This window comes from Macaca mulatta, chromosome 9, assembly GCF_049350105.2.
Source record: "Macaca mulatta isolate MMU2019108-1 chromosome 9, T2T-MMU8v2.0, whole genome shotgun sequence".
In the NCBI taxonomy this organism is placed as follows: domain Eukaryota; kingdom Metazoa; phylum Chordata; class Mammalia; order Primates; family Cercopithecidae; genus Macaca; species Macaca mulatta.
This window is the reverse complement of record NC_133414.1, coordinates 59,417,670-59,469,356: the sequence shown is the minus strand read 5'-3', so window position 1 is coordinate 59,469,356 and position 51,687 is coordinate 59,417,670. Positions and strand designations below refer to the sequence as shown.

The 51,687-nt window shown below is 49.7% G+C and overlaps 1 protein-coding gene and 1 pseudogene across 1 annotated transcript; one reads left to right on the top strand and one right to left on the bottom strand.

The window, feature by feature from the left end:
* Window positions 1–10,449: 10,449 nt before the first annotated feature.
* Window positions 10,450–35,722, bottom strand: OGDHL (oxoglutarate dehydrogenase L; the record flags this gene model as incomplete). The annotated part of the gene is given in 22 exon segments (NM_001265802.1): window positions 10,450–11,169; window positions 11,910–12,064; window positions 12,244–12,407; window positions 13,684–13,756; window positions 13,845–13,970; window positions 14,089–14,160; window positions 15,556–15,734; window positions 16,601–16,728; window positions 19,123–19,273; window positions 20,246–20,374; window positions 20,904–21,006; window positions 21,597–21,749; window positions 22,051–22,230; window positions 22,992–23,120; window positions 23,253–23,432; window positions 25,913–26,003; window positions 27,032–27,178; window positions 28,017–28,171; window positions 28,323–28,438; window positions 28,839–28,941; window positions 32,942–33,112; window positions 35,518–35,722. Coding segments are annotated over 22 exon segments (3,033 nt in total). The 3' UTR covers window positions 10,450–11,045.
* Window positions 35,723–49,568: 13,846 nt separating this feature from the next.
* Window positions 49,569–50,726, top strand: LOC719217 (mitogen-activated protein kinase 6 pseudogene; annotated as a pseudogene).
* The last annotated feature ends 961 nt before the right edge of the window (window positions 50,727–51,687 follow it).

Sequence of the window (51,687 nt, the reverse complement as noted above, 5' to 3'; positions counted from 1 at the left end):
CGCTGCCTAGCTTTCATATTGATCACAAAGCAGGTACTTTTTGGAGGGATCTCACAGCATTTTGCTGAATGAAAAAAGCTCAATCTCAACCGGTAACATATTGTGTGATTCCATTTATATGAATTTTTTCTCCAAGACAAAGCCTTGCTCTGTCATCCAGGCTGGACTGCAGTGTCACAATCATAGCTCACTACAGCCTCAAACTCCTGAGCTCAAAGGATTCTTCTGTTTCAGCCTCCCTAGTAGCTGGGATTACAGGTGCATGCCACCACCACGCCCAACGTATATAATATTCTTGAAATGACAAAATCATAGAGATGGAAAAGAGATTAATGGTTGCTAGAAGTTAGGGACAGTGGCAGAGAAGCTGTAACTATACATAGGCAGTACGAGGGAGATCTTTGTGGTGCTGGATGGTGTTGTATCTTGAATGCAGCGGTAGTTACACAAGTCTACATATGTAATAAAATGGCATTGGTTGGGCGTGATGGTTCATGCCTATAATCCAGCACTTTGGGAGGCTCAGTCGGGCAGATCACTTGAGGCCAGGAGTTAAAATCCAGCCTGGCCAACATGGAGAAACCCTGTCTCTACAAAAAATACAAAAATGTGGCCCGGTGCAGTGGCTCACCTCTGTAATCCCAGCACTTTGGGAGGCCAAGGTGGGCATATCACTTGAGGTTAGGAGTTCGAGACCAGTCTAGCCAACATGGTGAAATCCCATCTCTACTAATAATACAAAAATCAGCCAGGCATGGTGTCAGGTGTTTGTGATCCCAGCTATGCAGGAGGCTGAGGCACGAGAATCGCTGGAACCCAGGAGACAGAGATTGCAAGGAGCTGAGATAATCCAACTGCACTCCAGGCTGGGCAACAGAGTGAAACTGTGTCTCAAAAAAAAAAAATTAGCCGGGCATGGTGCCACACACCTGTAATCCCAGCTACTGGAGAGGCTAAGACATGAGAATTGCTTGAACCCGCGAGCAGAGGTTTCAGTGAGCCAAGATTGTGCCACTGCACTCTAGCCTGGGTGACAGAGAGTGAGGCTGTCTCAAAAAAAAAAAAAAAAAAAAAAAAAGGGCATAAAACTATACACATATTGTACTGTTGCAATGTAATTATATAAAACATACCCACTCAGGGAGACTGGCTAAAAGGTACTCTGTACTATGTTTGCAAGTTCTTGTGAATCTATAATTATTTTAAAATTAAAATTTAAGAAAAATATCACTTACTTGTGTATAAAGTTAAATAAAATCTATAGATTAGGGGTTGGCAAACTATGAACAATAGATCAAATCTGGCCACCACCTATTTTTATATGATCTGCAATCTAAGGATAATTTTTATATCTTTAAGTGGTTAAAAAATTTTTATAAAGGATGTTTCATGATACATGAAAATTATGTGAAATTCAAATTTCAGAGTCCCCAGGTAAAGTTTTATTGGAACACAGACATATATATTCATTTACATATTATCTATACATTACCTCAATGGAGTTGAGTTGCTGCTTGCTATAGAATGAATGTTTGTGTCCACTAAATATGCTGAAACCTAATTCCCAATGTGATGGTATTTGAAGGTAGGGTTTGTGGGAACTGATTAGGCCATGAAGGTGGAGCCTTAATAAATGAGATTAATGACCTTATAAAGGGACCTCAAAGAGCTCTCTCACCCCATCTACCACGTGAGGACACAGTAAGAAGATCGCTATCTATGAACCAGGAAGCAGGCACTAACAAGACATTGAATCTGCCAACATCTTGATCTTGAACTTCCCAGCCTCCAGAACTGTGAGAAATACATTTCTGTTGTTTATAAGCCACCCAGACCATAGTCTTTTGTTACAACAGCCTGAATAGACTAAGACATTGCTATAGAAATCATATGGCCTACAAAGCCTAAATTACTTACAATCTAGCTATTTACAGAAAACTTTTGCCAATCCTTGCTATGGAACATTTAGGGATTTATTAATTCACTATTTTGAATAATGCTGAAATGAAAAATCTTTGTACTCATTTCTGTATACACATGTATAAGAATATCTCTAGGATAGAAACCAAGAAATGGAGGTATTTAAATTTTTAATACATATTGCCAAATCTTCCTTCAAAGATGGTGGTTCTAGGGAACAGCTTCTGGTAATGAAAGAGGAATTCATATCAGATTAACCCTCCTGCTGATAACATTTACAAAAATCTGGACAAAATGTAAAAAGAACAACTGTTTGAGGCACTGTAGATCAACCAAAAGTAGGGAGAAATTGATGGTGTATGACTACTCTTATGAGAAGAAAAGCAAAGTAAGAGCAAATGAACCCTAAAATAAGCAGAAGAAAGTAATAAAGATGAGGGCAGAAGTCAGTAACATAGAAAATGAAACAAATCGAGAAAATCAATAAGACCCAAAGTAAGTTCTTTGAAAAGAGCCAAAAAAAAAAGATGAATATTAGTCAGACTTGTCAGAAAAAAAGAGAGAAGACACAAATTGCCAAAAGCAGAAATGAAAGAATAGCCATTACTACAGAGCCTACAGACATTGAAAGAATAATAAGGCAATAGCAGGAACAATTCTATGCTAATGAATTCAACAACTTACTGAAATGGAAAAATTTTTTGAAAGACTCTGTATTAGTTTACTAGGACTGCCATAACAAAGTATCACATAATTCCTCACAATTTCTCACAATTCTGAAGACTAGAAGACTGAGATCAAGGTGTCAGCAAGGTTGCCTTCTTCTGAGCCTCTCTTCTTGGTCTGTAGATGGCTATCTTTTCTCTGTGTCTTCACATTCATATGGTCTTTCCTCTGTGTATGTCTGTGTCCTAATCTTCTCTTCTTCTAAGAATGCTAGTCATTTTGGATTCAGGCCCATGCTAATGACCTCATTTTAATTGAATTATCCCTTTATAGGTCATATCTCTAAATACAGCCACATTCTGAGATACTGGGAGTGAGGACTTCAGCATGTGAATTTAGGGAACACAATCAAGCCCATAACAGGTGCAAAAACTCACTCAAGAGAAGACAGATAATACAAATAGCCCTAAATTTATTTTTTTAATTGAATTTACGATTTAAAACCCTTCCACAAAGAAAACTCCAGGCCTAAGTGGCTTCACTGGTTAATTCTACCAAATGTTTAAAGAAGAATTATGCCATGTCTATATAATCTCTTCCAGAAAACAAGAGATGATGGAACACTTCCCAACAGATATCAAAAATTGACAAAGACATTATAAGAAAAAAACTACAGAACAATGTCTCTCATAAATATAGATGTAAATGTCCTAATCAAAATTTTAGCAAACCAAATCTGTCGATATATAAAATAAGTAACATGTTATGATCATGTTGTTTATCCCAGGAATGGAAAATACATTTAATATTCAAAAGTCAATCAATGTAATCCACCATATTAAAAGACTAAAAAGAAAAACTATATGATCATTGCAATAGACAAGAAACAAATTTATCAAAATCCTGCATCCATTCCTTATAAAAACTCTCAGCAAACAGGAATAGAAAAATTTTGCCTAACCTGATAAAGAGCATCCAAGAAAAAACTTTGGTTAACATCATACTTAATAATGAAAGACTAAATGCTTTTCTCTAAGAAAGGCAACTTTTTACAACTTCTATTCAACACATTACAGAAGATCCTAGCCAGGGCAGTAAGGTAAAAATAATAATATAGGCAGAACATGCCGGGTGCGGTGGCTCAAGCCTGTAATCCCAGCACTTTGGGAGGCCGAGACGGGCGGATCACGAGGTCAGGAGATGGAGACTATCCTGGCTAACCCGGTGAAACCCCGTCTCTACTAAAAAATACAAAAAACTAGCCGGGCGAAGTGGCGGGCGCCTGTGGTCCCAGCTACTCGGGAGGCTGAGGCAGGAGAATGGCGTAAACCCAGGAGGCGGAGCTTGCAGTGAGCTGAGATCCGGCCACTGCACTCCAGCCTGGGTGACAGAGCCAGACTCAGTCTCAAAAAAAAAAAAAAATATATAGGCAGAACACATAAAGATTTCAAATGAAGATATAAAACTCTATTTGCATATTATATGATTATCTTTGTAGAAAATCCAAGGGAATCTATTTTTAATAAGCCATTAGAACTAGTAAGCATGTTCTCAGTACATAAAAATCAATTGCATTTTAATATACTAACAATTAATAATTAGACATTGAAATTTTAAAAATACCATTGATGGTGGCTTAAAAACTAAAATGTTTACAGATAAATTTAGCTAAATATGTGTTATTCCTATATACTTTAAAATGTTGTTGAGTAGAATTTTAAAAGATATAGATAAATGCAGGTATAGAACATATTGCTGGATTGTAAAGTATCATTTCTCCTGAAATTGATATATACACAACACAAATCAAAATCCCATCAGGCTTTTATGGTAGTTTTATAATAAATTGTGAAATTAGGTAATGAAAGTCTTCTGTGTTCTTCCGTTTCAAAGTTGTTTTAGCTAAATATTTACATATAGATTTTAGAATCAACTTCTCAATTTCTATAAAACAGTTTGATGTAATTTAAATGGGGGTTGTGTCAAATCTATAGATCAATTTGGGAAGGATTGATTCTTAACAGCATTAAATCTTCTTATCTATGAACATGGTATAACTCCCTTTACTAGAGTTTCTTTAATTGTCTCAGTGATATTTTATACTTTCAGTGTGCAGGTCTTGCACATATATTCTCATTTTTATGCTATGTAATTGACTATATATTATGTACACAAAGGTGCCAAGTTAATTCCATGAGTAATGGATAGTCTTTTAAACAAATGGTACAAGGTCAATTGAGTATCATTCAGAAAATAATAAATCTGGACCCTCGCCTCACACCATATACAAAATAACTCAAAATGTATGTTTATATACCTAAAGTTAAAACTATTAAATATATGGAAGGAAATACAAGAGAAAATCTTAACATTAGGTTTAAAATTTTTTTTTTAAGTTAGGACACTATGATGGCTAGAATATCTGTGTTCACCAAATTCATATGTTGGAATACTGACCCCCAAGCTGATAGTATGAAGAAATGGGACCTTTGGAATGTGATTAGATCATGAAGGTAGAGATCTCATGAATAGGATTAATCCTTATACGAAAGGTCTAGGTCTTCACAGAACAAGAAAAAAACAATCCCAAAATTAACATGAATGGAACCAAAAAAGAGCCCACATAGCCAAAGCAAGACTAAGCAAAAAGAACAAATCTGGAGGCATGACATTATCCGACTTCAAATTATGCCATAAGACTGTAGTCGCCAAAACAGCATGGTACTTGTATAAAAACAGGCATACAGGCCATGTGCAGTGGCTCACATCTATAATCCCAGCACTTTGAGAAGCCGAGGTGGGTGGATCACTTGAGGCCAGGAGTTTAAGACCAGTCTGGCCAACATGCTGAAACCCTGTCTCTACTAAAAATACAAAAATTAGCCGGGCACACACCTGTAATCCCAGTTACTTGAGGGGCTGGGACATGAGAATTGCTTGAACTCAGGAGGCGGAGGTTGCAGTGAGCCTAGATGGTGCCACTGCACTCCAGCCTGGGTGACAGAGTAAGACCTTGTCTCAAAAAAACAAAACGACAACAACAACAACAACAAAAACAGGCATATGGACCAAAGGAACAGAATAGAGGATCCAAAAGTAAAATCAAATACTTACGGTCAACTGATCTTCAACAAAGCAAACAAAAACAAAGTGGGAAAAGGACACCCTAATCAACAAATGGTGTTGGGATATTTGGCAAGTCACATGTAGAAGAATGAAACTGGATCCTCATCTCTCACCTTATACAAAAATCAACTCACGATGGATCAAAGACTTAAATCTAAGAACTGAAATCATAAAAACTCTAGAAAATAGCATTGGAAAAACCCTTCTAGAAATTGACTTAGGCAAAGACTTCATGATTAAGAACCCACAAGCAAATGCAACAAAACAAAGATAAATACATGAGAATTAAACTAAAAAGCTTCTGCACAGCAAAAGAAATAATCAGCAAACAGACAACCCACAGAATGGGAGAAAATCTTCACAATCTATACATTTGACAAAGGACTAATATCCAGAATCTACAAGGAACTCAAACAAATCAGCAAGAATAAAAACAAACAATCCCATCAAAAAGTGGGAGAAGGACATGAATAGACAATTTTCAAAAGAAGATATACAAATGGCCAACAAACATGAAAAAATGCTCAACATCACTAATGATCAGGAAATGCAAATCAAAACCATAATGCAATTATTACCTCACTCCGGCAAGAATGGCCATATTAAAAAAAAAATAGGTGTTGGCATGGATGTGGTGAAAAGGAAACACTTTTACACTGTCGGTGGGAATGTAAACTAGTACAACCACTATGGAAAACAGTGTGGCGATTCCTTACAGAACTACAAGTAGAGCTACTGTTTGATCCAGCAATCCCACTCCTGGGTATCCACCCAGAGGAAAAGAAGTGATTATACGAAAAAGATAATTGCACATGCATGTTTATAGCAGCACAACTTGCAATTGCAATAATATGGAACCAGCCCAAATGCCCATCAATCAATGAGTGGATAAAGAAAATGTTATATATATATATATATATATATATATATATATATATACACACACACAGACACACACAGACATACACAGACACACCATGGAATACTACTCATCCATAAAAAGGAATGAAAAATGGCATTTGCAGCAACCTGGATGGAACTGGAGACCATTATTCTAAGTGAAGTAACTCAGGAATGGAAAACCAAACATTGTATGTTCTCACTCATAAGGGGACACATTGTATGTTCTCACTCATAAGGGGAAGCTAAGCTATGAGGACGCAAAGGCATAAGAATGATACAATGGAACTGGGCATAGTGGCTCACACCTGTAATCCCAGCACTTTGGGAGGCCAAAGCGGGTAGATCATTTGAGGTCAGGAGTTCAAGACTAGCCAGGACAACATGGTGAAACCCCATCTCTACTAAAAATACAAACATTATTTTGTAAGGTGGTGTGCACCTGTAATCCCAGCTACTCAGGAGGCTGAGGCAGGAGAATCACTGGAACCTGGGAGGCGGAGGCTGCAGTGAGCTGAGATTGCACCACTACACTCCAGCCTGCGCAACACAGTGAGTGAGAAAAAAAAGAAAACAAAGAATGATACAATGAACTCTGAGGACTCAAGGGAAAGGGTAGGAAGGGGGTGAGGGATAAATGACTACACATTGGGTACAGTGTACACTGCTCAGGTGATGGGTGCACGAAAATCTCAGAAATCAACCACTAAAATTCATGTAACCACACACCACCTCTTCCCCAAAAACCTATTGAAATTTCAAAAAATTAAATTAATTTTAAAAATTTTTAAAGGAGAGGTCCAGGAGTAGGCTTGTTTGCCCCTTCTACCATGGAGAGCATAGCAAGAAGGCACTATCTCTGAGGAGACCAGGCCCTTACCAGACACCAGATCTGCCAGTACCTTGATCTTAGATTTCATAGCCTGCAGAACTGTGAGAAATATTACAAGCCGCCCAGTTTATGGCATTATGTTATAGCAACCCAAAGAGACAAACACAAACAATTAAAAATGATAAATTGAACTTCATGAAAATAAAAATCTTTCACTCTTAGAGAAATTTAAAATCCAAGCCATAGACTGACAATATTTGCAAAATACATGTGGTAAAGGACTTGTTTCCAGAGTGTATAAGGAACGCTTACAACTCAACAGGGAGCAGAAAACTCATTTTTTAATTAAACTTTTGTATCTGATATCACTGTAAATTTGCATGCTGTCGTAAGAACTACATCACAGAGGGCCTAGCCTTTACCCATTTTTTTCCAATAATAACATCTTACAACACTCTAGGATAATCACAACCAGGACACAGTGACATTGATACAGTCAAGAGACAGATGCTCCATCACAAAGATCCCCCGTGTCTTCTCCTCCTGGGCTTCCTGTTAGATGCAGCATCAGCACTGTGGAACTCCTATGTTCTCCATGTTTCTTTAAAGAATTTTAAAATACATATCTTTGTTCTTTGTTCTACTTTCTTCGGAGAATTCTTTGGGTTTGTCTTCAAACTTATTTTGTATTTCAGCTGTGTCTGTTCTGCTATTCAGCCTATCTATTGAGGTTTTAATTTTGGCAAAATTTCATACTTTCTTGATGTCCAATTATTTTAAAAATAGTCTGTTTTAATAGTCTGTTGTTGTTTCAGAGCAGCAATATTCTCCTAGCCCTCTGAAGTTACTGCAGTTCATTTAAAGCCTTCTGCTTGTTCTGTGAGCTTGTTTTATTTCCCAGGGTTAGGGTTTTTTGTTGTTGTTGTTGTTGTTGTTTTTTGAGACGGAGTCTCGCTCTGTCACCCAGGCTGGAGTGCAGTGGTGCTATCTCGGCTCACTGCAAGCTCTGCCTCCTGGGTTCACGCCATTCTCCTGCCTCAGCCTCCCAAGTAGCTGGGACTGCAGGCGCCCACCACCACGCCTGGCTAATTTTTTTTTGTATTTTTAGTAGAGACAGGGTGTCACCTGTTAACCAGGATGGTCTTGATCTCCTGACCTCGTGATCCACCCGCCTCAGCCTCCCAAAGTGCTAGGATAACAGGTGTGAGCCACCACGCCCAGCCTCCCAGAGTTAGTTCTTACGTTTATAGGGTTTGGAGTCCTTTTTTATGTGGTTGGTTTTCCCCAATTTGGTAATCTGGTGGTTGCACCTCTTTCCTTTTTTTTTTTTCCTAAAGAGACAGGGTCTTAAACTTCTGGGCTCAAGTGATCCTCCTGCATTAGTTCCCTGAGCAACTGGGACTACAGCTAGGAGCCACCATGCCTGGCTGACTGTACCTCTTCCTGCAGGAAATGCCTCCCAGCCCATCTACAGCCTTCCTGTACCCACACTGAGGAAGGGACTGTATGCACCTCGGGCAGGCCACATCCATCATCTGATCCCCAAGGGCTCCTGCACAGCCCAGGTGCCTCACCAGTTGCTGCCTCAGCCAATCGCAGGGAAAGCCCAGACTAGTGGTTCCCCATGGGGCCAGGAATGCATGGTATGGGAAGAGTTCATTTCTCAAGAGAAGCAATGTGGTCTTATGGACAGAGGTGAAGTCCAAAACCACCACTTCTTTAGCAAGTGGCCTTGGGCAAATAACTTTATATGAACCTCAATTTCCTCATCTATAAAATGGACATATTCCCAACATGCAAAGCCATGGTGAAGATTAGACAGCATTTAATTATACACGCAAAACATCCAGCAGAAGGCCCAAGACACGGCAGACACCATAAATGGGGGCTACAATCCTTTTCACTTTATGTCACTTTGAAAGCCCCTGTGGTAGGAATCAAAGTGTATCTCAACAAGACATACTTTTTTTTTTTTGAAACAGGAGTCTCTCTGTCACCCAGGCTGGAGTGCAGTGGCACGATCTTGGCTCACAGCAACCTCCGCCTCCCAGGTTCAAGCGATTCTCCTGCCTCAGCCTCCTGAGTAGCTGGGACTACAGGCACGCGTCACCATGCCCGGCTAATTCTTCAACAAGCTATTTTTGAGGCTGATGAAACTTAACACTCCACCGCCCAACCTCACGCTGATTGTTTTAGGTTGCTCGTGCCAGCCCTATGGTATTTCTATGTCTGTTCCAGAGAGGTTCATCTCTTTCCTCTTCCTTCAAACACCAGCTCTTCCAGGGATCCTTCCCTGACACCCACAGCCGTCTGCATTGACCTCCAACGTAACTCGTAACTCAATGAATTAAACAGCTGACATGTCTCCCCAGTGGACTCCCGATGTGAAGAGCCAGCACGCAGACGGATGCCTTCCACCCGGAACCCGGCGTCCAGCACGGAGGAAGTGCTCTGAGAAGGGGATAAATGAAAAAACAATCTGTTCCAAGCAAAACATCCCTCCCCTGCGGCAGCTTCTCCAGTATCTCCACAGGGAAGCAAAACCAACACAAGGCCAGAGTGGAGAAGCCAACAGACACTACCCTGGTGCTCAAATGAAAATCTGGCGCAGTGGCTCACACCTGTCATCCCAGCACTTTGGAGGCTGAGGCAGGTGGATCACTTGAGGACAGAAGTTCGAGACCAGCCTGGCCAACATGCTGAAACCCCGCCTCTATTAATAATACAAAAAAATTAGCTGGGCATAGTGGCGCACACCTGTAATCCCAGCTACTCGGGAGGCTGAGGCAGGAGAATCACTTGAACCTGGGAGGTGGAGGTTGCAGTGAGCCGAGATCGCGCCACTCCACTCCAGACTGGGCGACAAGAGCGAAACTCCGTCTCAAAAAAATATCCATGGAGACGGATATTTTCTTCTCTCCATTTTTTTTTAACTTTCTCCCCATTCCCTACCTTCTCTCAACCGCCTATCCCTCCCCCAGTCTTATAACATGAAGTGAAAACAGCAAATCTCTCTGAAGCATGTTTTTATTTCTCTGTGATTTGGTTTTCTACTTTGGTACACATGAGCTGTGGCTGCATTTCACACAGAAGCTGACACATCTTGCAAGAATGCCCCATAAAACAGAGCGCAAACACATCACCCCGCAGGTTCACTGTCCCTGGCAGTCACTGCTCAACTCCCTACTTCTAAGAGCACAGAAGAGAACATCGCTTTGAATCTACAGATGAGCGAGGGTGTGGCGAGCAGCAGCCAGGGCTGCCAGGATGGGAGCAGCCACAGACACAGGTCTCAGGGTATCCGTCTTGAGACACAGGTGGAGAAGCCGCACAAGAAATTCCAGCAAGATGGGAGCAGCTGGGGGATGCGCCAGCACAGCAGCCTGCCTATAGGACTCCTCTGGCTCCCTCAGTCCTGGTAGATTCTGGCATGACACCAAGGCCAGCAGTGCTGGCTCTTTGGTCCTGTCACTGTGTGAGTCTGTTTTATCCTGGGGCCCCGTAGCCCCTCTTCTGGGCGGGAGTTCCACCCCTCCCCTTTCCATCACCTCCTTGGTCCCCAGCCGACCCACAGAGAGACCTACACAGGTCTTGCCCAGTTCTAAAATGTCTTGCCCTCAAAGGCCTGGAGATTGAAGGCAGTATCCAGAAACTTCTTCAGTGACACCAAGTGAGTGTTCCTGTTTCCTGTGGCTGGTGCAGCCGCTGGGTCCCGGCCGACATACCTGGAGGAGAGACAAGCTAAGGTGAAGACCGGGCCTAGCCACCTCCCCACCCCCACCTTCACCCCAGGACTGCAGGGGGCACACACTGGAGAACGGCTGACTTCGAAGCTACAGGCCCTGCCTTTGGGCCCTGGCACCACTTCCAATGAGCTGCGAAGCCTGGGTCAAACTCAGTCAGCCAGCCACAGAAGAGTGGGGAGAAACTGTCCCTCCATGTCACTGCACTTGCCCATGAGGACAACAAACGAGGCAACAACTCAAAGGCTTTGGGGACAAACACACTTGGCTTCTTGGAGTTTCCCAGGACCCTCTCCCGTCTTCCCAGGGACACATGATGCCAGTATTGAGCACCCACCATGTGCCAGGGCTAATACATACATCAGATCTAATCTTATCACCGCCCTTTGTAGATACAGGGACTAAGGCTCCAAGGGCCTACATAACTGGCCTGAGATCAAAGGCAGGAATTTTGAGACATGCAGCAGGTTCTCTAGTTCAGTTCTGGCTGCAGAACAAACACAAAGCCAGTCCAGATGATGCCCCATCCCTCATGGGTAAGCTGTCCCACCACAGACAGGGTGCACAGAGCTGACACAGACTATGGGGCCAACTCCTTGGTTTCCAAATGCAGCCCAGAGAAAGGCAAGGCCAGTTCCAGGTAGCATGGCCCATGGGATAGGCAGAGCCAGGATGGAGCCTCAGGGCCGAGGTGAGGGGCAATCAGCAGCCCCATCATGTACCATATGGGCCGCGTGCGCCTCAGGATGGTCATGAAGCGTGGGCTGATGTAGTCATAGTAGCCCATGTTCTTGTGCTCCTCCTGACACCAGGCCAGCTCCGCACCTGGGTACTTCTCTGCCTCCTGCTTGATCAGGTCAAAGGGGAATGGAGAGATCTGGGGAGGGAAGAACAAAGGAGCATAGCCAGAGGAGGGGTGGTGTGTCCCCAGCACCCCCCGACAGGAGGCACAGGGCCTCACCAGCCTTCACCTGGCCTGGCTGGCATACTGGCCAGAGCCGGGGCCAGCAACATGAGCTTGCCCATCAGTTGACTGTACAAGGGGCTCAGGCGCACCTGCTCCAGGCGCGTGATGGCCACCTTCTCCTCCAGGCCCTGGCTGCTCCGCTCCTTCACCAAGTCATAGTACACCTTTCCCGTGCAGAAGATGAGCCGCTGCACCTGCTCAGGGGCCTGTGCTGCAGCCCCATCTTCAGGAATCACCCGCTGGAAGCTGGTCCCTGAGTGACCAATAGGACACGGCAGACATGTCGGTATCCAGGGGGGCTGGGGCAGCTCAGGACCAGGCCTGCGTCCCCAGGCTCTCCTTAGCCACTGAGACTAACTGCAGGTTTGGACCTGTGGCTGCAGTGGACACCTCTTGAACTAAAAGATGGAGCAGGGGACAGCTGACACCCTGAGCTGTCACAGGGAGAGGGGTGGAGACACCCAAGGGTTGAGCCCTGGGAGCATCACGTTTAAGGTGACTGGAGGTGGGGGTACAATGAGAAGGGCCCTGAAGGAGATAGAGAAGGCGACACGATGGCATCATCCTTTGCCCCAACCTTGCTTCTGCCCAGTTGTGCCCACCTCCTGCAGAGCACTACAGTCCCCCATCACTAAGCAGATGTCCCAGGAGGCTGCTCCATGCTCCTCCTCTTTCAGCCTGGCAGCTGAGCCCTCACCTCCAAGCCCCATCCATTCCTCCATCCTGAGCCCATGATCTTGACCCCAGGTCACGCCCACTGCAAAACCTCTCAGGAGGCTACTGTAGTGTCCCTGCATCCCTGCATCTCAGGTGAGGACTCTAGGGCAGAAAGGCCAAATGGATCCCAGGCCCTCAAGAGAGAAGCCAGCACAGGGCAAGCAGCCCAGGTAGTCTAGTCCCGACATCAGAGCTCTAACTGCCCGCTTCAGCCACCCACCCGCACAGAGGGGACATCCAAACAGACGTGGGAGAAAATCCAACCCCTGTCCACGCTGAGGCCCTTCCCGGCCCTCCGCCTACTGCCCAGGACCATTTTCCAAGACAGCTCTGCTCCACCAGCCTCACACCTGTCCTTCCCTGGATCACAGTCACCTCTCAACTGCAACTATAGGTGTTTTATCTGATCTGACTCCCAGGTAAATAAGGTCAAAGACTCCTGGAGGGGACACCAGGACCCCAGGGCCTGTAATGTCTGTTTGGCTTGTGAATTTTAAAAATGGACAAAGGAATGAATGATACTCAATATCTTGCGAACTCAGCAGGCCTCTGGCAGGCCTCAACCAGCCCTGCTAGGGCCTAACGGGGCCCCAGTGGACTCTGCCATGAACTCAGCCCACATGACCTGAGCTGGCCCAGGTCAGCCACTGTGCCAGCCTCCCAACCCTATTGCTAGTGGGACCATGCCAGGAGCTGCTGCAGGTCAGCAGAGCCACAGACAGTGGGGAGGATGGAGGAGCCCCAGGAGCAGAAGCCACGCGATGGGCCACCGCCCCAGTGTGGGCTGCCCCACACCCAGGCCAGGCACGTACCGGATACCATTTGGTCAAAGCTGGACTTGGCCTCTGGGTGCCTCAGCAGAGATTTAGGTGTGAAGATAATCAGCTGGAAGGGAAACACACGCCCAGCTGCCAGCTGGCCCTGTCTGGCCAGGGCCCCTGCATGTAACCCCTGCCCTGGGACGGTGACTCACCGGCTTGCGGAAAGGCAGCAGGATCTGCCGGCGCAGCACGTGGAAGTAGTTGGCCGGTGTGGAGCAGTTGACCACGATCCAGTTGCAGTCATAGAGCTGACTCACCTCGAAGTCCTTGGTGAATGCCTGTGGGGACGAGATGCGTATGGCCAGGGTGGCTGTCTGCTGCACCCACACCCTGGACTCCTAGCCCTGTGGGCACAATAGGGCGCGCCCCTGTCCTGGGGACAGCAGCAACACTCACGGGGTAGGCATCCGAGTCATCATTGCTCATCTGCAGGAACCTCTCGGGCCTCGCAGACGAGTGCTCTGGGCCCTGAAAGCAAATGCCAGATGGCCCAGGCTGGCCCCCACCATGGGACAGACATCTGGCCCTGTAGGGACCCTAGGCTCAGGGGAGAGTCTGGAGGGCATCTCAGTGGAGGCGCCCTCGCCCTGGAGCCTGAACCACAGAAATGAACCAAGAATGTGGAACAAGAGCAGAATGGGCATCCTCACAGTGGGGTCTGCCCAGAGCTAGCACAGTGTGTGAACTTGCAGGGATAGAGGAAAAAACAAAAAGCCTGCACTGAGACGTGCTTTCTCTGGAATGTCCTGGAACAGTGGCTGCCACCGACTGAGCACCTGCTACAGGAGGCAAAGTTCTAGGTACCCCACACAACTTACTCGCTAATCCCCAAAAGCCCCATGATGCAGACTCTTCCTCACTGCACAGATGAAGAGGCAGGGAGAGGGTAAGAAACAACCCATGACCACACAGCCAGTTAGGGGCCGACCCAACTCAGCCTGGGCCTCGCCCACCCTCACCCACATGGACCGCTCTGCTCCATGAAAGCAGCAAGACAAGCCCAGGGGCATCTCCAAGCCGGCTCCTGCAGGACAGGGGTGACCCGCCCCACAGCCGTCACTCGCCCCCTCTTGGTGGGGATGGCCAAGGACCCAGCCACCTACATGCAGCCTGGCCCAGATCCCGCCTCCCAAGAAGCTGCCTTCACAGTGGGCAGCCCCAAGCAGGGAGCCTCACCTCCCTCCTCACTGAGCCCCAGTGTTGTGAGGATGCCAAGTACGCAGCCTGCAAAGTCTCAGAACTAAACACATCGCTCGGGCATAATGGTGGCGATGAGCCCCCTGCCTGTCTCCTTCTGCCTGGTCAGGCCGCCTGCCCACCAGATGGTATCACGGACACTCTATTCCTTCCTCCCCTCCTGCTAGCCCAGGAGCCTCCGGAGGATGCAGCCAGCCTGCATGTCTTCCCTCTGTCCCATGTGTAGATGCAGAGGCAGGTCACACAGGAGGGGACCAGAGGACAGGCAGTACTGCACAGGATAGCTTCAAACCCCAGCTACTAGCTGTGAGACCTTGGGCAACCTACTCCCCTGCCCTGTGCCTCAGTTTCCTCATCTGAAACGCAGGAACAGGGCCTACTTCATTAGGTTGCTGTATGGATTGGAAGAGTTAACATTCAGAAGCATTGAACAGTGCCTGGCGCATAGCACGCACTCATACGCGGTAGCGCCTTCTGCCAGGGGTAGCATCATCATCTCAGCAGCTGCAGCACGCACATGTACAGACCCCACCCTGCACAGACCCACGTGCTCCAGGGGCCTGGAAAGCACATACCATCCAACTCGACAAGGGGCCCAGGGTCCATCCCATCCCTCCGAGGCCCACCAGAGCCCACCAAGCCACCAGCCACCACTGCAGCCCTCACCATGCCTTCCATGCCATGGGGCAGCAGCAGCACAATGCCATTATGCCGCACCCACTTGGCCTGGCCGGTGCTGATGAACTGGTCGATGATGCACTGGGCCGTGTTGTGGAAGTCCCCAAACTGGGCCTCCCAGAGGACCAGGGCATTGGGGCTGGCCATGGCATAGCCCAGCTCAAAGCCTAAACAGAAGACAAGATAGAGCTTGCTGCACGCTGTCACCAAGTGGCAGTGGCTCCAGTCAAACTCAGCCCTTTCTCAGTATATCCTCCATGCCCCCACCCATCTTTCTCACAAGCCAGGACGAACCCAGGGATTCCCCGTGATTCAAAGGGTAGAATGTACCACCCTGGGGGCTGACAACATGCCCAGAGATGCTACCCTCAGCCCTGCTATCATGTGTGGTCAGGTTCAGCCATATTTAGGTATCCTGGGGAGGCAGCAGGGACCATCTGTCAAGAAGAACTCCTTAAAAACATGCAGAGCTGCTAAGAAGGGGCAGAAACAACCCTAGAGGCATCTCCCTGGGGGCGGGGAGCTGCCTGGCCTCTAGGGGCAGGCAGTGAGGAGGAGGTGAGCCAGCTAATGATGCAGCTGAGGGACAGTATGTACAGGGGACACAGGCAGGGAAGCCCAGAGCCCACAGAAGGGATCTCAGTGCAGGGTTCCTAGGGTGCAGGGCAGAGGAGGTGAGATGGGGCTCAGAGGAATGCGGGAGGGCTGGGCCAAGACTGGACTGCTCAGCAGCTGAAACCCGCAGCAGACTCTGTTGGGCTGTCTGTGCCCACTGGGGCAATGATACCCACAGAGCCCCCTCAAAGCAAGCAGGGCCCCCTAACTGGATCCCCAAGGGGCCCAGATGGGACCGATTTCATCTCCCACATGGCCTTAGGTGGGGGCAGCCCAATCACCATCCCCCAGGGCCATCCCCTCGGGGCCTCTGAGCATCTCTTGCCCCTCCCAGGCCCTGGCCCCAGTCCCTTCCCAGCCCATCTCTGGTCCCCAGGTGTCTGGGGCCTGCCTGGCTTGCAGGAGACTGTGGACCCACCCAGGACTCCATACTCCGAGAGGGAGCTGTTGCACACGGTGTACGGGGCCTGGTCAGGCCAGAGATGATTCATAGGCACACACGTCCTGCGGTCAACCTCCTGGTCATGGAGAACGTGGTGCCGGTGACTGCAGAGACATAGACCAGGGCAGGGACAGAGGGCAGGTGGGTTGGCACCTGTTCACCTGGAGCAGGGGAGCTGGGCAGCAGGAGGCAGGCAAGCCTCCGTCACTGTCCCAGGAAACCTGCAGGGTCCCACAGGATGGCATCCAAGAAGGCTGTGGAAAACCAGAGCCATGTGGTCCCTCTTGCAGTATGCCCCTGCCTGCCGGCAGCCCACACACACCACGCACTGAGGGGTCTGTGGGAAGGAACTGAGTTGTGGCACCTCCCTGAGTGTCAGCTTCTCACCCATAAAGAGGACCTGATGAGACACTTCCCAGGTGCCAGCTAGAGCCACCTCCTAGGAGGCCACTTCCCCTGCCCCGTCTTGCTGGCTTCTTTATCATCTCATCAGCCCTGTCCCAATTCACAAGAGACAGAAACCACTGTGCAGTAGCCGAGGTGGGCACAGTGAGGGGTGCCTGGCTGAACCCCAGACCCTGGCTAGGACTGACATGTAGCTCAGGGTGCATCAGAGGACCACCTGGGCCCTGGTTGGAGCAAGACCGGCAGAGACGAGCAACCAGGAATAAGAAAGCCAGCTGGTCAAGTCCTGGAAGCCACACCACCCTGGCTTGCTAACCAGGAGCGGACTGAGGCAGGACCTCGAACATTTTAGGGCCCCGGACCAGAGGAAATGTGGTGTGGACAACTGACAAGTGTCAAGTCCCCATCTGGATTCACAAAGACAACTGCAAACAAGCAAGATAGGGGCTGGCTTAACAGCAGAACACACACATACACCACACACATACATACACATGCCACACATACCACACACATATGTATCCCCACTCACCACACACTACACACACACCACACACACACACCACACGTACCACACACACCAAACACTACATACACACACACCACGAATACGAAATACACCACACACATACACACACCACACACATCCATGCACACACACCAAACACCACACACACTATACACACCACACACACTACACATACTACACAACACACACCACAGACTACACACCACAAACACAATCACACATACCATACACACCCACACCCACACCCACACATACACACCACACATACCCCACATATACCACACACAAATCACACACACACCAAACATGATACACACCACACACGCCACACACTACACACACACTCCACACATACCACACACTATACACACACACCCCCTCACACACACCACACATACACACACCAAACATACACACACATTACACACACCATATACACCACACACCCCATATACACCCCCCCCACACCCACAAACCACACACACCACACACATATACCACACTCAACACGCAACACACACCACACACACCACACCCACCACAAACACCACACACCACACACACACCACACAACACACCACACATCATACACACCACATACTCCCACACACACCACACACACCATACACACACACACACCACACACACACTCCACACACACCACACATACATCACACACATCATACACACATCATACACCACACACACACCACACACTACACACCACATATACCCCCCTACACACACACGCCACAAACACATGCCATACACACCCACACACACCACACACATACACACCCCACACATACAACACACACGACACACCACACAACCACACACACACCACATACACATCAAATACGCTACACAAATACCACACACACACCACATACACCCACCCGCCACTCACCACATACTACACACCATTCACACCACATACCCTCCACACACACACTACACACCACACACCACAAACCACACACCACAAACCACACACATCCCCACATACACACCACACACATACACACCCCATCCACACACACCACACACCCACACCCACCACACACCCACGCACACTCCACATACACACTCCAAACTCCACACACATCACCCACCCACACCACACACACATCAAACACACCACACACATACCCCACACCATACACACACACCAAACACACCACACACACGCACCATACAAACCCCACATACACTCCCCCAACTCACCACATACCACACACACACATACACACCAAACACACCACACACACGTACCACACACAGCTCCCCCACACTCACCACACAACCCCCCAACACACACACGATCCTGAGCACCACAGAGGGCCACAAGCTTGACCTCAGTGGACAGCCTGGGCCCAGCAGTGAGCTCTGCACACTCACCCTGGGGGTCAGCGAGGTGGCCCTCTGATAATGCCGCCAGAGGACAGGGGCTAGGGATGCTGTGAAGATCCCACCCCAACAAAGGCCCCCCTTGGGATCCCCAAGCCAGGCCCAGCTTCCGCTCCAGGTCTCCTGTGCGGATGCCGAGCCCCACCACACTCACCTGAACGTGCCCCTCTCCACATCCTGCCCGCTGAGCCGCACGTGGATGCCCTCCTTCAGCAGGGAGCCAAAGGCCATGTACTCTGCCAACGCCCAGTCCACCGTCCGGTTCTTGGTCATGTCCGCCCGGCCCCGCAGAATGCGAGAGAGGCCTGTGGGAGGAGAGTGCTGGCCTGAGGGCCACGGGACAGCCAGCCCTGGCGGGGGTACGTAGGTGCTCAGCACACACCCCGCACAAAGCAGGGCAGCTGTCTGTTGATGTGGCTGGAGGGCAGGGATGCTGCAGGAGGGCCCAGGGCCAGGCATCCCTCCTCCAGCTGAGACAAGGGGCCACCGTGAGCCCATGGGGAGGTGGAGCAGGTACCACTTGGCGAGCATTGGCCTCATTCCAGACACCATAGGCACGGAGTCATTTACTCAAATCACACAGCTGTCAAGGTACTCGGATCTGACCCCAAGTCCCCAGGCCTATGCTGTGCTCGTGTTGGCCCCACACACAGAGGCTAACACACAAACAGAGCGGGCACATGCCCCAGACGCTGTCAGCAGCTGCCCCAGGGCACTCGGTCTCGGTGCAAAATGTAAGGGAACCCCCTCAAAACTCCTCCAGGTGGGTCAGAGGGTGTGTAGCACCTCAATACAGCCACAGGGGACCCTCTGGACTTCCCAGGCAAAGGTCACAGTGGCCCCAGCCAACGGGCCCCCGGAGTGGGAGGCTGCCCTCGGTCGTTGGTCCAGGCCCCGGCAAGCCGCCGTCCTTTCAGCTGCAGAATCCTGCCCAAGTTCCAGGCTGCGTTCCAGCCCCTGCACGGCAGCCCTTTCTTTCCTGCTCTCCTGTCCGACCCAGGGACGCCCCAGCAAAGTCAGTTTGAAAACCCAACCTAAGACTAGTCACTGGTACCCAGCTGGGAGTGTGGCATCTGGAGCTGCCCAGCTCACCATGCTCACCCTGAGAAGAGCTACTGTCACAGGCACAGAGGAGGTGCCGAGAGCTACGTGGACCCACTGCAGACTGAGCAGGAATGCGACACACCATCTCTCTTGCATCCCAACCAACCTCCCTTCGAGGCACAATGTTGGGGTGGGGACAGCAGCCTGGGCTGCATCCGGCCCAGCAACCTCACCGGTGTGGATCTTAAAGTCCTCCAGGGGCACAGAGCTGGCCACGCTGCCGATGTGGGTGAGCACGTCCTCAGGGATCCCCGTGGCTGGGCATGTCATGCTCTTGGGCTCCCCATCTACGTTGAAGAAGCCTGACAGGGAGAGAGGCTCCGTCCACACTGGGTCAGTGGTGGCCTCTGATCCCCCTGGCCAGCCTGCCTCCCCAGGACTGAGGGGCCCATGGCTTCCTAAACTCCACTGTCACTCGGACTCACCCTGAGCCCACCCTTGGGACCTGCGACAGCTGGACAGCCACAGCTGCAACTCCCCCACAGGCCCAACACCCACCTCTGGGCCCCAGGGTCACAGCTGTTCTAACCCTGCCCCCAGGGAGGCCCTCTGAGCACCCCGGACCCATGTATCCAGCGCCCAGGGCTTCCTCTCCCTCCTCCCACCTGGCTGTGCCCTCCCTTTTCAGTGAGCACCTGGCCATCCATGCTCAGAGAGCAATGTTAAACTTGACTTGCAGGAATCGGCCCCACACAGCTTTAGGACCTCAGGGATAGAGCCTGCAGCCTCTAGACTAGGCAATGACAGCTGTCACCTAGGGCCATTCCAGTCCTGATCCCAGTGCAAGACCTCAAGGCCCAGGGTAGTCTGAGCCACACACTGCTCGCTCACCGGGCCAGGGGGAGTCCAACCAGTGCTTTATATGCAGGATCTTTTTATCCTTGGACCTGCCATAAGCCTCCTCACAGATCCGGTCGTATTTCGCAATTTCTTCCTGGAATCAGGGGGAAGGTGTGGACAGAGCAGCAAAGCCCTGGGCAGCCAGAGGCCCAGTCCACTTGGACTCATAAGTCCTGGTCCCCGTTACCAAGTTCTTCTAGAACTCTCTGTCTCTGGTCAGTAGGGACCTCATGGCTAGAAGCCAAAGTCTCAGAGTTCAGGGGATCCTGCACAGGTACCCCGAGGCTGGGCAGGCCTGCAGTGTGCTCAGCAAGGGGATCGGAGAAGACTCCGGAAACTTGTAGTCCTTGCTCTCAGAGCTCCATGAAGGTGGAAGGACCAACACTCCATAGATAATTATGGGGACAACCCCAGCTCAGGGCCGCCTCCTACAGGAAGCCTTCCTGCACGCCTGCTCAAGGCTGGGCTTCCCCCACATTGCAGTACCCACTGTGTCCCACCTGGCTGTAACTGCATCCTTAGTTCTTGGTCCCCTTTGGTAACTGGGGCCTCTTGGGGACAAGGACCACAGTGGCTACTTCTTTAAATCCTTAGGGCTCAGCACTGGGCTAGTAACATCTACAACCCCTCCCCAGGTCCCCACCCAAAGTTTGTCCTAGGTGCCCATGCAGCCTGCCTGCCCACCTCAAACTCCTGCAGGGTGACCGTGCCCTCGGCAATCAGCTTGTCTGCGTACTTCTTCAGCACAGGCACCTGTCTGTGGATCTGCTTGTACATGAGCGGCTGGGTAAACATGGGCTCGTCCATTTCATTGTGGCCGCGCCGGCGGTAACAGACCTGCAGTAGCAGCCAGAGGGGCTCATGCCCTCCCCTACGCTGTGTGCTCAATGTAGCTGCTGCAAAATTGGGGAATATCCACGTAGGGCACACCCACTGGGAGCCCTCTGAGCTCCACTATCACCTATCACCGAATGAGTGTCCCATCTCAGGCCTTTGCAGAGATTGCTCTTGGTGGCACAAATCTCTCATCCAAGAAGCACTCCCAGCCCTGAGTGCTGAAGATGCTGAAGACCAGGCTGGCTCAGCACAGCAGGGATGTGTCACCCACCCATGCCCTGGCCTCAGTCCCCAGACCCACCAGGTCCACGACAACATCTTTGTTGAAAGTGTTTCTCCATTCGGCTGCCACACTGCACACATATATCACAGCCTCTGGGTCATCGGCGTTCACGTGGAAGATGGGCGCATTGACCACCCGGGCCACGTCGGTGGGGTATGGTGAGGAACGGGCCATTCGGGGGTCTGTGGTGAATCCAATCTGCAGAGGCAGGAGAAACCTGCTGCGCCTCTCTACTTAGAGTGAGATAGAAGGTGCCAGCCTCGGGAACTGAGCAGGGGGACGCTCAAGGTCCACTGAGGTGCCCGGGGGGATGTGGGACACGACAGGGTGATGGTGAGCAGCCCCACAATTGGACACGGCAACAGCTCCCACGGGGACGGCAGCAACACCAGCCGAGTGGAGCCCGCTCTTTTTTGCAAGTCACTTTGACACACTGGTGGTGAGGAACACAGGCCTGAAAAATCCCAGTCCCAAAAATTGCTAACTGCAACCTGGGGCAAGGTGCTTACATTCCCACAGCCTGTTTCCTCATCTATAAAAAGGGCTCACTTAAATTCCTACCTCATAGGATGTTCACAGAAGATGACGTGACTTAATGCAAATAAGGCAATGAACACAGGGCTTTCTAAACTCGTTGTTAGAAGCTCAGCTGCCTTAGAGAAAGGGCACCAAGGTCCCTGTGTCTAAGATTACCAATGCAGGGCTGCACACAGCCAGCCTCCATGAGGTACTCGCTACACAGGTGCTCCTTTGGTCTTTCCAGCCCTGCTTATCCCTCCCTATTGTGTCCCCCAATTTCACAGACCAGGATGCCAAGCCTGGGCAGATCAGGGTCCTGCCTAGTAAGCAGCACAGCAGTGGGCTCAGAGCCAGAAGCATCTCACTTTCCCCCCAAGCTACTTCCTGGATTTCCAGGAATGCTGACGCTGTGAGACCCAGCGTGGAGCGTACATGCTCACCTGGTTGTTGACGACGACGTGCACGGTACCGTTGGTTGTGTAGGAGGGCAGGTCGCTCAGGTGGAAGGTCTCATATACCACGCCCTGGCCAGCAAAGGCGGCGTCCCCATGAACCAGGATGGACATGACCTGCAGGGCAGGTGTGAGCCAGGAGGGGCTGCGTAGCCCAGCCCCGCACCTGTACTGTGGAGACCCAGGGCCTAGCCCTCTGGGCCCACCCCACAGGGCGCAGGTCCTCGGGGCTCTCCCAGGTGAGCTTGCCTTCTTGCCCTGGGCGTCTCCACGGTAGAACTGCTCTGCCTTTGTCTTCCCCTGCACCACAGGGTCCACTGCCTCCAGGTGGGAGGGGTTGGCGACCAGCGACAGAGTGATGTTCCGGTTGGTGACACGGTTGATCCTCTCGTGGTACATGCCCAGGTGGTACTTGACGTCCCCGGAGCCCTGAAGGTGGAAGTGGGAACATGATGGATCCTCCCCTCCCACACCAGACAGGTAGACACACAGGCAAGCACTGCAGCCCATAGTCAGGCTGGCACATCCTGGATCCCACTGCCTCGGAGGGCCAAGCTGTCCCTGACCCGGCTCTCCTCATCACACTGCCCCTCCTCACTGGCCTGAGGGAGGAAGACAGGGACCCTGGGCCTTGGCTCAGAGCCTCTCTGCACACTGACCATGAAGCAGGAGAGCATGGGAGTGGGGAAGGCCATCCAGCGGCAGGGAAGACAGGGAGAGAAGGGCAGGGCCTAGGCATCAGTGCGGAGACCCTCGGCCAGGCCGCCAGCAAACACTGAAGCTGAATCCCCTGACTCCTCACACCAAGGGCAGCAATGAGGGACACACAACATTTTACGATCCTGAAGCAAGGAATATTTATAGCATTCTATACAATATCCTAAGACCGAAAACACACAAGACACATAAATTCTAACAACTTTGTCATGGGGGAGCAAACCCCCGCCCAGCGATAGGGGAAACATATCAAGCTGAGAAAAATATTCATAAACAAATGCAGAAAAAGGGCAAATTCCCTCAATGTACAAAATGCTTTTACAAATCAGGAAGATAAAGCCCAAAAACTCCACAGGAAAATGAGCAAAAGCCACAAGTAGGAATTTACAGAAAAATACAAATGGCTCAAAAGCATGTGAAAAGATAAGCAACTGAATTCATAACAAAGAAATGCATTACAACAAAATCCTCTTTTGCACCTATCATATTGGCAAAGATGAAAGGATTCGAGAGCATGTGGGAGGAAGTGAGGTGGGGGCTCTGGCACCGTCACACACTGTGGATGGGCTTGCTGACATCTGCCAGCTCCTGGGAGGGTCATTTAGTCCCACCCCCTTAGCTCCAGTCACTGCACTGCTCCGACACCATCTAACAGATAAACTCGCTCACACATGTGCAAGGACCCTCATTAGAACAGCCCAAGGTCCAGCACAAGGGATGCTCTAGTTGTAAGAAGCCTGTGTGCAGGCAGGAAACAATGACAACTTGTTAAGTGAAAACAGCAAGGTGCCACCTGGCGTCATGGCTATGCCCATGGCCTCTTACAAATAAAGCTGTGCTGGACAAAGAGGTTTGTCAGTATCAGCATGAAATGTTTCTAGAAGTACACACCTAAACACAACAGAAGCACACAAACAAAATTGGCCACAAGAATGGAGTCTCACTAAGGAACATCTTCTCATTGTATAACCTTTCTGTTTTGTTGTTTTTACAATAATCAAATTTCTTTTTCAGTTGAAAAAAAATAGTAATTTCATTTAAACATCCTCTGGCCAAGTTTTCCAGTATACACACATCTTTGACTCATCGCTTTTATCCGTTTTACAGAAGAGCAAACTGAGGCTTAGAAGGCTGAAAGTGCTAGAACAAAAGGAACAGGATGTCAGAAAGACCTAGGCTAGGAGCCAGTAGGTATGGGTCCACACATGCGCGCGCGCGCGCGCGCACACACACACACACACACACACACACACACACACACACACGGCAGCAGGTTGGAGACAGCAGGAAAGACAGTCCTGACAGCAAAGGGATACAGAGGAGGGAGTGCCAGGCTCACTGTCCAGAGGACCCACAGAGCTACTGAAAGGGAAGATGGGCAGGACTTTGAAAGAGGCTAGGCACTTGGCCGGGAGTGGTGGCTCCATGCCTGTAATCCCAGCACTTTGGGAGGCCGAGGCTGAGGTCAGGAGTTCAAGACCAGCCTGACCAACATGACGAAACCCCATCTCTACTAAAAATACAAAAATTAGCCAGGCGTGCTGGCGCATGCCTATAATCCCAGCTACTTGGAAAGCTGAGGCAGGAGAATCGCTTGAACCCGGGAGGCAGAGGTTGCATTGAGCTGAGATCGCACCATTGCACTCCAGTCTGGGCAACAAGAGCAAAATTCTGTCTCAAAAAGAAAAGGAAAGAAAGAGGCTAGGCAGTCTGGGCTGAAGGCCTGGCCAAGGCCTCCCAGGGAGGGGGTGGGCACAGGAACAATATTTCCTCAGCAGGTTGATGGGTAAAGAAAACCATCCTCACTGCCCAAGGCTCTGTTGGGCAAACAAACGAGCAAGGGAGTCATTCCTGGCTGATGGACAGGACTTTGGACATGGAGGCACAGCCACATGAGCAGAGCTGAGCCAACTTCCAGCAAGACTTTGCATCTCTGGGCTTCAGATTCCCTAGCTCAAAACAGGGAGGTTGACCCAGATCATCCAAGGGCCCTCCCAGCTACCACAGACTGCAGCCCTTGCTCCCAAAAGCCTTAGGGGCCTCAGGCAAACACCCAGCCTCTTGCTGGCTTCTCCACATGCATCTATCTCAAGGTTTATCTCAGCCCAGAAGCCCCAAGTCCAGCCCCTCCCCAGTTCACCTCCCAAATACCCAGCTCTCCAAGGGTGCCGGGACCTGAGCGTGGCACCCACCTCGTCTGCCGCCTCCAGCTTGGGGTCAAACTGGCAGAAGATCTGCTCCAGGTCCTTGCGGATCACGTTGGCCAGCACGTTCAGCCTGCCCCTGGAGCCAGAGGGGCCGGGCTCTCACCTGGCAAAGCCCGTAGGCCTCAGGGTTCCCTCCCCCACTGTGGAGGCCTGGCCTGGCCTGGCCTAATACAGCCCCTTCATGCCCAGAGCCCTCCTCAGGCCACCCGATCACCAGGCACCATCCTCTCCTGCTGCTGTAATGGCCCGAGGCCTGAAGTCCTGTGTTTCCTTGCTGCCTCAGGTCACTAGGCCAGCTCTGCCTAACCCTCTGACCAGACACTGGGCATTCCCAGGCCCCCCATGACAGACAAACCCCAAGTTCCTGGCAGGCCAGCCACAGATGGGGACCCCTGCACCACACATTTGGATGCCCTCATGCTGATGCAGCCCTGGGCTAGCTTAAGCACAAGCAGCTCCCTGGTCACAGGAAAGGCCCAGGGCCCTTCCCACAGGCCACTCTGCACATGTGCACACGCCCACTCAGCAGGGCCCCAGCCACAGAGGTCTCCGTCCCCCAGGCTGCACTCCCCCTCCTGCTTCCTCACAGGCTCCAGCTCAGAGGTAACGCCCCACTGCTGAGCAAGCCTCCCAGATCTTCACCAAGGTCAAGGGAAACATGCAGTCAGCTTGCAGCCAGGTCAGAGACCCTCGGCTCATCTCCACAGACCTGCCTGTGGGAGACACAACCTGGGAACAACTGCCCAGGCCCTGCCCTCCCTTCCCTGGAAGAAACCCCTCCACCTCTCCTTATTCACAGGAACCTCAAGAAGCACTTTGCACCCCTTTCTGAAATCTCACCCTTGCTAGGGACAGCAGCAACATGGCCAGGGAGAGAGGGTGCCTGATAACCTGGTTAGTACCCGGCCCCAGGTGACTCTGGCCGAGTGCCTGGCAATTTCTGTGATGAGAAGGCCAGGCCCAGGGACTTAGAACTGTCCAAAAACCCACCTCTACCCCCAGGTCCCACCAACACCTCTGCTCTTATTTCCATCTCATCCCTCCCACCTCTGTCCCCTGGGCTGGAAGAGAATGGGCAAGATGCCAGCGGGGAGGGGCACCCACCTGTGTGGCATCCCCAAGATGACATTCTCGATCCCCATCTCGCTGGATTTGTCGATGATGGTCTTGAGGGCAGGAATCATCACTTCGCAGCCCTCCAGGCCAAACCGCTTCTCTGAGGACCACTTCCGGGCCAGGAAGTCTTCAAACCTGCTTGGGGAGAGGATGGGGAGAGGAGAGGAGAGGGAAAGGGATGGAGAGGGATGGGACTGAGGCTCACAGGGACTGTTCACGAGTGCTCAGAGCTGAATGCCCAGGACAGAGGAAGTCACAAAGCCTCCTTCTGTCAAATGGTCCAGGGCACACCATGGATACACCTGTCCCACCCAGCAAGGAACACAGGGTTAGGGGAGGCTGGCAATCTTCCCAGCTGAAGGCCTCTGCCTACACCCTTTCCCAGCTGCCACCCTCTCTCTTCCTCATAGCCAAGCTTCTCCCACAGGCCACCACCCACCCACTCCTAGCCCACTACCCTCCTGCCACACTCCAAGGGCTCTCTTCGCCAAGTCCCAAAGATCTCCACCCAGCTGAATCCAAACTCCAGGCCACACCTCGCTGCTCAGGAATCCACTTTGCATCCAGCCGCTGAGTCAGGTGTTCCCCTAGCCCTGCAGCCCTGCGGGACCCAGCTTCAGAAAAGTCCAGTGGGCAGACAGGTGATGCGGCCACACTCACTCCACACCAGGGATAACTTTCTGCCCAAACGTTCCCACAGCCACTTCCCGCCACTTCTGGCCTTGCTCAGTATCCTGCTGTCTTGTTCTCCCAGAGCCTCATCCCTGCCCACCTGACCTGCTCTGCCTTGGGCCAGCTCTTGGCCAAACTGCCTAAACACCTGGTCCCAACTCTCCTCCCTGCAGCCAGCGGTGAGGCCGATCCAGTCCTGCCTTCCTGTGGTACCCTCCTGCTCTCTTAGGCAGGCCGTGCGACGTCTCATAAAGCCCTGGAGCAGGACCTCCAGCCACTTGGCCCTCCGGGTGGTGCCAACCTCATGGAGCGCACCAGCCGGGCCAGTAGTGTCCGCTTCTCCTCGCTGGAGAACTGCATCACACCAGGGGTCTCAAACTTCTGCCGGATCCACTGGCACTGCTCCACATCGTTGATGAACATGAACTCCAGGCCAATGTGCTGGCAGTAAGTGTTCTGGGGAGACACATTGGGACGCCATGAGGAGCGGGGAGGAGGGATGGCTAACATCCCTGCTGTCTGGAACAAAAAAGGCAGTGCCTTCCCGTCCTCTGGCGAGCTCCGAAGAGCTGCTTCGGCCGCGCCCCACACACCCGCCTGTGCTCACCTCCAGGCGTCGAATGATCTCCCGAAGAGAGAGGGTGTTTTCAGAGCCCCCGATGAAGGTGGTCGTTGGCAGCTGGAACTCCTTATCAAGGTCAGCCTCCTGCAGGTCATAGAAGGCTGGAGAAGGAGGCGTGGCCGAGCCCCAGGCAGCAGAGTGGAGGGAGGGAGGTCAGGCCCAGGTGGAGTCCTGTAGTCTCACCAGACCTCCCAGTCTCCCCAGTGCCCTCCCTCTGGGTCCAGCCTGGGGAGCAGAAGTGAGAGTGAGCCCAGGGTGGCAGGGAGGACAAGCCTCTCAGGCTTGAACATATGGGGCACAAGCTAAGGAAGGTGGCAGGCAGGCGTCCTTCTCAGGAAAAACAGGCAGTACGCAGGCAAGGTGGAAAGGAGGCCCTGTGGGCTGCTCCCTGGGCCCCATGAATTCCCAAGGATCAGGATGTCCCCTGGGCCCGTGGGCCCCTTACCGGGCCACCCACACGGCACTGCCATAGCTGTCCTGAGGAAGTGTCCCCAGTCTTACCCAGTTTATCAATGGTTGTGATCAAGTCTGAGGGCACAAAGGAGTCCAGGTCTGCATCTAGAATGCCCAGGGGGTCCAGCTGGGCCACATGGTGACCACGGATCTGGGAGGAGGGAAAAGAGCAGGGTGGGGCTGGGACCCAGCTGGACAGACCTCCTCCAGGGTGAGGCTCTGGGCCCCAGCCCCGCTCTTCCCATTTCCAAATGTTAAGCTTCCCCATGTCTCTGCCCCACAGCCACTTCACTGCTGCCTAGAAGACCCAGCCACAGCCAGTAAGCTGGCAGGAGCTCAACCCGGTTTAGAAGTACAACATGTACCTGGCAAAAACAGGAAAAAGACCTATGCATGAAGGTGTTCACTGCAGTGCTATTAGTAATAGTGAAATTCTAGAAACTTCCCCACTGCCCATCAGCAGGAGACTGGCACATGGATATGAGCGATCCACACAGTGGAGCACTCCATGATTTTCCATTAAAAGGAAGAAGGAAAATCCCCATCTGATACTACAAGGTAGTCTCCAAAAAATATTGTTAAGCAAAAAAGCAAATTCTAGAAAAGTGTGTATGGTGAACTACCCATTATCTAAGAAAGAGAAGACACAAATAAATATATGCATTAGAAGGGCAAATCATAAAAAAAACATAACATAAAACAAATTATCATCTAGGGGAGGTGACAAAATAGGATAGAGAGGCAGGGCTAGAAGCCAGAGTTTTAAGCAAGAACTTATCTTGCTTTGAAGATTTGACTTTCAAACCTTGTAAATATTTTAATTATTATACAACAAAATTAAGTCTTAAAAATTGAAAGTGAAACGAATCAAGTGAATAAATATGTCCACTTAGTGGCATAAATACACAGAAACTATCCCAACTGACTAATGGAATATTCCCTAAAGACAAACAAAAAAATTCATAAAGTCTTTTTTATTACCAGTCAGTCGTAATAGTGTTAGAATTGTTATGCTGGCCAGGCGCAGTAGCTCACGCCTGCAATCCTAGCACTTTGGGAGGCTGAGGTGGGTGGATCACCTGAGGTCAGGAGCTCGAGACCAGCCTGGCCAACATGGTGAAACTCCATCTCTACTAAAAATACAAAGTTAGGTGGGTGTGGCGGCGCATGCCTGTAATCCCAGCTACTTGGGAGGATGAGGCAGGAGAATCGCTTGAGCCTGGTAGGTGGAGGCTGCAGTGAGCTGAGGTCGTGCCATTGCACTCTATCCTGGGCTACAAGGCGGAAACTCCATCTCAAAAAAAATAATAAAAGAATTGTTAGAAATTCTAAGATTGTTGCATGTGGGCTGTGGGAAATCAAACAAGCCATTGTACTGGCATCTTTTTGTCATCTCTAAAAGGCAATGGTGCCGTAAGATTGACAGGGTCAAGGACAAACCCCAAATCCCACATGTACAGCACGCTAGAAGCATCAGTATAAACCCTTTCCTGGCTCTGATTCCTGAAATGGCCCAGAAGTAATGATCAAACCAATAGCAGGAAACAGCCAGAGACCTGGACAGTTCTGGAATAGGCAGAAATGTACAAGCTCAGCTTGGAGCATCTTGTTACACTGACATCAAAGCAGTGTTCAAACACCATGAGTGCTGGGAATATGAAGAGGTTTTGAGCAACTGTAAGGACAGTACATCTACAGCAGATTGAAATTCAACAAATATGCTTACACTCATGTATTCACATGAATCCAAAAAAGGAAGATAAACTTCCATTAGTCACTTCTGGAGTGTGCTAGGTAATCACCTCATAATTTTGAAAATCAGTGAATAAAAGGAAAAAATCAAGCAGTGATCCGTCTTTCCTACACAATCTGCACCTCAGGATAAACAGAGTTAACAAAGGGAAGTTTCTCCTGATAGCAGGACTTCAGTTTATAAAGAAGGGAAAACAGAATTCGCATATCACCATTTTTGCAACCCCTAGTGAGTTAATGGTTCTAGGAAATCACTATCCACAGCTGCTAACTGCCATCACCATCACCACTAGGAAGTTGATTTTCAAAAAAAAAAAAAAAAATCAAATGTCTATGGGATCGAGCCTCTAGATCTAATTGTCAAAGTACAGAAATTACACGGGACAATGGGATGGATGAAATGACATCATGAGGAAGCCATCAGCAAAATCCAGACTCGGGAAAACCCTACAGGACAAACCACCTGGTTTTTCCACATCATAAAAAGAGAGGAACCTGCAAAGTACAAGAGACGTACGAGCCACATCAGCCTACTGCAACCTGTGGATTTAGCTGGATCCTGCTTCAAACAAGCAGTAAAAAGAAAGCACAGGCTGGGCGCAATGGCTCACGCCTATAATTTCAGCACTTTGGGAGGCCGAGGCGGGCAGATCACTTGAGGTCACGAATTCAAGACTAGCCTGGCCAACATAGTGAAACCCCATCTCCACTAAAAACACAAAAATTAGCCAGGCGTGGTGGCAAGCACCTGTAACCCTAGCTACTCAGGAGGCTGAGGCAGGAGAATCACTTGAATGCATGGGGCAGAGATTGCAGTGAGTCAGGATAGCACCACTGCACCCCAGCCTGGGTGACAGAGTAAAACTCCGTCTAAAAAAAAAAAAAGAAAGAAAAAAAGAAAGCACAGGACAAAAAGCAAACACAAATATCAAATGCATATTTCATATTAAGCATTATTATGTTTAGATGTGATAATGGTATTACGGCACATTTTTTAAGGAGTCCTTTTCTCTAGACATACATACTGAAATGTTCAATGAATGAAATGCTGTATCTGGGATCTGCCTCAAAATAATCCAGCAGTGAGCGGGGGCTAAGGGAGAAACGGATGAAACGAGGCTGATCATGATTGATGGGTGGTGAGTTCACCACACTATCCTTCTGCCTTTTATATGTTTAAAAATGCCTGTAACAATACAGTGGTTTTTTCAGTACAGTGTGCAGGTGATTCTAACCAGAGCTGTGCCTGCTACTGGCCTGTAAGGGGCTGCAGCCCTTCTGGTGGGAGCTCATCCACACCAGGCACAAGAGAGTAACACACCTGAATCCAGAGGCCACCCTGCCAGGAAAACTAATGCCTCGTCTTGGTTAATCAAAGAACAAAGAGCTACTGAAGGGCTGAGACCTGTGCTTAGAAGATAAGGCTCTCGGGCAGCACCCTGAACATTTCCCTGTATTTAATATACAGTTTTACGTCCTTGCTCTTCATATTTGAAGTCAAGGGTTAGATCACTGCTTCTTTCAGCCAGCCAGGAAAGACACAATACAACTAGCTGCGGTTTGCTCCCAGGTGGCCCACAGTTGATGGGTCCTCAGGCCAGCAAGGGAGCCCAACCCTGCACACCTTCCCTCTTCCATCCCCAGGTGGGTGGTGTATGAGGAACTCCATTCCATCCCACACACTGGGCACCTCATTCAGAAGCAAAGCATCATTTCCATTTGCTAATGCCCCCCTGTACCCTAGCCTTGCAGTGGCTTGCTTCTGCCTCACATTTCCCTGACGGAATACCTCCTGCCAGCAGTTCCCAGAGATATTCCAAATGATTATGCTTGTTATGGCCTGAACACCATAGCAGTCCTCCAATTAGTCCTGTCCGATGAAGACCAAAAACACAGACCATCACTGGGACTCTGACAGAGCAGAGGCCCAGCCTGAGAGAGCCTAAGCCTCCAGGAGGAGCAACTGGTGGGGGAGAATTGTTTACTGAACCATTCATTCCATAAACATGAATTAGGCACCTGCTCTATCAGTCTCTGTGCTCTTGGGATGCCCATTCTAGAGGAGAAAACAGAATTAACAAGGGTTAATCTACTCACCCCTCATTCAACAGGAACTGATCCCTTACTAAGTGCTCCTCCACGTACTTGGGGCATGGTGTGTGCAAGGGACAGACCACAAACACACGTCAGTATGCACAAAAAAAATTCAAGCAGGTGGTAAGTGCTCTGAATGGTGATGTGGCAAAGACTGGCTAGAGAAGTGGGTGCTGCTCAGTAGAGGACAAGGAGAAGGGCTCTCTGGGGAGACGATGTTGGAGCTGAGATCCCTTCCCCTCAGTGCCTGGCCACACCCCAGGAGCCAGTGCAGCCTCCCAGGCTGTGCCTCAGTTGCCCCTCACCTGGTAGGCCCGGATCAGGGACTGCACAGCCAGGTGGTCCTCCACTAACTTGCTGGTCTTGGTCCGGCTTGAGACTGCAGACCTGCTGTCACGGACAACAGAAGGGGGCCGTGGCTGAGCAGAGCCAGAAGAGGCTTCCTCACTGGCTTTCCGGAAGAAGTTGTCCCAGGACTAGGCAGGGCAGAAGCAAGAACGCAGCCAGGTCAGGGCCTGGGAAGAGCCAGGGGTGGACCAGGCTGGGGCCCCAGGGAGTGTAAGGTCTTCCTTGAGGACCACAGCTCTCAGGGTCTTCCCAGGGTGCCTACATGTACATACAAGGATGCTCCCTGCAGAACTGTTTATAAAAATGACAATGGGAAAACAACCTACATGGCTATCCATAGAAAACTGGCTAAACAATGATTTTACATTTAGAATGTGGAAGACTACATAGTCTTTTTAAAAAGGTACATTCGGTATTGTGGATATGGAACATTGCCAAGATATGTTTTAAAGTGAACGAAGCAGAAGAGGACGTATGGCTGCTACTCTCTGTGTAGAAGCAAAAAGCAGATGTGAACACATACAGGCATTTGCATGTGTTTTCCCGAAGAACAATATAAAAGCGCTGTCTTCCATGCACTCCCATACGGCACTGGTGGGAGGCTCAGTTGGTACAATCCCCATGGAAAGCAACTTGGCAATACCCATTAAAATTACACACACAGGCCGGACGCGGTGGCTCACGCCTATAATCTCAGCACTCTGGGAGGCCGAGACGGACGGATCACGAGGTCAGGAGATCGAGACCATCCTGGTTAACACGGTGAAATCCTATCTCTACTAAAAATACAAAAAATTAGCCAGGCACGGTGGCGGGTGCCTATAGTCCCAGCTACTCGGGAGGCTGAGGCAGGAGAATGGCGTGAACCCGGGAGGCGGAGCTTGCAGTAAGCTGAGATCCGGCCATTGCACTCCAGCCTGGGCGACAGAGCGAGATTCCATCTCAAAAAAAAAAAAAAAGAGGGCCGGGCGCGGTGGCTCAAGCCTGTAATCCCAGCACTTTGGGAGGCCGAGACGGGCGGATCACGAGGTCAGGAGATCGAGACCATCCTGGTTAATACGGTGAAACCCCGTCTCTACTAAAAAGTACAAAAAACTAGCTGGGCGAGGTGGCGGGCGCCTGTAGTTCCAGCTACTTGGGAGGCTGAGGCAGGAGAATGGCATGAACCCGGGAGGCGGAGCTTGCAGTGAGCTGAGATCTGGCCACTGCACTCCAGCCTGGGCGACAGAGCGAGACTCTGTCTCAAAAAAAATTTAAAAAAAAAAAAAAAAAAAAGAAAAACAAAAAATTACACACACAGCAACTCCTGGACCTAACTATTCCACTTTGGGGAATTTATCCTACAGATGGCTGTGCAGGTGCAAGATGATGAAGGTGTAAGATGACGCGCTGCAGCACTGTTTGCCACAGCCAGAGACTAGAAATGAACCAGATGTCTGTCAGCAGGAATAGGGGTGGAACATACATGCAATGGAATATTACACAGCTGGACAGAGTAAACAATGAGGCTCTTTATGTACTGATGTGGAAAGATCTTGGAGATACATCACCAAGTGAAACAGCAGGGAGCAAAATAGTATGTGTTACAGGTTACTTTTGCATAAAGGGAAACAAATCCAGAGTTAACATTTGCAGTAAGTTTACCTAATGCAAGTCTTTGAAAGGATATAGAGGACACTAAGTTAAAGGACAGCAGGAACTGAGCAGACGAGGCTAGATTAGGAGGGAGCTTTCTGACTGTGTAACTTCTTTTTTTTTTTTTTTTTTTTTTTTTTTTGAGACGGAGTCTCGCTGTGTCGCCCAGGCTGGAGTGCAGTGGCCGGATCTCAGCTCACTGCAAGCTCTGCCTCCCGGGTTTTTATGCCATTCTCCTGCCTCAGCCTCCCGAGTAGCCAGGACTACAGGCACCCGCCACCTCGCCCGGCTAGTTTTTTGTATTTTTTAGTAGAGACGGGGTTTCACCGTGTTAGCCAGGATGGTCTCGAACTCCTGACCTCGTGATCCGCCCGTCTCGGCCTCCCAAAGTGCTGGGATTACAGGCTTGAGCCACCGCGCCCGGCCGACTGTGTAACTTCTTATACCTTCTGGCTTTGGATCATATGACTGCACTGCTTTCCACTACAGGTGAAGGTGTCAGAGAGCAACTTCACTTTTCATCCTCCCATCTGATTTAATTTTTTTCTTTACCATCAGCAAGCGTTTATTCTATCAGATCAATACATACACAAACATGTATGTCCCTAATTACATACAAGGGGGCATATGGAGACAGCAGAGCATGACAAAGGGGCACGGCAGGGCTCAGGTGTGGCAGAGCAGGGCATGGCCAGGGCCTCTCCATCAAAACTACCGCCCACTGCCTGATCCAGCAACTGGAAAGCAACAGGCTTTGATGACTGAGGACCTAACAGGCAAAGAAACCTGCCCAGGATCACACAGCAAGCAAGCTGCTTCTCCCCACTGCCCTGCCACAGCCTGGCCCCTGGGGACTTCCCTCCCTTGCAGTGGCCCAGGGCAGGGTGGGGGTGCTGACCTTGTGGACACTCCGGGGGTTTTCCAACCAGGCGAAGTACATCTCCTCCATGTAACTGGAGCTGCCTCCATCTTTGCTGCTTGGGAGGGTGGCCGGTGGCCCGGAGGACCTGCTGCGCCAGCCAAACACTGGGACTTCATGTGCGGCCAGAAGCCTCACAGCCTGTGCCCCAACACGGGATGGCAACAGCCTCAGCTGATTCATTCTGGACACAGGCAATGAAGGAGAGGCATAAACGACAGGACTAAGACAGGAAGAGGCTCTACCAAGCCACTGTCCGCTCATCAGCACTTGTCAATCCCACTGGGCAGATGGTGCCAGGCTAGGCAGTGATGAGACTGGGAATGTGACACTCTCCCAGCTCCCTGGGCTTACTGTCTGGTGGGAGCTCCCAGCTCAGTAAACTCCAATAGACATCGAACAGCCCTGAGCCCCAGCACTGCTGTGCCCCACACATCCCAGACCACACTCCTTCCCTGATAGCCCCCAAAGCCTGGGCAGAGACATGAACCCAGGCCCTGCCTCAGGGAGCACTCAACCTAGGTCCTGGAGCCCACTCAGAGAGCCACAGGGCAGGTGCAGGGAGTACCACCAAGAAGGAGTGGGTCACAGGCCCACCACCCTAGAACCAGGACAGGGAGTCCTCCAGGGGCCAGGTGTGTCGTGCATGGTCAGGGAAAAGCAGGGACAAAAACATCCAGTGAGCACAGGTGTCAGGGGATGATAGAGACACAGCATCTCAAGAGGTCTGTGGCTCTAGTCATTGCAACCAAAAGTGACCAGTGACTACCTGTGACTGCGATCCTGGCCCAGAGTGCCCTCTCTCCTAGGCCCAGCCAGAAGGATGGTGACACTAGGCCCAACAATGACCCCACTTCACTGCAGGAAGGGCTAAGGTCTGGAGGGGCATGAAGAGCAGAATGGAAGGCAGCCCCAGGCCCAGCACAGCCCTTGGACTGGAACTGCCCTCCCTGGCTCCCATACTCTGGACACCCTGAGAGCTTACACCCAGGACCAGTGCCACTCAAGACAGCTAACAGCCCAGGCAGCTACAGACTGGAAACCCACCCAGGCCGGGGGAACCAGGCCCTGCAGCTCATCTCACCTCACTCTGTTACCTGTGCCTTCCCAGGGAAAATACCTAATCTTGGTATTTTCAGTGATGGGCTTTCAGTGATGGGGGCTTCCTCCATTCCTCAGAGGGTAAGAGTTCTAAGAGCCTCTGCCAATCCTGAAGAACCCCCAACTCTCCCTATCCAAGCAGGTTAGGGGTTGATAGGGCCCGCTGAGGTCCCAGATCACCCCATACCCCTGCCACTTCATCCTACACATGATGCGTAAAGTGGGATCTCTGTTCCCCACCCTACAACTGTAAGCAGAACCCCCTCCTCTGCTCCAGCACAGCCACTGCCTGGACAGAGCAGCTCCCCGTCAACACCAGCTAATGCCCTCCTGCCCAGACTGCCCAGCTTGTAAGCTGGGTGCAAGAACCACCCCACCAGGGGTCGCCCACACAGGAGGAGTCCCCTACCCCTGGACAGCTCAGGCCCCAGAAAATGTGCATTCTGGGGTATAACTAGCTCCCAAGTACTGCCCAGGCCGGGCCCTGAGCCAATGCTCCTGGTCAGGTGTGCTCAGCCAACAGGCCACCTGTTGCACCCTTCTGCCTCACCCCTGCCATCAGCTCAACCACGTCACCAGGAACTCACTGGCTGGACTTTGCACAAAAGGTCAGGCCTCATCAGAGGGCTGGGCACAGCCCTCCCTCTAACTCACGTAAGCCAGAGGAAAGGGGTAATGTCACCTTGATGGAGGGAGGACAGGCTCCTGGGGCAACCAGCAGCAAGCCTGAACAGAGAAAAATTTCAAAACAAAAAAGATTCCACTGCAGGGAGGAGGGAGGTGAGCTTGGGAGCCTCTGAGTGCCCTAAGTTTCCCTCCCACATGCTCAGCCCCTCAGGCTTCAGGCCATGTGGCCCAGCCCACCAGCCAGTGATGCCAAGCCCTAGAGTGCAGGGCACTCAGGGCCGGCTCCTCTGGAAGCAGGACCTCTCCAAGCGCCAGGCATGAGCTCTGGGGTCAGGCAGCCAGGGTCCCAACTCCTGTTCCGCCTCTGACCATCCCAGAGGACTGGGCAAACAGAAGTCTGTGCCAGGCCCAGCCGGCCACTGGGCCCAGGAGCTCCTGAAGCATCAGGGAGAGTCTTCTGGAGCATCAAAAAGAATCCAACAACCCAGGACGCTCTATCATCCCCAGTCTATGGCAAGGAAACTAGATATTAAGACCATCGTCATGGGAATAAACATAATAGGCACCATCAGGAGCACTGATTCTGGGACAGATACTGTGCTCATTTAATTCTTCTCAACATCCTATGGGGTGAGCACTCACATCAGTTTCACTTTATAAACAGAGAAACTGAGGTGCAAGAGGCTAAGCTGGAGAGTGACAGGGTTGTTTGTGGTTCCAGGGACTGTGCCCTGATCACTGCAGTCAAGATGTAAGCCAGATTTCTCTTAGCGATGCAATTTCCATCAGCTGAGTCAGAGCTGCTCCCTCTGCCGGCCCCACTCCCACCCCCACAGGGGAATGGGGCAGTTTGGGCCAGATAGGGACAAAGTCTGGCTGTGTCCAGAATGGCCCGGTGCAGGAACACTGTGTTTTATAAACACTAAGCAGTCTGGGTTGGCCACTGGACACTGCTGTGGCCTTGACCCAGCCTGGCAGGAGGGCAGACTGCCACTCACCCCCACCTGCATCCCAGCAGGGCATGAGGGCTCAGTATCTAGAGCCAGAGCCCAAGCCAGCCCTGCTAGTTCCTGCCCATACAGTCAAAGACAGCAGCAAGGAGAGTCAGGTACCCTGTGCAACCCCCTGCCGAGTCCAGACTCCAGCAGAGTCGCCCTGGGTATCTCTTGGGGGTCTCTTCTCCTGAAGACACGGTCACACAGCATCCCCAACCCAATCTCAGAACCTCAACCCAACCCCAGAAAACTGCCGACACCATGCCCACTAAGACTCCCCTACACATGACCCTGTCTGGGGTGCCCTAGTGAGGACTGCTCCCTAATGCACCCATTGCAGAGATCAGTAAACAGAGGCCGGGAAGGGTTCTCCCCAGAGGGCCCTCCAAGCTGGGCAGCAGCAGAGCCTGGATTCTCTCAGCAGCAGGTCTACTCTGACCCCACTTTCTGAGAAGCGGATGAGCTTTGCTCAGCAACAAACCGCAACTCTAATTAGATGGGGCCTGTTCCAAGACACTGGGGAGGGGATGCTAGCGCCTGCTTGAGCCAGGCGGCCCAGGGGCGTCAAAGGGGTCTCGCCGGTTCGGCGAATGCGTACGGCAGCCTGCTGTGGCCTCGGGATTACCCGGTCACCCTTCCACATCTCCCTAGGGGCGGAAGAAGCACTTTCCATGCTAGCAGCGACCTCAGGCCACGCCGCCCTCTCTCGGGACTCAGTTTTCTCATCTGTGATTGGAGACCGCGGTTTAAATAGTCTATTAGGGTCCTTGGACGTCCGAAGCTGCCTACGGGTCCCGCCAGGCGCACAGCGCTGACCCTCCCCATCCCCGGCACAGCTCCCGCAGCCCTGGGCCCTCCCCTGGCCACGGAAGGCGCGGGGCAGTCGGCAGTCCTTGGGCTGAAGAAACCCACCGCGAGCGCCCGCTCCTCTGCGCAGGACCCTGGACTAGCCGGGTGGTACGCGCGCGATGGGTTGGGGGTCCCGGGGGAGGCCGCGGCCAGTCAAGGGCGAAGCCAAGGTCACGGTCTGTTCCTCCTCCCCCTCCCCCCGGCCGGGCCAGGCTCAGGACTGCGGGCAGCGGCGCCCCAGGACCCGGGAGAGGGGAGCTGCGGCGCCGGTCCCCAGAACGGCAGGAGAAGAAGCGGCGCTGGGATCGGGAAGGGGCGGGCCGCCGCGCTCACCGGGCGGGCGGGCGGGGTCCACGCTGCAGCGAGGTCCGGAGGCTGCAGGTCAGGGGGCTGCGCGGAAGGGGTGCGCGCGCACCGTGCCAATTACCTGGATCACGTGACGCAGCCGCCCACGGGCGCGCGCCCCTCAGACTCCGCGCGTCGTGACGTCTCCATGGTCGCCCCGCCCCGCGCCTGGCGCTGTCCGCGGTGCTGGCGGCCCAGGCCCGAGGTCGCCCACGGCCGAAAGGGGGACGCCTTTCTGAGACCGCAGGATGGGGCTGAGGCCCTGAACCCCGTGTGTTCGTTCTAAAACTAGGACGAATGTACCAGAGGACAAGCAGCCTTTGTGTGTAGGAGAGGATAGGTTTTGTTTTGTCGTCTGTAAAATGGGAATGCTGTGAAAAGTTCCACTATCTTAGGGATGTTTTGAAAGAAAGATGAGATAATGCGTGAAAAGTGCTTAACCCAAATCTGATACACATTTTACCCATTCATCCTCCCAGTGATGGTGACCCAGGCTGTCCTGACCACCCCGTGGCCACAAACAAGGCTGCAATGAACTTCCTCATACACACTCCCTTAGGATCCTGCGTGGAACTTTCTCTGGGATAGAGATCAGCTTTCTAATTTTCATCAAAATAGCAGATGCAATGTGCTATTATTGTTTTAATCTGCATTTCTCTCGTTATTAGCGATTTGCATCTTACGTTGTTTGTTAGTTTGGGGTTTTCTGTTGTATTTTTTTCAGCTTTCTGTTGGGTTTTGTTCTCATTTAAATGCAGGGATTTCTTGTATAGGAAGCTAACACACCTGTGGTTCAAGTTGCCATCAACTCTCTCCTGGATTATTGCACTCCTGAATTTTAATCTCAAAATTACAGTATGCATTTCACAATAATACATTCAAATACATATCAAACCAATTAATATGGTTGCTTGTCGGGGGAGGAGGATGGGGAATGTGGATATGAGGTAATTAATCAATTACCCAGATCAACGCTGGCACGAAGAAAGGAATACAACTAACTTCGGCACCTGAAATCTCCCAGAAGTTCTTCATTTGGAGATAGTTAGGGATTCATGTGGTCAAGAATCTTCAGCACTTAGCACAGCACTAGCTCATGGTATTTTTCAGTAAATATTTGTTGAGTGAATGAATGAGTGAGTAAACGGACACTTGACTTGGATCCTGAAGGATGAGTAAAATTTTATCTGGTGCAGAAGGGCAGGGTTCATTGGGAATTCTTTGGACACAAGCACCAAAAATGACTTGGCTAGCTTCAGTCAAAAACGAGTTGATATGAAGTACGCGCGCGATGGGCTGGGGGTATACAAGGCAACTCACAGAATCAGAGGAAAGCTGAAAAATTTACTTCAGGAAGCAGTGCTGAGCCATAGAGGAACTGTCTCTTCAAGGCTCTGATGTTCAAAATTCAAATTCCAGGTAAGAGGCAGTAATGTGCTTACAGTAGAGATGGAGTAAGGTAGCCAGATTTGAGAGACTTCTGGGGATCAGTTCCAGAGGGTTTAGTGGTTGACCAGATATGAGGGTGGAGACATGGATAACTCACAGGTGGTCTGGCTTTAGTGACACAGTGAAACTTTTCAGTGAAACTTTTCAGAGAGCTAGGGAAAAGGAGACGATGCAGTTTGGGGGAATAGTGGAAAAGTTTACAAGTCAGAGTCACCAATTAAGAAAGATGGAAAGCCTGACACAGAGCAGCAGGCAGGAACAAGGCTCTTGCAAATCAAAAGGCTTCAGAGCCTTTCAGCCTTCCAGCCTAATTGATGTTCTGCTAATTGCATTGATTAAAGCAAACATTTGGGGCAATCAACGCTCCCATGAGGGTGGCTGTCATTCTCAGAAGCCTGAGAGGATTAGCGGCAGTGGTTATAGGCTTTGCAGAGATCTTCAGAAACAGACACCTTCCTTTTTTTCCTATGTCTGTGGCGTGTGTGTGTATTTGTGTGTGTGTATGAACATGCAAGTTTCTATTTATTCTAGCTGTACATAACTTAAATGATACAGAAGGATACAGAACAAAATGTGAAAAGCCCCCTTCCACCTGCCCCAACCTCGCCTCTTTTTTTCCCTCCAGAGATAACTACTGGCCAGTTTGGCAAACATGTTTACAAAACTGTTTATGTATTTATATCCATATTGCTTGCACAAACATACACATAACAACATGAAATAGATCACACTAGAATACAGTTCCACAACTTGTTTCTTTTTTTCCCTTGTCTTGAAGATTTTTATTTTAAACTCAGTATGTGTAGGACCACCTCATTCTTTTTCATGGGTATGTTGTATTCATTGTAGGGATGTATGGTGACTGTATGTCACTTCTCTCCCACTGAATGAACATTTCCACTTCTTTTGACATTTACAGAAAAAAAAAGGAGAAAATAGTCCTCCTCTATATTCCCTTTAGTACATGCGAAACTACTATGGTAACATTGATTTCTTTTTTTTTTTTTTTCCAAGACGGAGTCTTGCTCTGTCACCAAGGCTAGAGTGCAGTGGCTGGATCTCGGCTCACTGCAACCTCCAGCTCCCAGGTTCAAGCAATTCCTCTGCCTCAGCCTCCTGAGTAGCTGGGATTACAGGCTCCCACCACCATGCCTGGCTAATTTTTATACTTTTAGTGGAGATGGAGTTTCACCATGTTCCCAGGCTGGTCTCGAACTCCTGACCTCGTGATCTCCCCGCCTTGGCCTCCCAAAGTGCTGGGACTATAGGCGTGAGCCACCACACCCAGCCTGATTTCTAAATTAAGTTTAACAATGAGTCAAAAGATATATATGCTTTAGAATGTAATATGTATAATAAATATCTGCTAAGACCATTCCACTGAATACTTCCTCATTAGTGTTTTTGAGTTCCTACTCCCTTACATTCTTGCCAAGATTTATTATCAGTTTTCTTTAATTTATGCCAATCTGATAGGTGAAAAATCACATTTTGTTTTAGTTTGCATAAAACTGATAAGTGAATTTTAAAATCTTTTTTTTTTTTTTTTTTTTTTTTTTTTTTTTTGAGATGGAGTCTCGCTCTGTCACCCAGGCTGGAATGCAATGGTGTGATCTTGGCTCACTGCAAACTCTGCCTCCTGGATTCAAGCGATTCTCCTGCCTCAGCTTCCTGAGTAGCTGGGATTACAGGCACACACCACCACGCCTGGCTACTTTTTGTATTTTTAGTAAAGACGGGGTTTCACCATGTTGGCTAGGCTGGTCTTGAACTCCTGACCTCAAGTGATCTGCCCGCCTTGGCCTCTCAAAGTGCTGGGATTACAGGCATGAACTGAAAATCTTTTTATATGTTTCTTATTGTGTATTCTTTTTCTATAAATGCCTATTGATAGACTTTGCCCATTTTTCTATCAGGTTGTTTATATTTTGCTTGAATTCACATAAACTCTATACCTATTCTGAATAAGAATATTTTGTAGGTTGTAAATGTTGCAAACATTTCTCCCAGTCTGTCACTTGTCTTAACTTTGTTTATAAATGCTTTGGCCACATTCTCATAGCTTTGATTATAGTATATTATTATAATTGTTCTTTTATATTCTTACTTATTGTTGTTAATCTCTTACTGTGCCTAATTTATAAATTAAACTTTATCATTGGTATGGGCTGGGCACGGTGGCTCACACCTGTAATCCCAGCACTTTGGGAGGCCAAAGCAAGTGGATCACCTGAGGTCAGGAGTTTGAGACCAGCCTGGCCAACACAGTGAAATCCCATCTCTACTAAATATACAAAAAATTAGCTGGGCGTGGTGGCAGGTGCCTGTAATCCCAGTTACTTGGGAGGCTGAGGCAAGAGAATCACTTTAACCTGGGAGGTGGAGGTTGCAGTGAGCAGTGCCACTGCACTTCAGCCTGGGCAACAGAGTGAGACTCCAGCTCAAAAAAAAAAAAAAATTATCATAGGTATGTATAGGAAAAAATAGGGTATATATAGGGTTTGATACTATATGAGGATTTGGGCATCCATGGGGGCCTTGGAACGTATCCCCTCAGGATAAGGACAAACTACTGTATGAAACATTTCTATCACCACAAGGATCCCTCCAAATGCCCTTCTATAGCCACACCTATTTCCCTCCCACCTCACCTCCTCTTTAACCCCTCCAAACCATTAATCAGTTCTCCATCTCTATAATTTTGGATTCAGTAATGTTATATGTAAGTGGCATTATAGAGTAGGTAGCCTTTTTGGATTAGCTTTTTTTCACTCACTATACTTCTTTGGAGATTCATGCAGGTTGTTGTGTGAATCAGTCATTTGTCTCTTTTTATTGCTGAGTAGTATTCCATGGTATGGAGGTACCACAGTTTGTTTAACCATTCACTCATAAAGGGCATCTGGATTGTGTTCAGATTTTGGCTATTACAAATAAACCTGCTATGTTATGTTCAGATTTTTTGTGTGAATGTAAGTCTTCATTTCTCTGGGGTAAATGCCTTGGAGTGCAATTGCTGGGTCATATGGTAGTTGCATGTTTCATTTTTTAAAAAATCTTCTGCTCTTTTCCAGAGTAGGTGTGCCATTTCACAGTCCCATCAACAAAGTGTAGGTGATACAGTTTCTCTGCATCCTCACCAGCATTTGGTGTTGTGTGTTACCCATCCTGACAGGTATGTCATGATATCGCATTGTGGTTTTAATTTGCATTTCCCTGATGGCTAATGAACATCTTCTCACGTGTGTGTTTGTAATCTGTATATCCTCTTTGGAAAAATGTCTCTTTATGTCTTTTAGCCCTTTTCTAATTGGATCGCTGTTTTTCTTTTCTTACTGTTGAGTCTGAGAGCTCTTTGCATATTCTAGATGCTAGACTGTCAGATATGTGATTTGCAAATATTTTCTCTCGGCCTGTAGCTTCTCTGTTCATCCTTTTAGTACGGTTGTGCATTGAGCAAAAATTTTCAGTTCTGATGAAATCCAGTATATCAATTTTTCATTTTATGGCTCATGTTTTTGGTGTTTAGTCTGAGATTTTTTCACCTCACCCTAGATCCTGAAGATTTTCTCCCATTTTTCTAAAAGTTTTATTGTTTTACATTTTGCATTTTAGTATATTATCCTTTAATTTTTGTATAAAGTGTGAAACTTAGGCTGAAATTCTTTTTTTCACCTATGGACAGCCCATTGCCCCAATACCATTTGTTGAAAGGCTGTTCTTCCCCTATTGAATTGCTTTTGCACTTTTGTCAAAAAATCAGTTGAGCACATTTGTGTGGGTCTGTTACTGGGTTCAGCTTTATGGAGATATAATTCACATACCATACAATTCACCCATATAAAATGTATCATTCAATTCTTTTTTAAGCATATCCATAGAGTTGTGCAACCGACCATGCAATTTTAGAACATTTCATTATTTGACAAAGAAACCTTTGAAAGGGGAATTTTACCACCTTAAGAATATCAAGTTGACCAAGACCTGCAACATATTAAAAATCATCTGTGGGTGCCCCAAAGTGCAGAAGGCGCCTCCTCTGACACAGCATGTTTTGATCCTAGGCCCCGATGGTCAGCTTCTCCACGAGACTGCCGAGGCCCTCTGACAAGCTCTGAGCCTCCACCACTGCCTCCCACAGGCCTCTTCTGCTCCCAGCCTTGGCCTTTGGGCCCCAACCTCCAGAAGACCCGTGGTTTTCCTCCCCGGAAGATGGAGCCCCTAAGGCAACCATCTGATCCTGTCCTCCAGCTCCATTGCAGCGGGCCTTTCCACCAGCCCCAGTCCAGGTGGGACAGGACATGGAGACAGCAGGGACTCGAGTTTCCGTTTGGAAGCGGCAGGATTCAAAAGCAAATTCAGCCCCTTAAACCTCTGCTGTCGCCTCCCCTGCAGCAACTGAGGCCGCCCACCTCCTGGAGCGAACCTCCCCGGGGAGCACAGCCAAGATTTTGGACTTCAGAAAACAGCATCCAGGCCATCGCTTGCCCTCGGGCTGAGGGCCACGCATCCCTGCCCGTCCCCTCACAGGCGGCTGCCTGCTCCGGACCTCGCCCCAGCCCTCCTGGCCCCGGCGGGAAGCCCCTCTCTGAGCAGGCCTGGCCGGGGCGGTGCCCTCCTGCGGAGTCCCCAAGGGGCGGGGAGCCCACGCCTGTCTAGCCCGGCTCTCAGGACACTTCCTCTTTCTGCGTCTCCTTCGTCGCCACTCCGGGTTTGGACCCCGCGTGGCCAGGCACCTCAGGTCACCCCCTCTCGACCCAGGGCGAGCGCACGCCGCCGCCTGCGCACTGGACTGGGAGCTGGGAGGAGCCGACATCGGTCTCTGAAACCCGGCGCTGGGAGGCCCTCGGAGGGGCGGAGATTCCCGGGGGCTGAACAAGTTTTCCCGGCTGTGTGTGTCCGAGCGCAGACAGAAGCCGCGCGAGGGGACGCGGGGTCGTGTCCCGGGGCGGCGGGGAGGGGCTGCGAGAGCGGGTGTGGAGTGGCCTGGGCTGCGTGCGGGCTAGGGGCAGCCACCTTGGCAGGGGGCCAGACGCGCGGGACCTCCCGGTTCGCTCCCCGCCTGGTCCGCGTCCCTCCAGGAGGCCAGAGCCGCGCGGCCGCCCTGGGCTCCGCTCCTCAACCTCCTGCCACGGCCGCGCCCCGCTGGGGAAGGTGCGAGACCAGGCGGACGCGAACGGTTCTTGACGCTGAGCCTGTAGGCCAGGCCCGCGCCCACCGCAGGAAATCTTCCCCGGGAAGCCCCGGAAAAATGCCAGCGGTCCCTGAAGCGTGGAGACCCCCGCGCCTGCGCTTCTGAGGCAGATGCATCAGGGAGGCTTTCCTGGATCTTCTCGCCCTCTCTGGGCGAGAGGGAAAGGATAATGGAGTGAGGGGAGTGTTGTGGACCAAGGCCTGGGGGGCAAGCAAGGGTCTGCGGTGTCTGGCGAGACTGGGTGGAGGGAAGGGGGTTCTCTGTGGCCGGCATCAAGTGCTCCAAGGCAGGGCTTGGAGATAGCCAGGTCCAGCCAAGGGTCTCAAACGTTCTACCTGACATTTCAGTCCTCAAACCGCTGTAGGGCCTCTTCAGGGTTTCAGCAGGGAACGCAGTCAGATTTTGTAGAAAAGTCATTCTGGCTAGGCAGTGGTCACACCTGTAATCCTAGCACTTTGAGAGGCTGAGGCGGGTGAATTTGAAACTAGCCTGGCCAATAGAGTGAAATCTCGTCTCTACTAAAATAAAATATTAGCCGGGCATGGTGGCTTGCCCCTGTAATCCCAGCTACTCAGGAGGCTGAGGCAGGAGAATTGCTTGAACCTGGAAGGCAGAGGTTGCAGTGAGCTGAGATCATGCCACTGCACTCCAGCCTGGACAATAGAGCGAGACTCCGTCTCAAAAAAAAAAAAAAAAAATGCCAGGCGTGGTGGTGAGTGCCTGTAATCCCAGCTATTCTGGAGGCCAGGGCAGGAGAATTGCTTGAATCTGGGAGGTGGAGGTTGCAGTGAGCCTAAATCTTGGCACTGCACTGCAGCCTGGGAAAGAAAGAAAGGGAGAAAAGGGGGGAAAAAAGGAGGGGAGACAGAAAGGGAGACAGAGGGAGGAAGGGAGGGAAAAGAGAAAGGAGAAAAGAAAAAAAAGGAAAGGAAAGGAGAAAGGAAGGAAAAGAAAGGTCATTGTGGAGGCTGGTTGGGGAACTGGTGAGCTCCCATAAGCACCCCAGTGAATGGAGGTTTTACCAGTGAGGCCTAGGAAGGAGGGACCCACGCAGAGCATTACACAGGCAGGGTCAGTTGGGCTGGGACAGATTGGCTTTGGGTAGTAAGGGAAGAAGAGTCAAGGGTGTCTTATGGGCCCCTGAAGGTGTGCCCCAGGCCCCCTGCCTCTGTGGGGCACAGTTACCACCTCGTAGGCGGCCTCACCTTATGCAGGGCTGGGCCTTAATATTTATTTGAGGTCAAGAGAATTGTTTCCTCACTACCCTTAGAGAACTAACCTGATCTTGCTGGAGAGAGACGTAAGCAGTCCCTGCCTTCACAGTGGTTTCAGAGTACAGATGACTTCCTACAGGTGCAGGGAGAACCCTCAGCTCTGAATAGGCAGAGAAGACAGACCAAAGAATAAAACAAAAGAAAGAACACTGACATGGTTAACAAATCAGACAGAAGTTAAGGTCTCTTAACTGAGTGTCTTTTTGTTGTCTTTTTGTTGTTGTTGAGACGGTCTCACTCTGTCACGCAGGCCGGAGTGCAGTGGCACGATCACGGCTCACTGCAGCTTCCACCTCCTGGGCTCAAGTGGTGCTTCCACCTAAGCATCCCAAGTAGCTGGAACTACAGGCACCGGCCCGGCTTATTTCTGTATGTTTTGTAGAGACGGGTTTCACCATGTTGCCCTGGCTGGTCTCAAACTCCTGAGCTCAAGCGATCCATCTCCCAAAGCGCTGAGATTACAAGTGTGAGCCACTGCACCTGGCCCATTAACTGAGTGTTTTTTAGAGTCCAGATTTCCTTTTCAATTGCAATGTCAATACTTGCTCATTATAAAAACCGTAAAAAGCACAAAAAATTGTAAAAGGAAAGCATATTCATATTTTCCTGTTTAAACTCAACCAGTTTAGTTGAGTTTATCATTTAGTGTTTTCCTTCCAGTTTTTCTTCCCTTACATGGCATTCAAACTTTTACCAAAGTTGTGGTTTTCACAATTTGCAGAAGACAATACTGTCTTCACAATTTGCAGAGTCCCTTTTCACTTAAGATTACCTCAGAAGCGCTCTCTCGCAGGACACGGTTACATGGCGGCGACTGCGGCAAAGCGAGAGCAAGAGCCTTGGAGACGCCACTGCCGCCAGCGCAGCTGGAGACCCGAGCCGACGCTGGGGGCTGTCCGGTCCCTGCACTCTCTGGATGAGTCGGAGAAGTCCCATTGAATCAGGGTAAGATGAATGGTAGCTTTGATTGTGATTGTGGTGAGCTGGAACCACCTGAACACTAACACAAGACACCTTCTGTTAATCAACAGCCGCCAGGGCTTCCTGTTGAAATACACAGCAACAGGCCGGGCGCGGTGGCTCACGCCTGTAATCCCAGCACTTTGGGAGGCCGAGACGGGTGGATCACGAGGTCAGGAGATCGAGACCATCCTGGCTAACACGGTGAAACACCGTCTCTACTAAAAAATACAAAAAAACTAGCCGGGGCCGGGCGCGGTGGCTCAAGCCTGTAATCCCAGCACTTTGGGAGGCCGAGACGGGCGGATCACTAGGTCAGGAGATCGAGACCATCCTGGCTAACAGGGTGAAACCCCGTCTCTACTAAAAAATACAAAAAGCTAGCCGGGCGACGTGGCGGGCGCCTGTAGTCCCAGCTACTCGGGAGACTGAGGCAGGAGAATGGCGTAAACCCAAGAGGCGGAGCTTGCAATGAGCTGAGATCCGGCCACTGCACTCCAGCCCGGGGACAGAGCGAGACTCCGTCTCAAAAAAAAAAAAAAAAAAAAAAAAAAAAAAAAAACTAGCCGGGCGAGGTGGCGGGTGCCTGTAGTCCCAGCTACGCGGGAGGCTGAGGCAGGAGAATGGCGTGAACCCGGCAGGAGGAGCTTGCAGTGAGCTGAGATCCGGCCACTGCACTCCAGCGTGGGAGACAGAGCAAGACTCCGTCTCAAAAAAAAAAAAAAGAAAGAAAGAAAAAGAAATATACAGCAACAAAGGAAGAAAAGAAGCAAAACAGAAATAGTGCTTACCAGCACCTTAGAACGATGCTACTCAGGATGAGTCCAACACTGAATGTATATGCACTGTGAGGAGAATGTTCACAGAAGCCTGTTGTGTGCACATTTATTCACATATTTGTTAAATCGTTTAGCACAGTAATCTGAGTGCATAGTGTATCATCTCATTCCGTTTGAGTTTCTTGAGTGTTTTATTTAAATATCTGCAGAGTTGCTGCCCCTTTCTTGAACTATGAGTACTGCAATCTTTTTAATTCTCAATATGAGTAGAACTATTTGAGCTTCAAATCTAAGGGGAACTCAACAGGTCTGTTTGGCATATGCAATGAACATCAAGAAACTATCATGCTGTGAAAGCATAATTATTTTTCTTCTCTCTTTTTGAAAGATCTTTCCTTTTGATGCCAGTTTTCTTCCTTGTTTACACAAGTTCAATAATTCTAAAGGAAAAGGCAATATGATTGGCAATGATTGGCCTATACATAACAACTTTGACATTGATGAAGTTCAGCTTGATCCAAGAGCTCTGTCTGATGCCACTGATGAAGAAGTACAGGTCGACCCCTGAAAATATTTGGATGGAGATCAGGAAAAGTATCTGGAGGATCCTGCTTTTGTACCAATTACTCTACTGAGCCTTGTTGGCAGTACCCAGATGATCATGAAAACAAATATTGTGATCTGGAGTGTAGCCATACTTGTAACTACAAAACGAGGTCATCATCATATTTAGATAACTTAGTTTGGAGACACAGAGTGAACCATTACTGTGAACCCAACCTTATTATACATCTTTCCAATTGGAAAGAACAAGCAAAGAAAAATCTGATAAGGCAAATCAAAACGTGAAAGGAATGGATTGGTTAAAGCCCAGATAGCACTAGAGGAAGCATTGCAGCAAGTGGCTGGAAAAGACAGAGAAAAGAATCAGGGATTTGATTTTGATTCCTTTATTGCAGGAACTATTCAACTTAGTTCCCAACATGAGCCTACTGATGTTGTTGATAAATTAAATGACTTGAATAGCTCAGTGTCCCAACTAGAATTGAAAAGTTTGATATCAAAGTCAGTAAGCCAAGAAAAACAGGAAAAAGGAATGGCAAATCTGGCTCAATTAGAAACCTTGTACCAGTCTTCTTGGGACAGCCAGTTTGTGAGTGGTGGGGAGGACTGTTATCTCATCAATTAGTTGTGTGAGGTAAGGAAGGATGAACAAGTTGAGAAGGAAAACACTTACACTCGTTACTTGGACAAGTTCTTTAGCAGGAAGGAAGATACTGAAATGCTAGAAACTGAGCCAGTAGAGAATGGAGAGCTTGGGGAGAGAGGAAATGAGGAAGGATTTCTGAACAACAGTGGGAAGTTCCTCTTTAACAAGCAGCTGGAGTCCATAGACATCCCACAGTTTCGCAGTCCAGTTAGGTCACCACTTAAGTCAATACAGGCCACATTAACACCTTCTGCTATGAAATATTCCCCTCAAATTCCTCATAAAACATACAGCAGCATTCTGAAACATCTGAACCAAAACACTCAGCAGACATTTATCTTTGTGTTCTTCATGAAATGTGTTTTGTCTTTTTTTATTACTATGTTTAAATCATTTTTTACTTGAATCAGATGGTGTCATTTAGTAAGGATTTTATTAGTTCTCGGTTTTTAAAATCCAGACTTTCTTTTTCTACATGTGAGATAGTTTTTATTTTAACTGGCATGTCATTTGCACACAAAAATAAAGACTAGAGCAAAATAATGCAACGCAGGAGGAGAAAAGAAATGAACTAAGACAAGTAAAGAACATTCTCTCATAGAACAGTGATCTGTTTTACAGGAAACAAACCTTGCCTTGAAATTTACACAGTGAGACTGTACATAATTGCATGAAAATAGCTATTTTTTTCTAAGACATTTTTCATTCATGAGTATTTTCAAGTTTTTCATAGTGTACACATTTCTTAAAACACATAATACCAGCAGCAACTGAAAATGAATGCCAAATTTGGTACACATGTGTTATCTACCTCAAGGTAACAAGAGTATGTGGCAAAACATATACCACCATAGTGCTTCACAATATGCACTTCTATTTAGCCAGGGTTTATTGTAGTAAACTATTCTTAATAAGACTCATTCACTGTTTATAAATGTTCTGGTGTGCATTCTTTATAGTGAAGTGTTAATACATCGCATCTTACTTATTTTAGTAAATCAGTATATTTTCTGTATTTAATTATAAAAATTAACTTAGTTTTTAAAATTTATTTGCAAATACACTTTTTCCATTTGGCACTATGGTCTGTTGCCTTCCTAGCTGAATCTATAATGTAAGCTTATCTTAAGACTGTCCACGTACTTAATTTAAGTGTTCATTTTAAGTAACATGCTCACTGTGTATAGGAATTTGTATTTTGGAGGTACTTGATCTATCTACAAAGAAAAATTAATTAGGAATTACTTTATTATAAAATGCTCCTAGAAGTCTTAATTGTGTTTATTAAAAAAAAAAAAAGAATGTTAGACTTGTGTGCATGAAAGTAATTAAGGTACATCATTATTGTAGTTTAAAAGTTGCACAT